At 43.2% G+C, this 72089-nt stretch overlaps 2 protein-coding genes across 3 annotated transcripts in view; both read right to left on the bottom strand.

Annotated features, from left to right (window-relative positions):
- Window positions 1-32541: 32541 nt before the first annotated feature.
- Window positions 32542-60311, bottom strand: mrc2 (mannose receptor, C-type 2). Its single transcript, XM_085783453.1, has 29 exons — window positions 59940-60311; window positions 54559-54963; window positions 52195-52368; window positions 51883-52047; window positions 50225-50338; window positions 49814-49957; window positions 49538-49729; window positions 48540-48694; window positions 48272-48376; window positions 45135-45250; window positions 44897-45042; window positions 43487-43704; window positions 42037-42179; window positions 41841-41937; window positions 41620-41749; window positions 41441-41473; window positions 41167-41333; window positions 40712-40880; window positions 40481-40623; window positions 40161-40272; window positions 39712-39878; window positions 39511-39619; window positions 38545-38783; window positions 38267-38429; window positions 38007-38156; window positions 37639-37752; window positions 35817-35996; window positions 34923-34946; window positions 32542-34831 (listed from the first exon to the last, which is right to left on the bottom strand). Exons 1-29 carry the CDS (start codon window positions 60064-60066, stop codon window positions 34611-34613), a joined length of 4422 nt encoding a protein of 1473 aa, XP_085639579.1. The 5' UTR covers window positions 60067-60311; the 3' UTR covers window positions 32542-34610.
- Window positions 60312-65661: 5350 nt separating this feature from the next.
- Window positions 65662-72089, bottom strand: part of tlk2 (tousled-like kinase 2) — a 17360-nt gene continuing 10932 nt past the window's right edge. Inside the window, exons 18-21 of one of the 2 annotated variants that reach the window (XM_085783451.1) lie at window positions 70830-70968; window positions 69577-69688; window positions 67299-67406; window positions 65662-66024 (exon numbers count right to left, since the gene is read on the bottom strand). In XM_085783451.1, coding sequence (XP_085639577.1) covers window positions 65851-66024; window positions 67299-67406; window positions 69577-69688; window positions 70830-70968 — 533 coding nt within the window. In that variant the 3' untranslated portion in view covers window positions 65662-65850. The remainder of the gene's footprint in view (window positions 66025-67298; window positions 67407-69576; window positions 69689-70829; window positions 70969-72089) is intronic. The other variant, XM_085783452.1, reaches the window with a different exon arrangement.

The following is a 72089-nucleotide window of genomic DNA, read 5'->3' as shown; positions in this document are numbered from 1 at the left end:
ACGAGGAGCCATCCAACACCAGAATGTCATCCTGGCTTATAAATGAGTCCTCGGCCCCCGAGGGCAGGCGGGCAGGCCTGGGGGCCCTCGGGGGGTTGGGGGGCTGGGGTCAGGGTCTGGCACTGCAGCGGAGCAAAATAAAAGTTAGCTCGCCTCGCCCTGAGCTGTCCACTGCAGCCATGCAGGCGTAAACACATTTCTCAGTGGACAGAGCTCCCGAGGCTAAAACACGTGCACGTTTTAGGTTTGTTGACTCGGCTAACGCTGGCGGCGGCGAGGATGTGTGAGATTTTGTGTGTTTGAGCCGAGCGGGAACGCAGCTGGTTGGCTGATGGAAATATTCATGATTTTTTAACTCTGTGGTTTATTTCCCCCACTCTGCTGCTGCGTCCCATTTACCACAAGTCATTTTCTCCCTGTGTGGTTTCCTTGTTCAGGTCGGGGCTGTTTGTTAAATAATACTTAACACAGTCGGCCAAACTGGCTTTTCACTTGATTTTCCCAATAGATGCCAACAGTCATCACTGTCATGCAGCACAAGCGCCATTTTTCTTCATAATTTTTTTTTTTTTTTTAGATCAAAGATTTCTTTTTTTTATGATTGTTGTTGTTGTTGGAAACAAAGCAGGAAGATGAATTCAAATAGAAAAAGCTAGACTGCCACACTGTTGATTGATGGCGCTCATCTTTCAATATTTGCAGTGTTGTGACATCTTCATGTGCGAAGATGATGAATCGTCTGAGGAGGAGGAAGAAAAACGACAGAGATGGGAGGATAGTGTGGAAACAGGTGATTATTGTGAATCTAAATCTGAGAATATAAAAAAGTCAGAGCAGGGAAAAGGGGGAACGGGGGAATGGTTTGTCTTCGGGTGCCCGTCTCAGTGTGTCTGACAGAAAATAAAGTGTTTAAAAATGTATTTCCTGTTAAAACAGCATGTAAAATTAAGCAGTTTATAGATGTATACACCCCCCCCCTCTCTTTCTCTCATCCCTTCATCCTCCCTCTTTTTCCTCCACTGTGATTCAGTCTTTATCTCTTTCGCTCTGATTACTTCTTTTTCTAAGACAATAACAGTCTCACTCTAAACGACCAGTTATGAGGAGAGATGTGTGAACCGTGCCATTGCCATGGAAATTAGCCTCTGTTTGTGATTTAATTTCAGATTTTCAGACTTAATTACTTGTGTGTGTGTGTGTGTGTGTGTGTGTGTGTGTGTGTGTGTGTGTGTTTAAGTGTGTGAGCTGTTTTTCTCTAACCTGGTGCTTGTATACATGTGAAACAGAGAGTTTTATCCGACTGACTGTGGTTACAGCACACACGCACACAGGGGGCGCCGGTGACGACGATGATGATGATGTTGACGATGATGATGATGAAGTTAAAGTAATTATTAAAGTTGAGGCAGCTGGAGTTCGTATCCTGGAAACAGAGGAGGAAGAAGAAGAAACTTTGTGTTTCTAGAATAAAGTGTGTTATTTACAGAATTATTTATCTCTGAGAGTGAAAGACGGAGAGATGTTCCAGTCGGCGCTGAATGGGAGAGAAGATAAGTGGAGTTATAGATCGTGTCCATTTGGTGAATTTAACTTTAAGTTTTAGATTTTCTTTAGGAAGTGAAAAGGTTACTTTGCCACAATGTTGTCTGCAGCTTCACTGCAGTTTAAAGGGAAGATGCCAGAAGAAGAAAAAGATAGAAATCCGGCTGGTGAAGAAGAGATGAAAATGTCCTCCACCTCAAATCCAAGTCAGAAGAAGATGAAAGCTTCTGAGCAAGGACTTCACCTCGTCGTCCGTCCTTCTGTCATCCCAGGGGTGTTTCTAGACACTCTGGATGCCCCGGGCAAGAGCCCCCTCGTCCCCTCCAATATGTAACATCTTCCTCCTCCAAATACAAATTAGTAACAGTTTGGACAGAATAAGCTAGTCTACTGACAGCAGAATTGATGTTGGTATCAATGTTAACATTTAACAACAAATGCATTATTCTACTGGTCTGTTGCTATTGGGAGAAATTAACAGTACCTTCTGCAGTGCATAGGCTACTGGAGCATTGTGAATACTAAGCACAGTTCTGTGTCTTTAGCCGTCTTCCAGCTTGGGGTGGCAGGGAATTGCCCGGGTTTCCTGCCCTGTTGCAATGTCTCTGTCTTACACTTTCTTCTGGTTGTCCGTCTTAAACTAGGATGAAATAAGAGTTTCCAATCAAAACAGAACGGTCAGCTTTAAAGACGTCGGGTAGAATAAAATACAGCAACTAGGCCCACTCAACCAATCAGAAATCCTCAGCACTGCAGCCCACACCCTGTTTCAGCCCATCAATAGCCTACAGTTGACCTATTACATCAAACAACTGATGAACAAGTTTGCTAGCAGTAAACTGTTGGCAAGTTGAACGATGAAAATGTTTCAGCTCTGTACATTTATGTAGCTAGACTACACTTGACGTTTTGTTACCGGCTTCTGCTGCTAATGCTAACATCGTCTAAGTAGCAATAGCGACACTTTCAAATAACTGGTCATTGTGATGTCAATCTAACCAGTATCCTAGACCAAAACAAACACTTGTCGGTCGTCCTCTAGATAAAGTGTTATGAAGCCCAGTGTCAGGTAGCAGTCCCTAAACACACCACAAGTACTGTATGTTGATGTCTCCTCATGGCGTTAATAACACCAGTGAGATTAGCATGACTTTATGTTCCATATCTATCAGATCTGAATAGTTCTCCACATTTCTCCATGTTTACCAACAAAATGAGAAAAACAATACATTGACATAAGAAATGTCTAAATTTACAGTAGTTTGTGTGTCAGTTAGTAACTTCTGGTTTACATGGTTGATTGTTTCTGATTGGACGATGGTGCAGATGTGCAGATTCTCATGCAAACAATTCACTATAGGGCGACTTAAAGTCTTTACTACTTCTCTTCCTTCATAAACTCTCTGTTGTTAACTTTACTTTATTTTGAGTCTGGTGTTAAGTTGCCTTTTTAATAATTTATTGCTAGAGTGAACTCAGGGGCCAAGGTGTTGTTTTTACGCAGCACAGGTCATTTTAAGAAACTGACCTGAACCGTCTCCTGCAGAATATCGAAGCGTCGTTGGGTTTGATTGTTGTTGAAACACCAACCACAAAGAGAAAAAATAAATATATAAAAGTGAAAAAGCACCTGGGGAGAAGCTCCCAGTGCAACTGGAGGCGTTGTGGGTTTTTATTATTTGCGACTGTAAAGTGCCAGTGGTGCAAACATCTGGTTCTGTAGCTTCATATACTGTACCCACTTCCTGTGTCCTCACGACCGTCTCCCTGGAGATCGGAGCTGTGAATTCTGGGTAGGAAAAAGAAACCACGAGAGGCCGGCCGAGACTCGATACTGAAACACAAAGTTGAGACAAAGTTTTTTTAAAATGTTGGAGGATTTTTTTTTATTATATAACTATAATAAAACACTATATTACACCAATCTACTTTTATACTCTACCATTAGGCTACACACTTTCATTTTTAACTTCTTTTTATTCGTTTTTTTCCCTCCTCGGTCGCTGTAGATTCAGTTTTTATTGTTTTTGAGCTCCATTAAATGTTTTAATGGCTTGAGACGCACATTATTGTTCTTAGTAGTTTTTCTTCTGTTTGTATTTATCATTATTTTCTTGTCTTCTTTATCTTATTCTTACTTAAGTGGACCCCATGAGGAGTAGTTAGTTACCATCTTGGTGGTGATCGAAGTGAATAAATCAATAGTTATCAATACTTTAATGGTTTTTCTAGAGTGCAATGCCAAATGATTTCACAACATTTTTTTTGAATTATTATTAGGCAACATGTTGAATTATCTATATTTGAAAACCAAGGCAGTTTAATAAAGTAACTGCCTGACTTAATTATGAATTAAATTATAAATAAGTGTTTATAAAATATCTTCTAACTTACTCACAGACCATGAAATCCTTATGTATATAAGTGCAGCATTAATGTTCATCTAAATAGTTTATTTATCATTTACTGACACTGAATAAATGATCTCATAAACCACTGACATCTCCTTTAACTGGTTTGTCCTTGATGAAATTAAGCACATTATAAATGAGCTTATTAATACAGAGTCAAACTTTTTTTTTTTTAAACTATGTTTGTAAAGGACAGACTAATTGGTACCACTGTGGGAAGAATGATTAACGAATGATGAATATTTAATAAGGATTAACTAATGTTTAACAGTGTGTAGTGACAGGCAGTTTTACTCTTGAATGAAGGAGTGATCCGGTCCAGCTGCTGCAGAGGTGGGATTGTATAGGTGTTTGTGTGTCTTTTTTGAGTTTTGAGTATTAATACACACATACATAACAACACAGCCATGCACCAGCACTTTCAGAAATCACAACGACAGAGAGAGAGATGATGACACAGCAGCAGCAGCAGCAGTAACGATATGAGAGAGTCTTCAGCTCCACATCTATTGATCTATTGATTTCCCTTTTGTCCCGACACAGGAAAAAAAAAGAACAATTTCACAACAATAGACTGATGGACTGTTCTTTTTCTCCGTCTTCTGTTCTCTCCTCCGCTCTTATCGCTCTTCATTTTTCCTCCACAGGCTTTTATTGCTGTGGCTGGAATATAATGACATAATAGCAGCAGTTTTTCTTTTCGCAGGCTGTAAATGAGGGTTTGACGGCAGTTGGAGGTGAGAAGGGGGAGAGAGGGGGAGGGAGAGGACGCAAAGAGAGGAGTGTAGGAGGAGGTAATTTCATCTTCCTGTGTCACAGCCCTCCAGAGTCAGAGGTCAGAGATTTTAGACTTGTTTTAATGAGGAGGAGGGATCATTGTCACCATCATCATCATCATGCATGTGCAAAACCAATGTCAATGCCACTGGAAGTCAGTGTGTTGGGGCATGCAAACGTTTGCAGACAACTTAGCTTGTAGCATTTTGGTTTTATAGGAATCTGGTTCGCCCTAATTAACGCATTGACATTAAATAAAAGCAGAAATGTCGAAGTAGTAGTAATAGTAAATCTTTAAATGTGCAAAAAAATGAAGAATTTAAAGGGACAATATGTGACATTTACCCCCATCTAGCGGTGCGGTTGCATGTCGGCACGTATTCTTGCTGTTGCGTTTACGTAAACTCGGGCAGAAGTCAGAAAAACAACACACGCTGCATGTATCAGGATAAACAAGCCTCTATGTAAACAAACGGTCCGCCAGCACGAGGCAAAACAATACAGGCGTGACAATATGTTGTCATGGCGATGTCGTATTGTTTTCCTGACCCACGTTTTACCGGCTTTCTCTCGTCGAGTAAAATAACATCCAGTCGGTTTGCCGACGGCGTCACTCACGGCGTCATTCAGGTTTCTGACTGCACCTGAAGGCAACACCAGTGCCTCCGTCCTTCCTCACACTAGCTACACGGTGGTGACAGTTTTAACAGGCGCTGTCTGGAAAACTTTCTCCCCGAGCCGAGAAGCTCCGGCGGCCCGAGTTTGTGGTTACTGACGGCCACGGTGACACTGAACGTAAAACATGGCGATTCAACATGGCAGAGAAGGTTCGGTGAACCCCCCCTGTATGTTTGTAACGACTTGTAACATCTCATTCTAAGGTACGAGAAAGCGCTCGTTTGTATGCGGGCGCGATTCCACTTCAGTGAAATACGTATTTATGAAAGCGATATTTGATTTTTGTCAATAAAAAGCCAATAAAGTCCCATACTGTCCCTTTAAAGAGGAACTATGTAAGTTCGCTCGCTTTCCCGCTGTGTTGCTAACCCTGCTCCCGGCCATGTGCATTTGTTTACAACGAAGCCGGTGAGAAATCAATCAACAGAGTGGTAGACAACGTTATATATCATATACGATGCCGGCCCTGATCTTGCAAAGTTGTTTTTCAGCCAAGAGAGGCAATAAGTGACACGCATGTGGAAGGCAGAGAGCCTCCATTCTCCCTCATAACAAGTCAAGGCATTTATTAAACCATCACAATTACTCCAAAGCTGTTTACAGTAATTAAGGTAAAAATGTAGCATAGTTAAGCTACAAATCCTGCATAGTTCCCCTTTAATAAAAAGAAAATAAATCCCAGAATTACAGAAATACCTGCAGCTATAGGTAGGTTGGCATGTAGGAAAGTAGGAAAGAAGGAAGGTGGGTGGATGGATAGATAAATACAGGAATAAATGTACCGGTATATAAATGAATACAGAAATAAATCTTTGCGTGAATATGATGAATACATTTTGGATTTACATAGGCATTGCATCATTGCGTCACACAATTAAGTATTATATTTGTCATTTTACTGTTCTTCATATTTACATCCTGCAGGAGCTTATGCTTAAATATTACACGACCATGAAATTTGCACTGGCCCCTGTTACTGTGCATTGCTCTGCTGTTTTCTATTCAAACGTGGACCGCAGCTCTAGTGTTTTTACAGTGTGTTTAAAACCTGAGTGGAGTTGTGGATAACAGCAGCAACAACAGAAACAACAGCAGCAGTAACAGACGCCTTGTCACTGTGGGTCCAGATGGTTTCGGTGGTTGAACATGAACACACTCAAAAGACACGAGATGAGGAGGTGGACGCTCTTGGCTCAAGGTCTGAGTGTTTGTTTGGAGCTGGTCTGTGTGTTTTTATTTGTATTCTCACAGCACTGACACACACACAAAAACATACACACAAAAAACACACACACACCCTGGAGAGATGAGGTGTGTGAATAAAATCAAATTATCTGAGAAACAAAGAGCCGCCCGCTGAATAGCAGCCACATCTACAAACACAAACACACACACACACACACACACACACACACACACACACACACACACACACACACACAGCTCGTCTCTCCTGAGAGGAGGAGGAGGAAGAGCCGGGCCTTCGCTCCCCATGCGGTCGCAACACAAACAAGCCAGAACCACCGACTTCAAAGCGGCCACACAAACGCCACACACACACACACACACACACACACAGGGCCTGTCTCAGACATCTCCGGTCATGTGACTCGGCGCCAGGTGCACTCGGACCGGGCCCTTGGCAGAGCGGCGGGGGTGGCGTGGTCGCTGGCCCTGTCAGTTTTGATCAGCAGCCAATCAGGGGCTCTCCCTCCTTTGAGGTGGCCGTTTTTCGAGCTGCTGGTGGGTTGGGGATGGGGATTGAGGGGGGCGTTTCGGGCCACCTCCCAGATTTGGCCGAGCACCTGCTGCTCTCCAATATGCCCACCCGCTCCCCACGGTGTCACAACAGTCCCCTCATTCACACTCCTTCAGGACCCCCACACCCCCACACCCTCCTCCCCCCCCTTGTCTATTTGCCCCTGCCAGGTGGGGCCAAACACATGCCTGCTGTCTAATAAACACCCAGACGTGCCAGCGTTGCCCGGCTCGCTGCGAGGAGTCCTGGGACACGTCAGACCATCACAGTGACTTGTGCCAGAGCCAAACGGGGTTCAGGGAGGGGAAACCACAATGACAATGAACACAACCCCCCCCCCCAACCCCCTTTAAAGGGATAGTTCAACATTTTGGCAAATTGGCCCATTGCCATAATCGCTATAGTCATAGCAGTAGATTCGTTACCTACAGAGCTGTGAGCTGCTCAGAGCTACTGTACGCTACGGAGGCTCATGGGATTTCTTGGTTTCCCTCATCAAACTCATCAAATACACAATCCAACAACTCCAAAACGCTCTGGTGGACAAGTTGTGACCTGCACATTCACCACGCTATGAGATAATAACAGAACATTACCAGACAGAGTTGTTTTAGAGGCAAATTCATGCAAAACCGCTGATGCGCGTTGCCTTCAGGGACAGTTTTTCAGCAAGCAGTATCTGAATTTACCTCTAAAACAACTCTGTGTGGTAACGTTCTGTTATTATCTCATAGAGTGGTGAATGTGCAGGTCATAACTTGTCCACCAGAGCGTTTTGGAGTTGTTGGATTGTGTATTTGATGAGTTTGATGAGGGAAAACAAGAAATCCCATGAGCCTCCGTAGCGTAGCTCTGAGCAGCTCACGGCTCTGCTCCGCTGTTCTAAAAATAGCTTGCACCGACAATTAAAGGTAATGAACCTACTGCTATGACTATAGTGATTATGGCAATTTGCCAAAAATGTTGAACTATCCCTTTAAAACCACACATATAGCCAGTAGAACAACAACAACAACAGCAATAACATCTGATAGACGACAAGAAAGAACAAAGAGGAAAATGGTCAACACATCCTCCAGGAAAGCAAAAGCCCCTAATAAAAGATTTTCAGCATGAATAAACACAATATAGAAAATCCCCACGCAGTCTTTAAAGGAGCGAGGGAGGGGACGGAGGGGACAGAGGGAGAGAGGGAGGGCTAAATGAGAAATCGCTTTTTTCCCCTTTTGTTTGTTCATTTCCTGCTAAGAGGCGGTGATGGCCAATATGTCTGACCATCAACACAAAACCACCACGTGGTGTCGAGGAGCTGCAGGCTGATGGAGCCAGAGCTGCTCCCCAAATGATGACAGACACACTGGGGAAATCAAGCCAATCACCCCCCCCCTCCCTCCCACCCCCCATATCACCACCATCACACCTCCACAGGCCTCACTCCTCCTCTCTTTTACCTCTAAATAACCAAACTCCTGCTTGTTTTCTTCTCTCTCCTCCTCCTTCTCCTCTCCGCCATCGATCTATGAACCCAACATCCCTCTCGGGCCAATCTCAGCCGGGCAAAACCAATTCAACACACAATGTAATGCTCTCCACTTCAGCTATATAAGCTCCAATTGCAGCTCTTGAACTGGAAATTACATTTTCACAGCTTGCTAACACTGAATTAATGCCAATTATAATGGGTGTTTGAGCTGAGGATGCAATGAAAACAGCAGCAGACACACTTTTGGAGGCAACACGCTGCATATTTGCCTCAGCCAAAATGTTAATATCAGTCCAGTTTGCTTTTTTTTTTTTTGACAGCTGCGATTTGTATTCAGAGCAGAGGACAAGACTTTTTTTTCTTCCTTAATCTTCTCTTTACTGCTTTCACCTTTCCTACCTCTCTCTCTCCCTCCTTCTCTCTCTCTCTCTTTCTCTGTGTCTTCTCATCCAAGTGAAGTGTTGTTGAGCAGAGCAAGGAGGACGGCCTGCAGAAATGGAGATGATGGCGACGGCATCATCATCATCATCATCATCATCATCATCAGCTGCTGCAGCATCGTGCACAAATGAGGAGCTTAAACAGTGAGGAGAGGAATGAGGAGGAGGAAGACAGAGGAGCGGGCGCCTCCAAGTGCCGTCTAGAAGAGAAGAGAAGAGAAGAGAAGAGAAGAGAAGAGAAGAGAAGAGAAGAGAAGAGAAGAGAAGAGAAGAGAAGAGAAGAGAAGAGAGGGAGAATAAATGGAGAGAAAATGATGGCACTTGGGGAGGGAAGTTAATAGTGATAAAGTACTCTACTGGAACAAAGTCCCCCTCAAATCCATATAGCTGTAGCTGCCTCTGCTGCCACAGAAGGAGAGGAGGAAGGGAGGGGAGGGGGGTCTAAACAGTTATTTTGCGCGAGATGACAGCAGAGTTTCTAAAATAAAATAAATAAAAGTTCCACAGTTACACAGAAAATACACCGAGTCCCATTCCCAGTGTGTTTTACTTCCTTCAGATGTACTACGACCTGCAGGAAAGACTCTCTCCTTCACCTCAGCTTTTAAGAAAATTAAAGATTTAAGAAACAGTGTCAACACGACCTGCGACTCTATAGAGTTCAGTTTTTGATGTTTGATTTACTCCCTGGTGTGATGAAGAGAGGAGAATCTGAATCATATATTTATCTAGTATACAGGGTTCATTTCATTTCATTTCATTTATTTGTTTATTTGTAACGGGACTCTGCGTATTCATGAACATACAATATGTAAATACACCAGATTTAGCTCTAAGGCTAATTTCCATCTGCAGTCCCGGTTGTATGGAAGTCAAAGGCCGCCAGTGTTAAAATTTAATCAGATCATTAAAATGTTATTGTCCAGCAGTATAAAGTTAATTCAAAAGTCTGGATGTGGGATGGAAACGAGACGTTGATCTGGATCTGGTTAAGTTTGAGTGTGTGATCTGAAGGTTGACTTTCTATTTTAATAATATACAGTAGATCTAAATTACCTGAGGGCCTCTAGGGGGCGCTATAGAAATATTAACCCCCCCCACCCTCACATTTAATTGCCTGAAAATTAGATATTTCATTTTTAACTATTCTCTTTTTCAAGTAAAATTGATGATTAACCTAATACCTGCATTGCATTATGGGTATGTCATTAAATATCATAACTACTACTACTCAAAATAATATGGTGACAACAAAACCATTATAGTATAGATGATCCTGAAAATGAATATATCTGCAATGATAATCATTTTTCATGATTATTTACATGGACAACTTCCTCCCAGATGTCAGTGACGATAAATTTGAGTTGTGTAAAAAAAAGTAAAGTAAATTTGAGTTTGTATTTTCATTCAAATTACAAACTGATTTCAAATTAAATCTTCAGTTTCAGTACTGATGGCCTTGAGCTTAAGTTTGCAGCTGTCAAAAAATATTAATTAAGTGATTTAACTTTAATGTTGTGAAATTTATTTGTTGAACACGGACAGTATTTATAGTTTTACAAAATCAAATTTGCAAGCCCCTCGATTTTGTGATTGAACAAGTTGGTTTGATGCTTTTTGAAACATTTTTGAACACGTTTAAATCAGATTGTTTCTCAGCTGTCGGGCGTCTGCTCGAGTTTATTGCTGCCGTTTGATTCAAGAAGCCAATTCGGTGTTCAAAACGCTTTTTCTTGTGAGGTGTGAGTGTGTGTGGCTGAAATTAGAGCTGAAATCTCACACATTGTGCAGTCGGAGTATCACAAGCGTAGTGTAATTCCCAATGACGATCACACCTGTCACTGACACCATCTGGATATAGCTCTCGCTCTCATCCCTCTCTCCCTGCTCTCTCTCTCTATGTCTACAGCTCTTACCTCGACTAGTTGTACTGTGCTTTTTGATAAATCATTTATCATTCGAGTCAAGCAGGTCATGCATCATAGCCCTCTCTGATGATGGAGACGCTGCATATTTTGTTGCCTGCAAAATATCGAGCCAGTGTGCCACTGATTGAATGTCGATGGAGCAGATATGGAGATGCTGTTCAGCGCTGAGGTTGCCTTGTTTATGTTTTTAAATAAAAAAGCCTGCAAATAGTGACTAACTGTGTAGCATTAATTGTCATGCCCCCACCCGCCAAAAAACAATATATTGTTTTATTTGAACCCATTAACGCAGCATCAGAGAGTGGTGCAGAAAAGCCGGCCTTGTGTGATGGCTCATCTCTGGAGGCCGAGCTGTGGATGTACACAGCTCATTAAAATGAGCAGCGATAATGGGAACAAGCTTGATTATCTTGCTAATGACATGTTGTCTCATAAAGTAACCGGGAAAGCATAGTGTACGGGGATTAACTATAGCCTACTGCACAGCAGCACAATGTAGCCCAAAAATATTTCAACGTAATTTCTGCACCATTATGTCCAGTAATGTAATATATGTTTGGTAAACAAAAGCCAGAGTCAGAGTTTGGAAAAAAGGAAATTAAAGGAGAATTCCGGTCATTTCTAAATAACGCTCTACAGCTCTAGGTCCCCAAGTGTGACAATAGGAAAAAATCTGAGAAAAATCTGTGCAGCCCGGACCTAGCTCTCCTCCTGCTAGCTGCGCTGTACTGCAGTTAAACAGTGAAGTAATGGGGGCAGTTCTTCTAATCGTGACTTTGGCCTCTATATAATGCTCAAAATATCACTACACGTTTGCAACTTCCACCAGTTCCATACCACACAACACTGAGTGTGAATAACACCATTAATATGAGAGAGCAGTGCTACATGTGTGTTTTTATCATGTACCTCAGTTTACTCTAGCTTCCAGGGTAGACCTTACTAGTCGACTGTCGAGCTCGGGACTGTTTCCATATCAACAAAGACAAAAACATGAGGAAAACATGGATTTAGGAGGAAAAAAATGATAGTGGATGGGAAAAAAGCATCAATATGAATATAACAGTTTTTTTTTGTAGCACAGCTAGCAGGAGGAGAGCTAGGTACGGCCGGGCTGCACAGATTTTTTCCTATGGTTGCACTTGGGGACATAAAGCTGTAGAGCGTTACTCAGAAAATGACCGGAATTCTCCTTTAAGCCATGAAAACAACCTGCAGTTCCTCTGCTGACCACTAAAGTGTGTCTGAATTTTTATATTAATCACTTGTTTAAGCCATCTAACATCATCCAATGTCCATCTAACCCACCCTACAAAAAAACAAGCAATGATGATGCTAACAGACTAATGTTAATAGTGTTTACCATGGTAACCAACTTAATTTAGTTCATCAGCATGCTAACATTTGCTAATCTGCACAAACGCTTAGCTACTCTACAGTAGGCTATTGGATAAATCAGAATTTCCACACAATGATGGAGCTTGATAGAAAAAATAAACTTTTCTATTACAATTCAAGTCATTTTTTATTTATATTCATATATTCACAACAGAAGTTATCTCGAGGCATGTCTCAAATAGAGCAGGTCTAGACCTTCTCTTCATTATAGTATTTGCAGAGACCCAACAATTCCCCATCAAGAGCAGCTCTCAGCCACAGGGGCAGAGGCTGAATCCTTGAACAGAACCAAACTCGACTGGACGTCGACACCAGAAACTTTAACTTCCTGACAATCCATCCAATAGTTGTTGAGATATTTCACTTAAAAACAAAAATGTCAAACATGCTGATGGTGCTAAAGGACGAAAGTCTGAGCGATTAATCCTCTTGAGACCATGAACGTCTCCACAGAGTTTTACAGTGATCCATCGTCCATCCATCCGTCCGACAGCTGCTGACACAGCAGCACGATGTCATGTTTACTTGTGCTGACTGAGAGAGAGAAACATATTTTTTGTTGTGTTTTGACCAACACTGACAAGGCTCCGTCTCCTGAAACCTTTAAGCTAATTGTTGAACTTCTCTCTGGCCTGCACACGGCGCAGTAACAGGTTTGTGCAGCAGGTTCCTGTTGGAGGAAGCACAATACACGTCTATTGAGCGCGAGGCTGCACAGGGCCGGTGGCTGTCTGCCCGGGAGCAGGATGTTTTTGTGTGTGCGTGCACCCATTTGCTCTTTTCCCTCACACAGAACCTCTATTGTGATGTTCCTGGCACTCTGCGCTAACATTTGACTGGAGGCCTCTGCCAGCAAACCCCCCCTATCCCCTGCTCCCCCCTCCTATACCCGCCGCTGACCCCTCGCTTGGGATTTTAAGAAGAAAGACAGGTGAAGAATCACATCCTGAATTTTTTTTTTCTTCCCCAAGAGTTTAAATCAGAGTGTCATCCTGGGAAAAAAGGAAAGTATCAAATAAAATGTTTAATAAATAAATAAATAAATGTATCTTAAATCAGATATTTCTTTCCCCCTTGCACTATTTGCAACGGTTTACAAGCGACATCACTCGCTGGTCATTTCCGATGCGATTATGTGGCGCCTTATCTGAAAGTCTCCAGGTGTCTCTTTAAATATCAGATGCTTTTGAAGTGCTGCAGCAGCAGCAGCAGCAGCAGCAGCAGAAGGTCTCATTATCATCATCACATCTCTGCTGCGATAGAGCCGTTGACATTTGGGATGTTTCACCCATCAGACTTTTATTTATTTATTTATTTATTCTTTTTGGGATGGCTCAGAGCTGTGAGATCGAGTGTCAACCCAGGTGACTGCCTTAAACTCACCCGTCTCCTGCCCCACGCCGGAGCCAAAGCCAAAGCCAAAGCCGGAGCCCTCCTCACCTGTCAGTCATCCTGCTCCCCGCTGAGTGACAGTCCTGTCAGCTAGTGGGGAGAAAGAGAGAGTTGGGGGGGAGACTGTGGGGGTCCAGTCACATCTGTTGTTCTACAGGCAGCCTGTGTTCAGCCCCAGGGATCTCATTATAACCCAGCCTGTCGAGAGGATCGCTCATGAAGCACTCAGCCTCACAATGATACCGACAGCCCCAACAAGACAGCAAGCTTGCAGACAAACACACGGGCATATGTTGATCATGTTCACTCAACACTGACATGCAAGTTTAACCAACCAGCCTATAGTCTTATACATATATATAGTATATATACACACACACATAAAAGAGAAATCTGGATGACGATGCAGAGGAAAAACTAGGCATGCCATGCAAAAAACAATAAGTGACACCACTCAGTATTCACTGCTTGTGTTCTGCTGCAGCTGTCGATCTGGGATTAAACTTTGCCTGCAAACAGACAGACACTAAAGGTGAGCAAAAAAATAAATAAAAAAATAAAAAAGCAACCTTCAAAGTCAGAGAGGAGGCAGCAGCAGCAGCAGCAGGCTGCCCACTCTGCCTCAGTGTCGCTGCTCCATGAAACAAAGTGGGCTGATTCGTGTCACTTTACTAATTCTCAGGGGCGCGACGAGCACGGTGCTCCATGCAAATGGTGTGGTTTGTTTGAGAGCGAGGGAGGGAGGTGGGAGGTTGAGAGAGGGTGAGAGAGAGAGAGAGATGAAGAGTGGTAAAGGGAGGAGTGAAAGGAAGCATGGGTACAGAAGAAGAAAAGAAGCAGCAGTGTGCATGCTGGGATATGTATGTTGATGTAGCCTAAGTCATAGTCTCTCTGTGAGGGGGCAGGCTGCCCATTGACTCCCCACTGGACAGTGCATGTTTGTATCCACACACACACACACACACACACACACACACACCCACACCATGCAAACACACTGTCCCGTCTGCAGCTGTGTCCTTTATTCAAACTACTGGCTCTGTGGTGCTTTGTTTCTCTTTAACACAATGACAGTAATAAATCTAATCCTGATGAGCAACAGTTTAGGTTTAATTTGTGTTGCTTATGCGAAAAAAAACGCTACAGTCACCATAGTTACAGCTCAAAACACCTGAACATGGCGCCAGCAGCAGCAGCAGCAGCAGAAGGATTTTTACTATAAGGTGAGACAGGGCAAGAAATACGAGCCATGACACGATTGGACAGCTTGTAAACAATTTGACATTGTGTCCTGATTATCTCACACTTAGAGAGTCACCTTTGTCTTTTCTCTCAGTAATAACCCTTCGCTGCGTAACCACAACAACAACAGGTCGTGAAATGCAACATGAGTGTACTTGCTACGTGGCGACTTGTTTTAATGTGTTGTCTGTTTCCTTGTCATTATTGATAACTTAAATGCTCAGTGAGGCTGGAAGCTACGGAAGCCCCGAGCAGCCAAATGTTTGTGTATTTACAGTATTTCCTCCATTTTCCAGAGGTAAAGACATAATCAACTGGAGATCTCGTTTTTTAAAAACAGTCCATGCTGTTCAGTGAAGGAAACATCAATAAATGCAGCAGTGTCAATATTGACCGGTGCATCAAATGACTTCTGGCACAGACTGAAACAGCTTCATAAATAATGTACACCTAAGTGTGCATCGTCTAAGAAGAGGTCAAGGGGGGCGGTTTCAGGTTTGTCAGCGTCTCCATGGATACTGGATGATGACTGAGAGATGTCGATCAGCACAGCACCACCTACTATGTGAGAGGAAACACAAAATTCCTAAATCATCTCAGGAAATGACCTGATACTCTTAGGACACATGGAGTATATTTATTTATAGAAAGAATAGAAGAATATATCTAATATAATATATTTTATCTACAACAAAATGCCTTCTATGAATTCTGATTCCCTCTTTATTCACCGCTCGACCTCTCGTGTCGATTAAATAATTCAACTCTCTCCTCGCTCTCAGTGAACACCACCGACCCGTTGCTCCCATGTGTCTGTTTTGTTAGGACTCTGCACGCATCACTGGGAAAAAAAGTATAAGTCTGTGTTTTATTGCGTCTGAGATTTTCAATCTAGTTGGTGGGTCAAGATCAGGAGTGGACATTAAAATTCATAAAGGGAGGGAGGGGAAGGGAAGGGAGTGCTTTAAAACCAAAAAGGCATGTCAGGAGAGCAGCGAAGAGACGAGACGATAAACAGCCGAAGCCTCAGGTCGACATGCACAAGACAACACGACCTCAGGCCAACACAAGGCCGCCGCCGCCGCCGCCGCCGCCGCCGCCGCCGCCGCCGCCATCTCCACGGCCGGTTCTTCCCTGACCTCAGAGAAAACTCAGAGACATTTTGCATTTAGAAAGATTCAGGCATATTCAGGACAACACTGAGGCTGGTAACACCATAAGCCTGGTTTGGATAACACGTTCTGCTCCAGCTGCAGCAGATTAACCTGCTCGTCCAGTTGGAGAGGAGGAGAAACTTAAAAGGGGGCTAAGAACTACTTTTTAATCCGGAAATTTAAAATCTTAATAGTGTACAAGCTGAAACTGTCCTTGATCTGATGCATGGCTGCGAGGCAAGCTCCACCGCACTCCCTATTTATGATATAATCTCTTGCCAACGGCTACACACCAGCTTAGACAATCCCTTTTAACCAGCGTCTTATCCAGCCTCTTGTCCACCCTGCAAAAAGTCATTTAAATGCTCCCTTACTCCTCTCAGCAGAAATGTGCAGCTTTTTATTTTGTGGCTTATCATTTTTCTTAAGGGACAATAATATTACTTCCATAATAGGAACACTCTATATATACACACACACAGCACTGTGGGAGTGTGTGTGTGTGAATGCAGAATGCAGAGCGTCCGTCTGGACAAATAAATGGATTAAGATGAAACTTTAATGATGACGCCTGTGAGAAAACAGAGGTGAGACGAGTCTCAACAACACTGTGGAAATATTGAATATATATAAATGTGAAGAAAATTGGACTGAAACTTTAAAAAAGCGATATCACCGAGTCTGTTTTTCATATTTTCACCACTTTATCTCACAACCAAACAGCCCTGTTTCCTACGGTGGCCTCAACACACTGACAGACACATGCAAAAACTGTAATTTCAGAAAACAGTTTTGTCAATATGTCACTTTTCTATGTCTGTACAAACTCTTCCATTGTGCTGTGAGTTTTTGCAGTGCCTGCGTTCTCAAAATTGATCAAGTAGTTTTCTATTTTTGTAGCACATTTGTGGTTTTTGCAAGTTGTGTATACTCTCAGGGCCAATACCTTCCTCTGAAACTATACTTTGGCAGCTGCTATAATACGTGATGCTGCATTCAAGACAACTTGAAAACTGTGCTCCAAGTTGTGATGATTGAATTGAACAGCGTCAAACTCACCGTCAGTGACAGCAACAAAACATGGCAGCCTTCACCATTAGTGGTGAGAATGGAGGAATTTTAACAAAAGTTATTTGTCGATGTTTTCACGCATCTTCATCTGCTTCTAAAATATGCATAAAGCATAAACTTATTTCGGGCGTCCATGTTTTCTCTCCTCTGAGTTAAACCTGTAGCGTGAACGCTATGATGTCAGAAAGTTTCTGAGTTCTGACTTCTCGGTTACTTCCAAGTTGTTTTGAACGCAGCATAAATGTACAAGTGCAGCTATGTTTAGCTCTTCCTGATTTGAACAGTTAACGCTCTACTGTAGTGAGACACTATAGTATCTATAATAAATTATTATAGATACTATAGTGTCTCACTACAGTAGAGTTATTATTATTAATAATATTCAAAATTAAGCAAAACACTGAAACTGATGTCAGTTGATTTTTCTGTTGGGCACTTTAATTTTTTTTATTTTAAAGAAGCTAAAACATGTTTTTGTGTTTGTCCTCGTCCACTGATCCCCAACACACTTCTATAAGAACCACAACACGACCCCACGCCAAATAACCAAACTATCCCTTGATAGATGTAAATGAATGCATTAAATAAACAGAGTTTATGGACAAAAGGAGCAAAACTGTATGTTTTTAAAAAGATCTGTGTTTCTTAATTCACAATCATTTGACTGATATGTATATATATGTATGTATTCACACAATGATTTATATGTACGTAAATATGAGCCCACGCACATCAACACATGTATTCAAATTAAAGATGTAGATACGTACATGCCGTCTATATTTGGATACGCGTGCTGCTGGGTGTTCACTTTATGTAAATCTGACTCCTCCATCTGTGTGGAGTTTTTTTTAATAAACTGTGTCAGAGTAGCTATGTGCGTGTGTGTGTAGGTGTGTGTGTGTGTGTGTGTGAGAGAGAGTTTGTCATTATCTCACGAACAACTGTGGCAGAAGAGGACGACATAGCGACATATATAACATCAAGCCTATATACAGTGATGCAGTGTTGTTTATGCACTGATCAGTCGAATATACAGTCCAGGCACGAACAGTATACTCAGTGAAGAGTGTGGAAATGGTGCACAGAGACAGTTCTCATTTTCTTTAAATAAGATCCCCCCTCCTGTTGCAGATATACTGTACAAAGACAGTGGTGCTGCTGCTGCAGAGTCGACTGTGAAATGCCTGATCAGTCCGATTCATATTCACTTTCAAATCTGAACATTTTTCAAATAAAAAAATGAAAACGTAAAAAGAGAGGCAGGAGGCCTCGCAGGAAAAAAATATCCTACTCACTGCACAAAAACAAGCCATTCGATTGAAAAGTTCTGCTGCATTCAAATCCTAAAATAAAGCTTTACCCTTCTCTCACAATCTGCTTTTGAAAGTTTTAATGGCTCATGAATCGATCCCTCCTGAATGTTTTTGCAACAAACTGAGCAGCATAGAAGGATTAAAAATAAAAAAAAAAGTCCAAGAAATAAAAAAAAACCTTGGTCCTTTCAGAGCCGCATGAGGCAGCAGGACCGCAGAGAAATTACCTTTATTAAGTCTACAACGACCCTATTGATTTCCTGTTGTGTGTCTGCCATAATAATGAAGACGGCGGATGTCAGCGGGGCCACGGCGTAATCAGTGTGTGCTCCCACAGCCTTCCTCTGAGTGATGAAGAGGAGAGAGGCCGAGCGGTAACATGTAGCCGCCGCAAGATTACAGCTGATTTGACCACTTAGAGAAGCAAATGGGTTTTTAATGTGGAAATACAGATCAAGTTGTCGTCAGGCTTTAAAGTGCACGTAGGCTACACACACTTTTGTGGGTTAGTGCTGCTGTTCAAGCTTAAAGGCTTAATCCTCATTTTGTTTTAGCAGTCGCATATTTAGCTTCTTTATTGATTCAGGCCCTTTCTGTTTTATTCCTTTCGATTTAAAGAGGCTGTTTATGTTTTCTCTGGAGGTGATGGTGGTGGTTGTTGCTGCTTGACAAGGACTTTGGCCCTTGTGGTCAGGGCTCTGAATTAACACCCAACAACCCACCAAATGTAGGTTAAAATTCACTTTGGCGGGTAGGCTATCAATAAAAACTTGATGAATAAGGTTCTGTATAGCCAGTTCAGAGCCATCTCCCTCTAGCTCTGTTCCCCATTCACTACATTTCCCATTGGCTGTTGACTTAATTCATGCTGTGTCGCGCGGCATTTGTCTGGGTAGACGAGGAGTAGCTACTACTGTGAAAAGACGGGCCAAGTGGAACAAATTTAAAAGAAAAGAAGAACTTAAAACGTGGCGATGGTTGGGACAGACACTCATAATCTATCTGCCTAACCCTAACCAAACGGGAACTATTCTGAATGGCTGGGTAACTTCAGAAACTTACCAGCCAACTTTTTTGATCACGAGATCAAAAAAGTTATTTTTTAGAGCCCTGATTGTGGTGTTTACATGACAAAAGATCAGGTTATGCTAACCTCAGTAGAAGAAAAGACGGAATAGAGACAAGAGCTAACATTCGTGTAGCCTCATCTGTGGAGAGAGGAATAAAGTTTGATGTAGTTTCTTCCAGAAAACAGCTGCCAATGCTAATAGCCTACTAATTATGTATGCAAATTCTAATTATGTCGCCTCAGCAAAGAGTCAAGTGTGTGCAACACAACACTAACAGATTCAATGTTCGTATATTTTTTGTTTCTATAACTTACATTCATGGTCATTTAGCTAATGTTATGCTAAGCTAGTTTTATCATTTGTGATCTAAGGAACCTTGGAATTGCATTTGAGCTCTTTGCAGATGGTGTGGTTTGAACGTGACCTCCAGTGTTCACTTCATTAGGATGGTTTCCAAGTAGCCAGGATGAGAGTCAGCACCTCCACGTCTGAGGCCGTGGCCCCGCCCCCCTGCTGGTCGGGCTGAGGTCAGGCTTAGCTTGGCCTTAGAGATAAGGTCAAGAGTTTGTGAGCTGCTCCATCACATCTAAAAGGAGCCGGATGAGGTGGTGTCTGAGGAAGACCCCTCCTAAATGACTTCCTGTGGAGGTTTTCCAGGCCTTGAGGGATTTCTGGAACTTCCTGTTTATCCTGCTGCCACGATGACCCCAAACAGAGGAGAAATGAATGAATGAATGGATGGATGGATTTGTGGATATTTCGTCAAGTCATCCTTCTCATCCATTGAAAGTAAATGACAGAAGTACATTCTCATGCAAGGCATCATGGGAGCTTGGACTGATGTGGATATTTTCTGTCTGAGACCATAAAGGCCTCTGATAAAATGTGATGTGGAGAGAAAAGGAGTCATGAGATTGACTTCAACAATCCCTCCTGAGTCTTTCTCTCTCTCTTTCTCACACTCACATACACACACACCGTATACACACACACCGTATACTGCACACACACACCGCACACACACACTCAGAGGTGCAGACGCCGATACATCCCCACACAATCCCAAACTGTGGACTCTGTGATTTGATTCCTTACACATTCATATCGAGAGCCATTTCTATGTAAATGCGCGGCTCTTCTGCATCCCTTGACATTGTCATTCACTGCTCCGGCAACACGAGCCACAGGACACACTGTGAAGCAGCCGAGGAGACTTTGATCCTGCTGAATACAAATGATGACACGGCTCAACAAAGACGCCTTTCACACGGACCAGCGCTGTCATGCTAGGACGTTGCCTTGAAGGCACGTGGTGGTTGGATTAGCTGCACTCGAAACCTGCTGCACCACGATGAGATGCTCAACCATGCAGAGGTATAAGCTACACAGAGGATACCGCTGCAATGTTTGAGTCCAATAAAGTTCAATGACAGTTAACAATCCAAATATATTTTTGGTATTAGACAATAATTTAACCAGTTTCAGCTTCTCAAATGTGAATATCTGCTGCTTTTCGCTTTTTAAAATCACAGTAGATTTAATATATTTTGCTTTTGATCAGATGAAATGAGCAATTTGCAAATAACCTTGTTGTCTGGGGAAATTATGAAAGCTGTTTTTTATACGGTGGCCATGGGAGCTCAATACACTGCAACCGTGGAAAACACACGCAAAGACAGAAATGCTACTAAATTCAGAAAGCAACTGAGAAAACACACTTAACAACACAAACAGAAGTGACATGCAAAAAGTGGCGGTCCTGCTTAAGCTAATGCTAAACAGTAGATATTACTTATTGCACTGATGCAATAATATCAGAATCATGTGATATTGATGTTATAATAATGAACTCTTTTTTTCAAACCCCCCCAGAAACACTTCCTGTTGTGTGGTGAGTTTGCATTTTATAGGCTATGTGTAGTCAAACTGATTAAGCTAATTCCTGAATTTGTTGCATGTTTGTGTCTTTGCATGTTTTAACTTGTCTTGTTTTGAGCTGTCAGGGCCACGGTAGTTTTCTACACTATATGGCAAAACGATTTTTTTAGTATGTGAGCATTAGATTAGATTAGATAGGACATATGATACACAAGAATATGAATAACATACACATAATATAAATAATAACACCCAATAAGTAAAATATCTATGCATATATACATGATCAGCATGAGTTAATGTGTAATAAATAAATATTAAATAACACCACAATGCTGGAATGTGCATGATGGGCGTGGAGAGAATCATGAGCTGCAGCTCTGCTCTCTACCACTTTATTCAATAACAAGATACAAGAGAGCTGAAATAAATAAAGAAAAGAGCGGAGAAAGTTCTCGTCCATCATGTTTAAAGTTAATAGACAGCAGTGCACTCGCTGCTTCTGTCTCTGAGTTCCTTGAGGATAAGGGATGAGAAGAAGAGGCGCAGCCAGTCAGACATATGGAGGGAGGCCTGTTGGACACAGCGAGTTGGAGGTTCAGAGAGGAACGATATTTATTCACAGAGATGTTGGCTCCGTGTGACTTATTGCTCCTCTAAAGCCTTTTTATGAAGTGAGAAATCTTCATGTCTTCCACCTTGATGTGCAGAGTGCCGGCTCTCTGGGAGATGATGGACAGTCGGTCTGTGAACTACAGGCAGTCCTGTCTGTTCTGTCTCAGCGTCTCAGTTTTGCTATTCGTCTCTTCGGCTGTCTGGTCTCTGTAAGAGAGAGAGAGAGGGGGGGAAGCAAGATTGCCTTTCATTGTTGCTTCCCCGGCCTCATCTCTCTTCCAGCTGAGCATGCACTACATTTTTTTTTTTTTTTTTTTGGAGGGGGGTTGTTCTGTTCTTCCAGTGTTCTGGGATTGAACGTCTAGAAATTATGTATATGCACCTGCTTTGAACCTGTGCACCTTCACTTCAGCCCAATGGAGTGTGAGCGACTTAAAGGGATAGTTCAACATTTTGGCAAATTGGCCCATTGCCATAATCCCTATAGTCATAGCAGTAGGTTCGTCACCTTTAATTGTCGGTGCAAGCTACTTTTAGAACGGCAGAGCAGAGCCGCAAGCTGCTCAGAGCTTATGGCTAATGGGATTTCTTGGTTTCCCTCATCATATTCATCAAATACACAATCCAACAACTCCAAAACACTCTCGTGGACAAGTTGTGACCTGTACATTCACCACACTATGAGATAATAACCAAACGTTACGAGACAGAGTTGTTTTAGAGGTAAATTCATGCAAAACCACTGATGTGCGTTGCCTTCAGGGGCAGTTTTTCAGCAAGCAGTCTCTGTATATACCTCTAAAACAACTCCGTCTGGTGTTCTGTTATTATCTCATAGTGTGGTGAATGTGCAGGTCACAACTTGTCCACCAGAGCGTTTTGGAGTTGTTGGATTGTGTATTTGATGAGTTTGATGAGGGAAACCAAGAAATCCCATGAGCCTCCGTAGCGTAGCTCTGAGCAGCTCGTGGCTCTGCTCCGCCGTTCTAAAAATAGCTTGCACCGACAATTAAAGGTAACGAACCTACTGCTATGACTATAGGGATTATGGCAATGGGTCAATTTGCCAAAATGTTTAACTATCCCTTTAATGCTGCTGAGGTTGTGGCAGGTGGTCGCTCTGCTACTGTTTAGACACTGCAGAAATATAAAATGATTAACACGTTTATAGTTAAACTGAGTTCAGGTAAATGAGCAGCAACACTGCAGAAAACTGCAGAGAGAGAGAGAGCTGCTCCAGGCTCCGGTGAGATGATTAAATAAAAATGCAGGAAGAGCAATAAATATTTATGAATATAAATTTAATTGCTTATGACTTTAATTTACACTGCAAAAGAGTTTATAATAGTTTTACAACTGGAGAGAAAGTGACAGTGGTTTTATCTTTGGTCACTGAATATCTACAGGGCATGTGAAGACATTTACTGTTCATTATTGGGTTGAAATGAAACTTTTTACAGGTTTGTTGATATAAAGATTGTTTGAGGTGTTCAGTTCTATGTTATTTATAATATTTTATAAACTAAATGACAGATTTGAAAGTTCTTAATAGGTAAATGGTGAATGGAAATCATTTTTGAAGCTGGATCCAGATGGATCCTGATGTAGTTTACAGTTGCAATGCAACAGAGTGTGGGATTCCTGAAGAGTTCACCTCATGAATCTGCTCTCAGATCAGAGATAAATAAATATCACGGCTGCTTCTCACCGGCCGAGTCCGTCTTCCTTAATCACCAACAACACCGAACCAATGTATCCCTCCTCCTCCTCCTCCTCCTCCTCCTCTCCACTTCATGGCCCGGCCCACCCCTCGCTCTCAGACAGAGAAACTCATTATAGCTAAGGATTAGATCGATCAGTATGAGGTGGGTGGGGGAGGAAGGAGAGGGAGGGAGGGAGTGGTGGTGGAGGAGGAGATGCCCAGTGGAGAGGCAGCGTGCCTGGGCCAAGCAATTTATGCCAACAATGGAGCTCATCTCTGCATATCCTGACTGCTTCACGGAGGAAAACACTCAGCATCAAAACACTGGACACACACACACACACACACACACACACACACACACACACACACACACACACACACACACACACAGAGAGAGAGAGAGAGAGTTGTGTGACTATAGGAGGAGACTTATTAGCACAAAATGCACCTACAGAAATAAACAGTATCCAAGATGTGACACTTCTTTGTCAACCATGGGTCAATAATTAAGCAGAAAAACCTTTCTTGTTAGAAAATAGTTCCTTATTACACACACACATACACACTCATACACACACAAGCAGCATTGTCACATTCAGAGATGTCTGCTGCACAAATAATAAAAAAAAAGGTCCTGATAATGAAGCATTTCCCTCACTCACACACACACACACACACACACACACACACGGATGGCATTTTTAGTCTCAAGGCCGAAGTGTTCTCCTCTAAGTGGGTTCGCCTCCACAGGAAAAGACAGAGCCTCCTGCCATCGCCCTGGAAACCGGTGAGAGAGTAAACACAAGTGGGATTGGGTTGTCTTCACTGTGGCCTCATCTCACTCCTCGGCCTATCTTTATTTCCCAGAGGGGTTATATTGGCTTCAGTACCTGCTTCACCCTGACTCAGGAATCCTCAGCTCCGCAAGGTGTGTGTGTGTGTGTGTGTGTGCAAGAAGCTGTGTGTATACCTGTATGCCTAATGTGTGTGTGTTAGTGTGTGTGTGTGTGTGTGTGGGGCGGTTAATAACGGATTAAGCATCAAAGCAGCGAGCATAGGAGCAGCCAAGCTTTCCATAAATTAACTTCACCTTTTGTCTCTATTTCTTCCTTATTATTATTTTGGGGTGGAAATCCATGCAAATGAGGACGCGTCTAATCCCGTCTCCCGCATGGTCCAGGACGATAATGACGCCTTTTGTTGTTTACAGTAAAAAAAAAAAAAAAAGAAAAGAAAAGAAAAAAGGAGTCATCACGAGGCGAAGGTGGAGGAGTGGGCACCTGTAGTCAACTGACCTCAGTTCAGCCCCAAAAACAGTTCAACAAAGTGTGTCTGAGGGTCCAGAAAAGGCAATAAAGAAAGAAAAATCTGTCATTTTAAAGGTATATTCTTTGACAAACAGGAAGTGGTAAAGACAAACTCTATGTACTTTAAAGGTATTCAGAAAAGAAAATTGAATTTGATTCCACTATAATTAGTAATCACTCATCTATCAGACGATGTAGCCCAAACTTTGTTTTCTACTTTCTATTTTCGAGTAAATCCGGGATGAAAGTGTGGTAGTTTTTTTCCGCATTGGATAATGCAGGCGCACAAATAATGCGTCACGTTGCTCACGATTCATCGGCCACTGATATTGGATCCGTCATCTGTCAATCAAACGTCTGAAAAAAGCGAGGAGACTCGTCCACCACCACCGACACAAACTCTCCTCCGTCCCTCCTCCACTCTCCTCCTCCAGATCCCTGCGCTCCATCACTTAGCCTCACTAGCTAAGTTAGCAAGCTATAACGTAGCAAGCCTACTAGCTAACAGTTAGCTACGTTAGCTAAACACACTCACACACACATACACACACCGAGCTCGGTCTCGCCCCAAACATTGAATATCACGCCTGCTCGGTAACGACCAATCAAATTTGTTTTCCCTACTCGGGTAAACTCATGCGGCAACTCGTGACAACTCGTAGAAAGAGGCGCGACAAACAGGACAAACGGCACACCTTTGAAGTGTTTGGTAGGAAACAAGGGTTGTTATCAGAAGCGGAGCTCTTATCTCCATCATCATCATCATCATCATCATCATCATCATCATCATCATCATCATCATCATCGTCGTCTGTACATAAAGGGGCTTTGCTTTTGAAATCAACACAAACTGTGTAGGAACCTAATTAGGCTCCATTAAGGATGCTAATTACATAGCCGGAAAATGGCCAACAAACAAGACAACCAAGTGCAGATCCCAGCCCCCCCCTCCCCCCCATATACCCCCCTCTCCCTCCCCCAAAAAAGAGGCTGAGACTGGGAACGGCGTGCCTGTAATCCTTTTCACCACATGGATGCTGTCCTTGGCCTGAGAAAGAGCAGCATCCCGCAGGCAAAAACATGTTCTCATCTGCACAGAGGAGATAACCACACCACACCCAGGCTCCTCTCCTACACACACACACACACACACACACACACACACACACACACACATATATATATATATATATATACCCCCCCTTCCCGCGCCACCAACCTGCCTCTACACACCATCCATCCTCCTGGCCCTCTAAGTTTTCTCTCTTATGGCTGTCCATCACACACACACACAGACTATCTCTCTCTTTCACACACACACACACACACACACACACACACACACACACACTCAAAGAGAAGCACGATGCCGCTGCAAACTCGCTGCAAAAGACAACGAGGAGGGGAGAAGAAAGGCTGGAGTTAAAATGAGTTTGGACAGCAAAGCTTTTTTTCTTTTTTCTTCCTCCTGCTCTGGTGTTGGCGCTTCTCTGTGCATCTCTGCTGATTCAGTCACTTTGAAGTGTACAGCCTTTGATTTGGACAAAGATTAGGGAATTTGATCCCCCCCTGCTCTAAAGAAGCTGGCACACAGGGGTTGTTTTCACGGCCATAAAAAAAAGAAAGAAAAACACACACACACACACACACACAGAAAAGAAAAAAAAAACATTCTGTCTACAAATCAATGGCTGATTCCAGATGGGACCTTCGCAGCTGGGAGTGAAGTGCATCATCTTCTGCCTGCAAAGTGTTTATCAGGCGACCCACTGGCCAGAGAGATTATTACATTGACTCCACACGCTCACAGACTGAGAGGAGTTTGGCAAAGCCGCTCCAGCGTCCAGCGGGTGACAACAGGTGGACGGAGAGCTGCCGCCGTCCTGCTGGATGATGATGACACACCAGAAGCAATCTGAGCCAAGAGCCCTCACCTCTGCAGACAACAGGGGACACCGCCGCCGTCATCATCATCATCTCTGTGCTGCCTTCACAGAAAATAAAGCTGGAGAAGCACAAGAGCTCTGCGACCACTTAAAAAGCATAATATTAGGATTGCTCAGATCGAGTCTCGGCGCTCTGATAGATCAGAGGTTCGGCTCACACTCAAATCACACACAAACCCCCGTTCCTCCTCTCGCTTTGATTTGACTGTCACTGCAATTTGAAACTCGATGTTTAATAAGAAGATGCATGACTTTGTTAGAAGAAGACAAGTTGCTTTAAAGGTACAATATGTAAGAAATCTAAAGCAACTGGCCGTTAAATCCTCCTAATATGTCACAGAGACTCAGGAATAATGTTCATATAACATGATGAACTCACCAACAACAATAGTACAGCCAGAGTATTCGTATTAAAAATCTTTTTTTGCAGACTGCAAATCATGTTTATGTTTTGAATTAACGTGTTGACATGTTGCGCCACCTAGCCCTCTCTCCCAGTCACGGCGGAGTCAGTGGCATTTCAGCCTCCGGTCTGCTTCCACTGAGCTGCCGCTCGGCTGGGAGAAAAAACACCAGATCACTGTGTTTTGAATTTGACTGCAGTAACTGTTTTTGGCCACATTCTTACATATGGCACCTTTAAGAGGAAAAAAAAAAATCTGAATTCAGAAACCTCCAGGGCTGAGAAACAAAGCCGACATGGAGGTTACAAAAGTTCCTGCAGTTCCTCTCCTGACCACTAGAGTGAGTCAGTCCCCACACGGTTTGATCATAGACTGTAAAAAGAATGGACGTAGCATCCGTGATGTCACTCATTGGTTTTGGGGAGTCGTTTTTGTGACTCAAATATGGCGGCCTGAACAGCGCCATGTTGGATTGGCCGGCCGAGAACCCGCCCACTGGCCTCGAAGCAGCTGTCCACGGAGCTGCTCGGACCTGTCACTCAACGTTTCTGCGCCCTAATTGGCCAGAGTTTTAACCTAATAACAGTAAAACGGTAGAGTTAAAAAAAAATTCACCCCCCTCAGAGTGTGTGCGGGGGTAGAAACTATAAATTGAGACAAAAAAACGTTCTCACACCAGGCTTTTAACATGTTTATTGAGGATGTAAAATCGGCGATTTTAACATGGGGGTCTATGGGGAATGCTCCCTTCTGACACCAGCCCCCAGAGGAAGCCGAGGGGATTGCAGTTTTTTGAACGCGGAAGTGAGCTTCACTTCTCAGACCGACAACTGCCCCCTTGGGTTTGATGAGCTGGGAACGACATCACATCCGAGTCGACTACATTTAAGTTAAAAGTCGGCAACAACTCTTAGCTGATACCAGGCGATAACAAGGAGGTAGAAGTTGCAAAATACTGTTGGTACAGCAAATTTAACAACACAAAAACAACAATTACTGAACAGTGTAACATTCAACTTTAATTTTCTGTTGATGCATGGAGCATCCATCTTGGATTGTGAGCTCTGAGTTACTTCCAACTTCAGGGGACGTAGGCAAGTGGGAAATCTCCACAGCTAACTTCCTCCTTCATAACAACTGTTTAGATCACTAACCTGTTTCCTTTATGTTAACCCTTTAAAGTCATAGTTAAAACTGAGGGTGTGGCCTATTTGAGTGACATATGTGCATGCGCCATCTCGGCCCCATACATGCCCCATTTTTTGGATTAAACAGGAGTCAAGCTCTGTCAAGATGGCGACTGAGAAGCAGCTTTACCACCGTCTTTCACCTTCATGGCTACGATCATCTTTAATTTCAGTCTATGAGAACAGATCTATTCACCTCTCAGGACGGGCTGGACTATTAGGCTGCTGTTGGCGGTGCTGCAAAGTCAGCAGGTCTGATTTACATCAACATTGTATTTAAAATACTTGAATTCATCAATGTGATGAATTACCTTCATCTTTCAGGTGAGTCAGTTCACAGAGTTAGTCACAAATAGACACTTAAAAGTCTAGATACGTTGCCTCCAGTTACGAGTTTCCACAAGAACTACACCATTATTTATTATTGCGAAATAAAAACATAAAATGTGAAAGAAGATTTTCAGGTCACCTGCAGTAACCCACAGCTCTTAGGGGAAGTTGCTCAAAATCTCTGGTGAAACCTAAAGAAGATTGTTGAATAGATGAGGTCAGAGTTTCTTCACACAAACCAAACAGCACCCTGAGGTAAAGGTCACATCTACGTCCGACTGCACCACAGTTATTAAAAACACTCTGTTGCACTCTTCACCTCAATCAGTGCATATTGTTTGGTCAAAGGGGAATTCATGCGATCGTGTCGTGTGGTTATTGGGACAACACATTCAGTCTCAGGGCTGCTATTAGACACTAAAAGCGATTGATTATAGATGCCGATATTCTGAGATTTTATTTGGCAGCTTCTTCTTTTCAGAGGGAAAAGTGCACGATCCTGTTCAAACCTCCCTCCCTCCCTCTCTCTCTCTCTTTCCCCCATTGCCAACCCAACAGCTGCTTCTCCTTTGGCCAGCCTCCAAATGGATGACTGAGGAGAGTGAATGGGTTTTTAATTTCACTTATCGCCGCTTTCTCTCTGGTTCCCCCCCTCCCTCAACCTGCAGTGCCAACACTGTCAGATAGGAAGAAAACTTGGAGTGGGAGGAAGGGAAATAAACAGCAGTTTGTGAACAGCACGAGAGAGAGAGAGAGAAAAAAAAGAAAAGAAAAAACGATCCGAGCATCAAACCTTCAAATTAAGAGGACATTGATTAGGCATGAGCCGAGGTGTTTGAAGGAGTTTCTTTCTCCATCCTCTTCTCTTTTGTCGGTTAATTAATCATGATGGGTTTTAGTCAAGCACTTCAGAGGAGGCAAGAGGGAGTGAAGCAGTGATATTGTTCTGTTCTCTCCCAGAGCAGAGAGCTCAGGCGTCACTGTCTGTCTTTAAACTCCAGACAGGTGCGTTCGAGCCGCCTGCGGCAAGATGGCTGCTTCCCTACATGAGCAAACAGAAGCCTGCACGGGCCGCCATGAATCCCTCCTCATGGCTCGACCTGCTCCACCTCACATCCTCACCCCCCTTGCCCCCCAATGTCACCTCTCAGTGAGGCGTCGAATGAGGAAGAAGAGACAAAAACCAAAATGCAGATGAAACCTGATGAAGCAGAGTAATTAAAATGAAAAGTTGTAGCTGCAAAGCTTGATAGGCCAGATTCTCTCAGCAGGAGATATGGGTGAAAAGGTCCCACATATCAATTTGTATATATAACACTTCAGATTTCCTTCAGCTGTTGCCAGGGAAACATTTCAATTAAATGTTTTTCCTCAGCCGCTGAGATACTTTGAAACACACCTGATGTCTCACAGAGGACGAGGAGGGTGCAGCGATTAATACAACACGACCATAATATCTAACAACAGGTTACAGCTGAATGCAAATCAGCCTCTGACATTCAGCAGACAGACACTGTAATGTGTAAAGAGTATAAGTACAAAAACTAAAAAACTAAAACTCCTCCAGGATAGTTCCCTTACACCACAGAGACACATTAAAAATGACAGGCGGGGGCTGTGCAACTTATAAACAAGTGGTGGGGGAAAAAAAGACAAAAAAAAAAAAAGACAAACCCGGATGCTTTAAACTGAGTGCCTGCGGCGTGCAGTCGGCGTTTTGACACCCGTCCTAAGTGAGACGGATTACACAGAGCCAGTTTGATTTGAATAACAAGCAATTTACCAGCTCAGATGTGATGCTGCAGAGGTGGAGGTCTCTGGGAGGAGGAGGAGGAGGATGAGGACACCAGCTCCCATCACAGCAGGCGTTGGGACACTTGTCTCTGTGTCGGTTGCTGACCCGGCCCACCTGTGGTCCAGCTGGGGCGGGTGGGGGACAGCAGGACCAGCGTCTCTGACTGAGATCCAAGCTCAGGTCAAGAGTCTCTGAGTCTCTGTGGTGGACTAAAGCAGTAAACTGAGGATAAATAGAGGAATTAACTGGATAACATTGATTATTTTCACATTTAAAACTGATATTTAATCAATAAAACAAAAGTAGGATTTGTTGCTTGTTGTTTTGGAGGGAGCTGTGGGAGCTCAACACAATCACAACACTTTGTTTGGTTTCTTTCTGTTTTCATTCCTGTGCTTTGTCACCACACTGTATCATGTATTATTATTAGTATTATACACTTGTTTCACATTGTTCTGTCTTTATCTGTTTGATAAAGTGGAATTAATCAAGTTCTGTTTGTGTTTTTGAGTTACCTGTTCCTACTTCCTGGTTTGGCCAAAAGAGGTGTGTGTGGGCGGAGCCTGGATTACAGTAATACAGGGGACCAGGAAATGGACCGGACCAAGAACTGTTGGGTGGGGGGTGGGTTGTATTGATTATACTGAATTTGTCTTTGTCTTTGTATTTCTAATATGGACTGATTAGTTTGTATATGCATCCTTTCTCTGTTGTTAGGACATCTGACCTCTTGTAAAAGCTTTTGCTTATTTTCATTCATTTGTATTTCTGAAATGTTTTGGGTGAAACCAAAAGGTTCTGTCACTGCTTGGTCTCAAACACATTTATTTCTGTCTGTTTGGTTTATTAGGCTCCTTTTAAAACACTGTTACCATGGTGTGTTTGTAGTCCAATAAATATCATTCTTTGTTTTCAGGTCAGTGTTGACAAGGACGTCTTCATTTTAGTGAAGCCACCTGGTTAAGGAGAAACAAGCAGCAGTAGGAGCTGAGCTGCAGACAGAGCCTGTGTACAGTGTCACGTCTCAACCTCTTTTTTATACAGTCTATGGTCTCAACATGAGACTGACAGGTGTGGGTCGGTTGTGTGGCTGTGAGCAGGAGGAGTGATGGGACAGAGCAGGCGAGGTCTGCCCTCTTGTGGACATTTATCAACATCACAGTCAACATTTTACACATTAATTAATTTCCTCCAAAGTTGCAACAAGTAAAAAACTTAAACCATCTTCACATCAGTGTCATAATAAACTACAAATAAGTTTTAGGACAAACTTTTGAGAACATAGACTTTATTCATTTCATATAAAAATGACACAAAAACTTAAAAACAAAACAAAACAAACAGACAAACAGTTGAACAGGTGCTTCAGGTAACTTCACAGGGACGTGAGGCAGCCTGCAGCGCAGACGTGATCTCACCAGGGTCTCACACACACACACACACACACACACACCCACACCGTCTTCACGTCACCGCCTCGGTGGCGAGTTCACATCTCCTGCACACACACACACACACACACACACATAGATGGAGAAGGCCGACCTGTAACGGTGAACCACCAGCAGAGGCCGGGGTAAGCCTGGGACAGCTCTCCTCCTCCTCCTCCTCCTCCTCCTGCTGACTGCTTTTCCTCTCTTTCTACATCCACGACTCCTCCTTACACTCCTCCCCTACTTTTCTCCTTCATATGTTTTTTTTTTTTTCAACTTTTTCTTCTTTTTTTTTTTGCCCCAATCTTCATTCTGACCCTTCATGTCCCTGAGCCCTCCTCCTCTGATTGGTTCCAGACGTGCCACTGAGCTCTTCTTGCCGACTCAACATTCCACAGCTGGAGACTGCACACACACATTCAAACACACACACACACACACACTCCTATTTACTCCCTCTCCTCCTACCTTCCCCCTCTATCTTAGTCCAACTCAAGGAGCAAAAAAAAAAAAAGCAGTTTTTTTTTCACAGCCGCTCAGTGAAACACCAAAAGCCTCAGACTGAAACGGCTCCAAAGCATTCCTCTCTGAGCAGCACAGAAATGCACTCAAGAGGCAAGAGAAGAAAAAAAAAAGACAGAAAAATGTTAACAGGCAAATGGTCATAATGTACAAGTGTGAGAAAAAAAAACAAAATAACAAACGACAGGGGGTCTTCTTCTTTTTCTTCTTACGAAAGAGTGAATTCAGTTTTAAAACATTTTTTGGCTCTTGTATATACAACACTGTCGTTCACATGAGGGATGTTTTCCTTAGTGGGGCAACGAGAGGTTCAAGTGTTGGCAATTATCCCATAAAAGTAGGGAACGTTTCCAAATGTCTTTTACCTAGTTGTTCTGGAGTGAAAAAGACATCATGAAAACCTGCGTCATTAAAAAGAAAAGACAGGAATAAGAGAAAATTACCCTGGCGATTAAAAAAGAAAAAGTTAATTGTGGTCCATAAAAATGATGAATCAGACAAATATCAAATTGCAAAAAGAAGACCTTTTTTTTTTTTTTTCTTTTCTCACGGTGCATACAAAGAAAATTACTGTCCTTAAAAAATGCTGAATCAGCTCCAGATGGAGGCACAAGGAGCCAAAAGAAACAAAAGTTAGGAATCACAGAGCAGCAGCTGAATCTTAAGGATAATGACTAAAGGCAAGCGCACGACGGAAGATTGATTTAGAACAAGATAATAGTAGAAAGTGCCAGAACGTACACGGAGCCGTAGAAGCTCATTTGATGACAAACCTCAAGTCCTGCTGTACCATTACAAAAAAAGAAAAAAGACAAAAGACAATGGAGTCTATTTAAAGACCAGCTTTCAACACTAGGTTCTACTTATGTGCACAGTTTTTAGTGTACTGCCCTCAGACGGTTTGAGGTCACTGGTCCCTGTCACCTTCCACACATTTCACATTTGGACCCCCCCTCCCCCCCCGACCTCCCCAAACCCGCCTCCGCTCCGCTCGTCCCACAGCTGGTGCTGACGTGTCAGATCAGACAGGAGGAGAGAGAGGCAGGCTCACAAAAAGCACACATGCATCATCGGTAACAGTTCTCTGCAGCTGCATGGATAATGACAAACAAAAAGTCAACGAGAAGGACACGGACGCAGTAAAAACAAAAACAAAACAAACAACAAAAACACACCTCAAGGTTAATACTGTCATGGCATGGAAAATTACAAACTGAAAAATGAATTTGGTCCTGAAGAAGACTGACTGCGTGTTTAGAGGACAGAGGCAAAATGGGTTTTTGTTTAGCTGAGAGCCAATCTGTGGCTGTGATTGTCCTTTTTTTTCTTGCTTTATAAGTCTTTCAATCAAAATGGGAGCAAGAAAAGAAATATACACCAAGCAAAAAAAAAAAAAATTAACTTTGGCACCAGGGTAGGACAACGAGGAGTCATTTCATAAAACCCATTTTATGCTGAATTTTTCCAGCTGCTATAAAACTAAAACTCCTAGTGGATCCATCTGTGGCCTTCACGGATGCTCTCGCTGTTCATATGGAGTGGTCCGATTTGGTCTGGAGAGAAATTTGTAGAACTGTGAAGTCTTTGTAAAAGGATGATTGAAAAATGTTGAGGGGGTTCAATTTCTAAAGTAAATACAAATACATCTGCTGCGCTCTACACAGCCCTTCAGCATTTTTTTTTGGTTTCAAAAGAAACAAGGAAAAAAAGACAAACACATAAATGCCACAATGTGTTTCTGAGTCAGCACAATGAATTCAGCCTCTCCTGCGTCCGGTCGGGTCCAGTCTTGGGTCTTGGGTCTCGGGTCCGAGCGTCGGCCTGCTACTCAGGCTGCTCGTTCAGCTCCATGTCCGACACCAGGATGTTCTTCTCCGTCTGCTCGGCCAGGCTGGAGTTGGTGCGGCTGTAGCGAGCTCCTTCGTAGGACCCCCGCGCCCCGATGGCTCGCCGGCGGTACAAGTAGATCACGACGACAACCAGGACCACCAGCACCAGGCCCGTCAGTATGACGACGATCAGGGTGGGCAGATGGTCTCCATCCACTGGGGCATAGACAGGAGGTGGAAGTCTGGATTAGCAGCTGAACACAACATGGTTCAGGTACAAACACTGACAGCTGGCGATCATACTTACTTGTTACAGCTGAAGGTTCAGCACCTGCAAATGGAAGAAGGGATTGTAAATTCATTACTTTTATTTGCCTTTAAGTTTAGCTGATACAACCCACTCTAATGCACAGCAGTAAGCCAATATTCATTTTATTCATTGGATTAAATTAGAGCACATTGTATGTAAACTCCTGCAGGATCATCCTCCATATGATGTGAGCAAACCTTGAAAAGGTTATTTAACTTAACTTTATTACAGCCCCTGTACGGAGCTTTTAACTGGATACGCAAAAGTCTCTGATTTCTGCTGATGTGTCTCTGTTACCTACAACAGCAATTTTAAATACCATAGTCCATTAGAGGGGTAGGGTATTATTTTAATGTGCCATATTTATATGTATCTATTGATTTATTGATTATCTCTATTTATTACTTTGTGCACTTTAGTCTGTTTTTATCATGTAGCTACTGTACTGTGTGTATGTTGTGTTTTTATGTCAGTGTGTGAAGCCCACTGAAACAAATCCCAATCAACAATGTTGTTGACATGGCAATAAAGTATTGAAACTTGAAACTTGAAACTTGAAATGAACCCATCAGTATGAAGATAACGCTATTTCTGTCTAATTCTATACCACTGGAAGGGTCGGGTCAGACCACTGACGAAACGATACGAATAGATACATTACGCTGCTAAAAAAAAAAAAAAAGCAAGTCCCGTCTTCTTTCCGACGTTTCCAGAACAAATCTACACGCGCCAGCCAGACAAACGTCTTCATGACAGTGGGAAATGCAGTCTTCATTCCGGCAAAACACCACCGCTTTCGTCCACAGGGGCCGCCAAAATCAACACTAAATGAAAAGTCTGTACAGGGGCTTTAAAATTTTGTCCTAATAACCTGTGTGTGTGTGTGCTTACTGCGTGGCCGCTTGCAGATGACTCCGTGTGTGCGGTTCCTGCAGGAGCCCGGCTTCCACAGGCCGCTGTTGCTCTGGATCCAGAAGCAGGAGTTTGGAGACAGGACAGAGAATGCGAGGTCGTGTGCCTCCCAGTTGGCGTACGACATCTCAGTGTCCTCGCTCCACACCAAAGTTCTACCTGCAGCAGGGACACAACCACACAACACATACTCAGAAGAGTAAACACTATCAAACAGGGTGAGCATTGTATTGGGAAAAGTTGGACCCTCCCTCCCTCGTGGCTAAATGTACAGTAAGTAGCAGTAGCAACTATTGCAGCCTGTTTTATAGACTTTTATAGACCTTAAATCAGGTTGTGTCTTAAGTTCCTGTTTTGCTACACAACCCGTAGCTAACCTGTTTAACTAATGTATTGTTAGCTAAACAGATAATGTTAGCTGGTTTAGCCAAACTTTTAACAAAAGTTTTGCTAACTGAATTTATTTTTATCCTAATTAAATTGTGGTAATTATCTACCAATGAATGCAAATGCTAGTTTCTAACTTTAGCCCTAAGATGTTAACGTTTAGCATACTAACGGGTAGCTAACCTAAGCTAACCAGTGTTTGATAAACTGTAGTTAACTAACTTGTTTGGCTAATGTATGATCAACATTAGATTGTGGTAAGTATTTTGGATGAACCCTAATTTTAGCTAGTTTCCTAAATAAGACCATAAATTACAGTTTGGCTAACTAATGTTAGTTGTAGTGAATTTAACTAACTGAACCTATTTTCTGAATTAGATTGTGTTAAACCTAAGGCAGATGGCCTATGGCTAGTTACGCAAGTCCTCTGTTTTGCTAACCCTCCTCTCGTATGGCATTTGTTTTCAGTGAAGCCGGCGAGAAAGCAATCCATGGAGCGGTGGATAACATTTTATCATGCGTTACGACATAGGCTATATTTGTGTAGTCTTATCTGTTCGGTTACGGGGTGCATAAGTGTCATGGTGCTGCCGAGACGACCGTGCTGGGACACCGGGTCAGAGGCTCAAGGTTTGTTTTCGGCCATTTATTTAACAAATGTATAAATGTAGCATAGTTAAGGTAAAGATCCTGCATACTCTTTAAACTTAATTAATCTAACAGCTAGTTTGAATATAGCTGATCTTTAACAGAATTAATCTTCTTACTTTTGTTGTGACGTTCTGCGGCTAAGCACTGTTTGCTAGTTTGTGACTTTGGCCTAAACTTACAGTTTAGCTAATGAACTGTTAGGTCTTGTTTAGCTAGGTAATGATAGTTCACCTTTTCATTACCAGTCCTGGCTTGGCTTACCAGTACAAAATATATTGAGTAATGTTCGCAAACAGTGGTGCTCTGTCACTGCAGGAGGTTGTAAATACTGATGTTAATACAGAGTTTATCATCTATTGTAGAGTTTTTCTATTATTTAGCCTAGTTGTTCTCTTTAGCTTCCCAGGCATGTTTCAGGGTACGTTGTTCTAATTATCTAATAGTGTGATAATAATGCTGTTTAAATAAATGAACTTACCGCACCTGCCTTATCACATTTAGACATGAGTGAAACAGTCTTAATCAGGTTTTACTCTACTTAATTAATTTTTCATGATCATTCTATAAAAAAAATCATAATCAATCAGGTTAAATATATTAAATTAGGGAAATTATCTGCAAGCAGAGGAAGATAATTTGACTAAAAATAGCTTTAAATTAATAAGCTTGGATTTAAACTTCTGAAAAGTTGAAGGTTAAAAAGTGTGCTGCTGTGGAAAAAATGGGAAAGACTGTGTGTGTGTGTGTGTGTGTGTGGTTGGACCTTTCACACTAATGCCCAGCCAAGCTCCATGTGCCTGCTCTGCATAGCTCTGGATATGTTCCGACACAAATCCGTTCTCCGTCTCATCCAAGATAGAGAGAAGTTCTGCTCCCACTAGAGGAGGGAAAAGAGAGAGAGAGAGAGAGATGGAACAAACCAGAATTGATCATGGAGAGAGAGAGATTCAGTGATGGTGCATGAGGCTCGATGAAACACTTCTAAATTTAGACATATTGATCAATTTGGTCAATCATGTTTGCAGTTACAGAAGGTCAGAAGTGTGTTAATTGGTTTTCAATTGAGTGTCATGAGCTGTTGGGGGGCAGATTGACAGGAGAGCAAGCCCAGTCTGCAGCTATTCCTCCTACCTTTTTTACAGGACATGCGTGCGTCCTGCTGCAGTTTAAGACGTTGTAGGTTGAAGGCGTAGCAGTGGTTTCTGAAAGGCACCCACGCAAACTCTCCCAGAGAGTGGGGGCAGATGCCAGGGTAGCTCCACTGGTGGCTCACAGACTCATCTGGCCAAGGGAGAAACAACGGGAAAGATGAATTAATTAAATAATTAATTGAATTCATTATAAAATGAACCCCCTGGTGCTGTACGTTGCTGCACATATACATAGCCTACCACTAATTTGACAGATGGCCGCATCCAGTTTAGCATCACATGGAGTCATAGTCCACTGCCCAGGAGTTGTCATGTGACCACATCCAGCCATCTGATTGGGCTCCCCATCTTTCCAGTTTGAATATGACACTTCCTCCTCACCCATCCAGGTGAAGCTCCGTCCCTGAAAACATGAAATTAACTATTAATATCCTAACCTACCTAAATTTGCTGCGCAACCAAAAAAAAAAGACATGGAAATCTTCATTTTATGGGGCTTCTAAAGTGAATTGACTCACTCCGTAGTTGTACAGAGCGATCCAGGCCGGCCGGCGCAGGCTGTTGATCAGCAGCGTGAGGTATGCCTGCTGGAAGGGATCCTTCACCGTGGCCAGAGTCCCATTCAGAGATTCACACAGATGCAGAGCACCGGTCCAGTCCAGGCGCTTCTCCACCACCCGGTACGTCACTCCACCGAGCTCCACGGGCTTTGACAGGGTGGGGGGGATCAGGGCGGGTGCTGGGGGTTTGTCTTGAACTGTTGACAACAACAACAATATGTGTCAATGTAACGGAGTTTAAAGATAATTTGATTCCACTTGCCATAAAAACTCACCACACAACACAAAAACTTGTTTTTCCTATGGTAATTAAATGCATCACCCCTGTGGATTAGGGTCGTGCACCCCGGGGGGTAGCAGCAGTCAGACTTTGCTATTTCCCTGGTAGGTGCACAAGCTACAAGCTCCGCTATTGTTTCATACTAATTACTTTAATTTCAATACTAAGGGGTGGTTTAAGTTGTATTTCTTAAGCATATAGCTCCCGAACGGTCGAGCACGTCCTTTTTCATAAAAAGTTGACGGTGTTTTTCTCTTATTTCTGTTTACAAAATGGCTAGGGTTACACGTGTTAGCTAAATTGAGCGTAGCGTTAGTTCTGGCAGGCCACGACGTCAAGCTCTAACTGCATAGCTGTCAAAAGTGGTCCTGACTGAACCTACACTTTCTTTTCATTACATTTTTCAGCCGTGTATGTGTGTGTGTGAGAGAAGAAGAACTGGACTGACTGTAAATGTTGATTCCTCTACCAGGTCAGTCCATCTGTGCATAATAAACGGCGAGATTGCCAACGGTGAAGGTCTGCCTCGTATGTTAAAACTACACAACGCAAGGATGAGTACCAAAACCGCTACATCAACACACTTCTGTTTGTGCTTCAGGTGATAACTTTTAAAATTTTGTGGTTAAGATCGAACATCACACCTTGATGCCTTTGACAGATGAAGCCATTATTCTCCATCTCACAGGCTCGGGAGGCCCACATGCCTGTGTTCTTCAGCGGGTTTCCATGAATCATCACCACACAGTTTCCCTGAAGAGGTGACAGTGACATCATCAGAACAGGAAGAACATGGAAGGATAACATGACAAGAGCTGTGATTGGTGAGTTCGGCGAGTTCCTACCCGTGTTTTGTTGTGGTGTGGTCCGCTGTTATCGAGCGGCTCCCCGGGGCCCCAGTTGGTGTAGCTGAGCAGGCTTGTCTTGGCCCACTGGAAATGACCCTTGGAGTCGGAGGTCAACCCCACCCAAAGGTCAACACTAGCGTTGTTCAGCAGGGTGGTGACAAAGGCTGTGGGGGAAAACGGTGTGCATGTTGGTGACGTGACATAAAGAACAGGTAAGTGCAAATATGAAGTTCTAAACTACCTATTCATTGGTGATAAACAGGAAATCAGTCTAGTCAGTCCCACAAAGACACATAACACAAATTCTAAATATAATAAGACCTAATAATAATCTACATCCAAGTGGAAAAAAGTAACTTGAGAAACTTAAACTGGGTCAACCCTCCACCCACCACCACCACTCCTCTGTCTGTGAGTGTATGCCAGCTGTAATCTGCTGTAATTACCTTGCTCCAGATGATTGGACACCAGTGCCAGTATACCTCCCTCTGTCTCACATTTCAACTTGGATGCAGACCATGTGACCCGGTATGACTGATCACTGAACACCTTGAAACACTGCAGAAACAGCAGCACGGCTCGGGTTAGGTTTGATCGGGTTGAGTTGGGACAGCACAGCAGGAAAAAACATCTTAGGTACTTCCTGTTCTGTTCGCTCACTACCGAACTGGAACAGTGTGTTTATTTATACATTTACTTAAACAACTAACTTGGCAAATACACAGGAAAATGAAATCCTGGTGTGTTATGTTGTGTTGTACTCTACCTTATGCTGGTAGGAAGCCCATCCATCAGGACAGCCTGCAGGCGGGTGGGGGGATGATGGAGTTGGAGGAATGGTCCCAGTGACGTTCACTCTCTTGCAGATGTAGGGCAGGTCAGAGTGGCACTTTTGATCGGCCCAGTCCGCTGTTGGGAAGTGAAAACCACAACCTTGTGTTAAGTGCACCACCTCTGATTTAGCCACGTTCTGTTATCGTATCCCGGCTGTTTTTACCTTTGTTGGCGGACAAATGGACGCACTTGCGATCCCGGCTTAGGGGGTGTGGCCTCCCAAGAGCCCATGACACGTAATTAAGCACAGAGCCATCGGACCAGCGGAAGCGGCCATCGTTGTCGTAGGTGTGAAGCCCCAGCCACCAGTTGTCGCCCTCTACCTTCACCATCTGAACATTAGAGAGAGACTGTGAAAAAGCCTGTGGAGGCCACGGTGTCCTTTAGAAATAGATTTACAACACTGTGTTACTGTAAATATACGATTGTACAACCCCTAAGTGCGGTCACACAGTGTGGTTACCATACAGAACACAGACGCCATAATTAGTGGTGACTTTCATACACAGTGTTCAGTATATCTCATGCTTTTCCCCAGATTAAGCTCCACTGTTAGTTAAAACCACTGTAATCAATAACATTTTATGAATCAAATCATTTTGATAAAGTGTCCAGTGCCTTGCGTAACGTGTTGGCCAGGAACGCCTCCTCCTCAGCTGAGTGGACGGAGGCCAGTGAGGAATCAAACCAGGAGCAAATCCTCTGGGCCTGGTCCCAAGTGGTGCGGTGGTCGAAAAATTTATACTCGGCTTCCTGGAAGGCAATCCACTCCGGTGAACTGGCGCCTGACCAACCACGGTGAGACATGAAAGGAAGGTGCAAATAAACACTGAAGAGATTATTCAACATGTTGAGAAGTGAAGCTAAAAGATGAGAATATAATAAGACTGACCTTCAGAGGCTTCTGGATCCTTCTCAGCGCTTCCTGAAAACACAGAAACAACGAAGCATGTATGAATGACATACAACCAACAAGCAACAACAAACAACCCCAGGTCTGATGTCTCCAGGACTGAAACCTGCAGAACTGTACTATAACAAGAACAAAGGAAAAGTCCAATGTGGTTGTACCTCTGGGAATCTTGCAGATCCAGTCCAACTCAGAGTCACAGTGCATGGCCAGCCAGGTCATAGTGCCCAGGTCGGCTGCAGCACACTGACGGATGTTGTAATAGTAGCGGCCAAAGTTCTGGTACGTGAACTGAGACCAGAAATACAGATTAAGAGATTCTGTTTCAAAATATCTTTAACTCACAATTAATGAATCATTAGGCGTCATTGTCTCTACTCACGGCCAGTCCATCGCTCCACTTCCAGCTGCCGTTGTCCATTGGGTTCCTACGGTTCAGTCCAATCCAAAACCAATGCTGCTCATGGTCCTCAGATTCCCTGTGGAATACATCATCATCATCATCATCATCATCATCATCATCATCATCATCATCATCATCATCATCATGTATCACCTGGTCAGAGGTGCCCACCTACCCAAAGGCCTCGTGGAGGACCTGCATGACAAAGTGTTCCTCCTCTGGGCCGCTGACGCTCAGCAGGTTGGCTCCATGTCTCTGGCAGTACAGGTGAGCCTGCAGCCAGCTCAGCCTCTGCTCCAGGTGGGAGGAATGAAACACCTGTGCACAGGTAGCACTCATATGTAATAACAGTCTAATTACAAAGGGTGAAAAAACAAGCAGCTGGAGAATTAAGATTACAGATTGTGTTGACACGGCCACTGCAGTTGTACCCCTTTGCCACTCAGACTAGTTTCACTTTACATCTACTTTACGTTTTAAAATATTTACCATTTGTGTTAAAGGAATAGTAGCATTTTTTTTAAAGTGGGGTTGTATGATCTACAAGTAGCCCCTAAGTACTTCAATTGCAGTAGAAAACTCTCTGCACTCCTCCCGTCAGCAACGCCAGCCTATAACCCTGCCCAGAGATTTACAACATACAGTGTTGTGAACAGACCCAAAGAAATGGCCTATTTTCGCGGCCTAAAAGGGGTTTTACCTGAAAAAAAATACACAGTTCCATTGTTCGCTATTTTTTCCAGCCCCTCAAAGTGCAGGAAAAACGCAGTTTTTATTTGGACCTAACCAACTGCTGATCGGCGGGTGCTAACCCTGGGCCGGAGGGATACATGAGTTGGTTAGGTCGAAATAAAAACTGTGTTTTTCCTGCACTTTGAAGGGATTGAAAAAATTATATTATAGCAAACAATGGAACTGTGTATTTTCTTTCAGGTAAAACCTCTTTTAGGCCACGAAAATAGGGTCTGTTCACAACACTGTATGTTGTAAATCTCTGGGCAGGGCTATGGGCTGGCGTTGCTAACAGGAGGAGTGCAGAGAGTCTTCTACTGCAATTAAAGCACTTAGGGGCTATTTGTAGATCATACAACCCCACTTTAAAAAAATGCTACTATTCCTTTAAATGTCATGAATTGTTGTGTGAAGTGTTGAGAAATGGTTTTGTGAGGTCATTGTGACCTTTGACCCTTGAGCAACAACACATTTCATCAGTTTGTCCCTGAATCCTAGTGTTTAGGAAGTTCCTTCAAGGACTTACTGAGATCAGGGCTAAACCTGTGTTTTCTGAGGGATACTTGAATCCTAATGAAGGTTTAGTTCAAATATGAAGACGTTACTGAAATATTGTGTCCATGAGAACGGGGCGGACGTACAGATGGACCAACCAGACAAAACAAACAAAAAGCTCTTGAGAACTACAGTAAAGTCTTGGTCATAAAATTCTCCAACTGTTTCAGTTGAATAAAACAAAGAGACAGAGACTGATTAACTGGAAGATGCATCACAACGAGGCTGGAAACAGGACTGTGTGTGGAGTCATGAAAAGAGTAAAGTAAAGTGTGTCTGAAGTTAGAAGAAGCTCCTCCAGCAGTGGGATGATGGTGTGACACGTCTGTGGGACGAACCTTGTAGCAATAGCGCAGGTTATTGTTGCTCTTCCAGCCGCTGGGACAGGAGCCGCTGAGACTCGGGGTGGGCTGAGGGACGGGGGGCTCGGGGCTCAGAGACGTGTCCTGGTTCTGTCGGCAGATGAATTTCGCCTTGGATGACGCACACTCCTTCACCTCCCACAGACCTGTTGCGATGCCCGTTGCCATGGAAACACAGCCGCGGTCGACGTTGACTGAAATAGACACAGGGTGAAATGTAGGTGAGCAGAAAGAGAGAGAGAGAGGCTGCACGGAGGAACACGTGAGGAAATAAGAGGATGATGATACGGAGGAAGAGAATTGTTCCTCATTATGGATCATAGCTTCATTAACTGTGTGTACATCAGCAGACTTGTCTTTTTTTTAAGTGATGGATGTCATCATATCAATATTTTCAAAAATGACAGGATTAGATTTATAAGAAAAAAAGCTGCAGGTAGAAACTTCAGCTTCTTCTGTAGTTTCTCTGCTCTTCCCCCCAGAGGGCTCAAGGCAACACTGAGTCTTTCTACTACAACTCCTAAGGTGCAACAACCCCAGGTGGATTAGCAGGTGGAACAGGGATGACGTGTCATTACAACAAATCTTGTCATAAAATAAAACCTTTAGACAAAGGTGGAAATTGATAGCTTTAACCAACCCATCGTAGGACTGTAATCTGTGCAGAGGTCATTCAGTCCATATCTTTGGATCTATCAGTGACTCTAAGACTAGAGGAATATGTTTGAATGTCTGGTTTAAAAATTATAGCTAATCTGAATCCAAAAACCACAATGGGATGAAGTTCTAAAAAGGAGAATCCCCAGTGTGTCTGCCTCCCTTCTGAGCTGCTGCCATGACAGTTTGTTGGAAGAAAAAACTACCTCGATTTCTGTTACAATTTCCTCAACACGCCCATCTAGATTCGATTCATTAAGTTAACATCAGGGCATACGCCCGCTGTCTTCTCAGATGGGCAAACTGTCAACCAGTCAAAGCTGCCACAGATGCCAAATCAGGAAATACAGGATGAGACTCTGGATCTGAATCCTGGCAAAAGAAGAAACACCTGGGAACAGTCCAGCTTCTTCTTTGCAGATTAATTCCACCACTGGCTCTGGTTCAGAATGCAACTCATGATTTGGGCAATTGAAAATCTCCAGCTATAGATTACATGAAACTTTCATAATCCCCTCAGGGAATCATAACAACAAGGATAAAGAAGCGGATCAGCAGTGTGGAGAGAAGATAGTGCTACCAATGAATAGAGCAGAATGGAAATAATCGAGAGATTTAAAGGACGCATGAGCTCAAAATGGTGTTAAAACTGATCTCTCCCTAAAACTTAATTTTCCACTGGAGTGAATCATTAACAAACTCATTTCAGCATGATGTGTTGGGACCTACCTGGCTGGTCTCGGTTCCAGTTGGTGTAGGACACCTCATCCCCACTGAGCCAGCGGTAAGAGGAGCTGGTCTGGTTGTTGAGGCCAATCCAAAAGGAATCTCCAGAGCGACCGAACAAAAGGCTGTTGATGTAAGCCTGCTCAAACCTTTGAGGGTGTAAAGAAGGCGTTTAGGGATCACCAGTGACCAAACAGACTGAGATGTTATGGTACAGTATGTGTGTGTTGCTGTGCATTACCTGTTGGTGATGGTAACGAGGGCGGCTCCTTGGTCGCCACAGGATGTCCTGGCCTCATCAAAGGAGAGAAGATCTTCTCCCACCCAGTAACAAGCTGGACTGTGCCATTTCCAGCCCTGACAAGAAGGGAAGAGGAAGTTTGGAAACTTCTCCCATCACTGTGATTTTCAGATAATGTTTTGTATATGGATTGTGCTAAATTTCAAGCGAGTCAGACTCACAGCCCACTGAGTTCAGGGCATTTAAACCGATCATGTTTCAGAAACACCACTTACCCAGGCCAGCAACAAACTGGAACAGTTCAAGGAAAACACAGCATCAAATAACACAGAGAAGAGAAATATTTGTTCCACTGCAAACACTTTACTCTTCTGCCCTGAAAACTTCCCACTAAATTTCACATCTGTGAAGTAGAAGCAACAGATACCACCAAGGAGATACCTCTGTGAAGAAGGTATCTCCGAAAACAATTTATTTTATCACTCATAACAAAAGTAAATCCGACTTTATCCCGGAGGCAGAATAAAACAGAACAAGTCTGCGCTCGCAGAAATAACTTTCCTTGGCCTCACTCCCTCCTGCCAGCTCAAGTAGTGCAGCTGTGGACGTGTACAGACGTAGAGAGCGGCCAACTCACAGAGGGTCACGAGGGGGGAGATATTGCACAAGCAGTGACAGCTTTGTGTGCATAAGCTCAACCTCCGGCTTTTTGTGCAATCACGCCGACATCACAAAGCTCAGCCATCAAACCCACTGCAGACACTCGATCTGTTGAAACTCATTTCTCTATTCTCTGTCGTACAGTCAAAACATCAGGCGTCTAACGACTGACAGCTCATTCCCGTAACCTTGTGTGTGGCGATATTACGCTTGATATCACCGATACGACTGATGCTTGTCTAGTCTTTATAAATCATGCATGACTCAACCACACGCTCTCGATTTGCTTGTTCATTTGGTGGAAATCCAACAGACACCTGAAGGCCCTGAAGACAGAGGGCACTCTTCTTCTCTTTCTTCTAGAAAGTGCCAAAATTTGACATTTCCCATCCAACAACATCTGGACAGCTGGCCCATTATTCAGGAACTGTATCTTCAAACGGTTAAATATTCACAAAAATGAAGACAGGATCCCAGAGAGTTCACATTTTCAATTATTCCAGGCACCCCCCTCTCCCCCGTGGCTGAGGGGCCTCAGCAGCTGCTTCCACCCGAGGCTGCGTCTGACATTAGCAATCAGTGCGTTCTCATCTTGCTGTTTAATCACACATGAAGCCACTGATGATCACCGTCTTTGGAAACAGAAAGGAGAGAGAAGGAGCGGCACAAGGAGTTAGCAACCGGGTAAAATGGCAGTGTTACAGTAATGAGCGATCCGTGGAGTTGTTTGAGAGATGAGCTCAGCTCTGGATGTGGTAAATGGTTCAGGGGGATCGTGTGGTGCAGCAGCGTTCACCGCAGCTTTCTGTTGCTGTTGTTTCACATGTTGCGTGAGAATGAGATCATCTGTTGGAAAACAAAGCGGCGCTGCCACACGGGGCCCTGCAGCGGGTGCCACGCCAAATGACCCCTGTCACATTACCACCCATAATGCCTCCCTCCCATAGAGAGGGGTAAAGATTCATTACGCCAAACAAATGGTCCGTCCACACAGAGACGTAACAGCTGAGGAGCAGCACGACGCTCGGCAGCAGATCATCTGCACCGTAAATCAACTCACGCAAAAATACGACACTGCTGAAGGGCACAGAGACAGAAGGACACACTCTATGGTTTCTCTGATAAGCTCCAGTATCACACTCAGGGGTGGACAGTGATAAAGTACTTTTATTTGAGTATTATTTTTTTTTTAGAAGCTTCTGACTTTTTCTCTGTTTAAAGACAAATGTACTTTTGACTCCATTATGTTTCTTTGAAGGATTCTTACTTTACTACTCAATTTTCATCTTAATTTCATTTAATTTTTGGTGAACACAGGGTAAAAAAACATTCAGAGTCTTCTCCTTAACTGTCAGTCTTGTCTGAACCTGTCAGTGTCCCAACGATGCTTCGCTAGATAAAGATGAGACAGATGATGCCTCACCAGAGACAAAGATCTGATCTGAGGTCTGTGTTTGAAGCTCAAGAAACAAACAACGGTTCATTTAGATTTAATGTTGGCCGTGTTTAACACGACCAAACATTATCACTGACTAAAACATTCATGATGTTGAGATATGAATCATTTATTTAATCGCAGACACACAGCTTGTAGTAGTTAATGTTTTCATGCTGTGATTGGTCAAATGACTTCTGTCCATTCCCATCCTCTACAAGCTTTTTATTCCATTAGAGTCATTAAGTTCTGTAAATGCAGAACAATACAGGAATGTGTTGATACTTCTAATACTTAAATATCTTTAAAATCAAGACCTTAGTGCTTTAACTTTGACAAACTTTCACTTGTACTGGTCTCATGTTTGACCGGGAGGACTTGAGGTGGAGCTGTGAACCGTGTCCACCTCTGGTCACATATCACTCAGGCACTAATCTCAGCTCTTGAACAGCGAGTATTATGGGCTGTTGCCCAGGTAGGGACGAGTCAGGTATGTTGAGTCTCATATGGAGAGAATTATGAAGCGTGAAATCACTGAGCTGTTGATGGATCTTCCAGATGTGGCTCAATTCACCACGTAGGTACAAAGAGTGGGAATATCAATGTCGTATGGACTATTTACACTTGTTGAATGAAGAGACAAACATTGGTTCCCTTTGAAAAATATGATGTCTTTTGCGTTTAACTGGAAAAATCTGTTAAACCAAAGAAGTATGTGTCAGTGTGTGCGTTGGTTGGCGTAGTCTGTTCAGCCTCCAAGTCTTCAGGGAGTGATTTATATTACAGTTACAGACTGGGGGCGGACTGGTAGACCGGTGGAGGGTTGAGCGTTGAAGGGGAGCTCTGGGAAAAAGGGGGCAGAGATGAAGGAATGGCTGAAATATTTAGAATAATAATTATGCTCGGTGTAACACTGCAGACTGTCAGCAGCTGGAATAAGAGCCCTGAAATGCTGCAGGAGATCTGAATAGACTCTTTATAGTGCAAAAAGGTCATGGGGAAAAATGAAGTGCTGAATGCAAAGAGAGAAAAAGAGTAGTACTTGTTTGCAGTCTTGGTGCTGCGGCTTCCCGTCACTCTTTGTTCCTGGTTTCTTGCAGATGGAGGGCAGGGTCATGTTGCAGGGGCTGTCGTCCCAGCGGCCCTCCTGCACATGAAAATCACAGGCACAAACAGACAGGCCGAGGACAGCTGTTAGATATATACAAACGGAGAAGACTGGCCGACAGTCAGAGTCCTTTACTGTGAGGCGAAGGAATCCCTGGGGCCTCAGGGGTCAGTGCAAAGGCTGCGTGAAGGGGTCAACTCACAGCTCCCCAGATGGAGACGCAGTCTTCTTGGGTGTTGCGGAAGTTGTTGGGTTCAAACGGGTGCCAGTAGGTGAAGATGACGGGCGTGTGGTCGGTCCACTGGAAGTCCATCTGCATGTCGGTGTCGTGGAGGCCGATCCACAGCTGCTCGATGTCTGAGAGGAGACACAGATACATTCGGGTTAGTGGGGCGACGGTGGAGGAAAGAGAAGTGGGATCCAACTATGACCTTAATGTGAAATTCTCACATTTTCCATGAGGTTGGATAATTAAGCCGGAGCTGGATCCATGACCTAAAAATCTGATTCCTCACTTCACTTCACGAGCTGTTTTTCAGCTCAGGAAAGAAAGAGAGGAAAAAGATCTGGTTCTCACTACTGTTAAGGTTTGATGTGAGGATATGACTAAATAGTGTGATGTAGGAAAACAGCTGGAAGCCATCACTTAGTGAATGTTTAGCTATATTTTTGAAAAACATCCAAATTTCTCAGTTTGTATTTTAATTCTTTTTCTTAAAGGTTTCACATCTGACACACGGACGTGTTTGTTCAACTGAGATTCAAACAGAAACAGAAAACTAGAAAAACAGATAAAGAGTGCTGTGATAGGTTTGAGTGTATGAACTCTTTACGAACCTGCTGCACTTCAAAAACAGTTACACGCACTCTTGTTCTTTCTTTTTGTTCTTGGTTGAGCGTGTTTTTTTTTTTACTCTTCTACATTTTTACATAAAAACATTAAAGACCCTGTCAAGGGTAAATCTGTGAAAATGCACATTTTCTTCCTTTGATTTGACGACTAGTGGAAACCCCGCAGCACAGGCGCAGAGAGCAGGTTAACACAGGGCCGAGTTCGATGTGTCAGAAAGAGATTAAACAAAGACAAAGTGAAGGGTGAATATGATTGGTGAGGGTTCTGTTTCATTTTTGGCTCCTGACAACAGAGCAACTCGGAAGGAAAGTTACAGGATCATAAAAAAAGAGGAATTAACAAATCACCTTTCTTCAAGTTGCGCAGGATGAACTCCAGCTCAGGCAGAGTGTGGATGCTGACCAGGTTGGCCTCCATCTTCTGGCAGGTTTTCTGCGCTGTGTCCCAGTCCGTCTTCTCTGAGGTGAGCTTGTAGCATCCGGCCTGGAAGGCCTGCCAGCCCACATCACACTCATACTTCTCATCATCTGCCCACGAATCTGCAGGAGCAGGGAGATAAAACCCGTTGAATCCTGCAGCATGGCTCTTTGATATCTGAACAGACTTGATGCGTCCACACTGACCTGTAGTGAAGGGGTCCAGGGTGGCGTTGGGCCTTTTCTTACAGACGTACGGCAGCGCAACAGAACAGTCACGGTTCTGCCAACGACCTGATGACTCAGTGCGGATCACAGCACAGTTCTCCTCCTCAGCGTGGTTTGGCTGGTCTGAGGACGACGGGGAGAAATGTAAACCTCTACAGAATGTCACTGTTGTCAAGACGCACTCGTTCAAGGCACTTAACCCCCAAATACTGCAGTGACCAACAGAGTGTGGCTGCGCTGGAAGGCCGCCAAGTGAGTGCTTGAACTCAGAGCACAGTGCTGCTAAAAATGAAAAGAGCATGCTCATTCAGGCGTCTCTGGGATATAAAAAATAGCATGCTTCAAGCTTAGAAAAGGGCAGAAAGGGTTGACTTGGTTTTACACGCTAACCTTGCTCCCAGTTGAGATATTTAAGAGGTGAGGAGTCGGCCCACTGCCAGCCGCCGTTGATGTCCAGGTCGTTGAGGCCGATCCACAAAGAGGCACTGTAGCCAGTCAGCAAACCTACAACAGCACAAAGCACAACAACTTTCTCAGCTGCTGTAAAATATGACATGAGCAAACTCAGTCTGCTTTCTCTTTGCACTTCTGTGACGGTAGAAAAGGAAACACTCGATATTCCGCCTCCGCTCAGGCCTCACGACCTCTCCAGTCAGCCATGATTTTAACTGTCAACACAGCGCTGGGTAAATGACAGAACAGTTGTGTATGAATTGCCTCAGCGTGGCTTGATATCAGCAGCAGGGTCACAACACCCTCGAAAAATCAATTACTCCTGTTGGGAGAGTGAAGGAGCAAATCAAACAGTCTGTGTTTGCTGGTGAGGCATCACGCTGCACGGCACATTTCACTGCTATTGATTCTTGTTGTTAAATCTGAGACAAAGGCTCAAATTGAATCTACGAGACAAAAGTGGAAATCAAGCAGCAACCTGAAAAAAAAGTCGATCACTGAAGTGACAGAAGCTGCAGCTCCTCTCCTGACCACTAGAGTGAGTCTCCAACAGTAAGTCACGTCTCCATAGACTGCCATGTTAAAATGTCCAACTTTACAGCTAAAATAAACATGTTTACAGCAAGAACTGTTTTGGTCTCCACAGCTTATTTCCTCCTGCATGACGACTCTGCAGGGGATGAATTCTGAATAATAATGCACTCATTTTGATTTTTATTAAGGTTTAAAGTTCTTAAAATATTGAGGGTGTTGCTACAAATTTAAATGTGCCAAAGCAAAGATATCTTATATAGAGACTAATACATTACAAGAAGAGCCAATGGTTGACACTTCCTGTCTATTAAGCTGGAGTGATCACGATTGTTTAGAACAAAACTACAATACACAACACTAGATTCAGTGGGAGTGGGGGTGCATTATTTAGCTGCTCGTTTTTAACCGTTTGCTTAACATCTCAGAAAAAGCTCAAATCAATCTCATAAGATGTCAATACAGTATTATAATTAATAATAATAGGAGAAACTCTGGTTTTACTGCAGTTTCAAACCAGTAAATTGAATGGACTCTGACCAAACCTTGACCCTATGGGGTTGGGGAGTTGAAGAAACCCACCCAGGGAATAAATATTTCCTTCCTCAACTGTACCGTATCTCGCCGAAGTTTCAGCTCCACAGGCCCCTCCTCTTTTCCCATTTTTGGATTATCTAGGGGTTAGGAGGTGGAGTCAGTTGCTGCCAAGATGGTGACAGCTCAGCAGCTCAGCAGCTTTAAATGCTCTACGGAAAGCTGTGGGTGGCAACACTGAGGCTACATTCATTTTTATTTACAATCTACACATGGCCAAAATATTTCCTGTAAAGCATTGATTCATTTGTATGTCCTTTTTAATTTCTCAGGGTATTATTTGGTGGTGTGTTCTAGACAAATTGTGTCTATTTGCAGTGATAATGTCGAGGACCAGTAAACTGGAAATAACCACTAGAGCAAATGATTTCTTGAAGGAGGTTCACACCGAAACACAACATGCTTATCCCAGTCTACTTCAGACGGGTAGCTCCAGAACCTGTCGACACATCGGTGTTTGCTGACTTTACCGTTGATGTAGGTCTGCTCGTGCAGCTTGGTGATGCTCAGCAGGTCTGCCCCCTGCTGCTGGCAACTGATCCGAGCCTCGCTCCATGACAGTGTAGCCTGGAAGTTGAACTGGTAACAGCTGTCTGTCAGCGGGTCAGTATCCCAGAAAGTCTCACAGCCGCTGCCTGCCAGCGAGGAGTGAAAAAAAAAGAAAAAGAAAAAGACAAGGAGCCAGTTAGATCAGAGGAGGAAACTGTGGGGGAGCTCATCGAGTTCCTGACAAAGTTTCCAGTGAAACAACTTAGTGCTGAACTTGCAGAGTGATGACTCACTCTTGACTGGGCAGAACCCCCATCGTTCGTCCTTGCCGTAGTCGTAGGTGGTGGCGCACCAGAGGTGACCGTCCTCACGCCCGATGCTGGTGCAGCTGTGGAACCACTGGCCGTCGTACAGGAAGGGCAGGTAGCAGGGGCGGCCGTGAGAGTTGCCCTGGATGGTATAGATCTCTGCCAGAGAGGAGAGAGAGGATGAGGGGGTGGGGGTGGAGGGGAGGTAAATCCCTGCATGCAGCAGCAGAGATGCTCCTCGCGTGTGTTGTCTAAAGTCGTGGCTGCACACTGTGCTGAACTCAAATACCTTATCTGTTTTCTCAGAGACTTGGATAATCAAACAGAGGGTGGAAATAGAGGATGAAGTTCCAGTCAAAACAGCAAAGTCAACCCGTGGTCAGCAGAGGGAAGAGTAAACAAATAAAAACAGGCCTGTTGGAAGGAACACCATTGATCTTTTGTTATGAACTTCATGTGAAAACAGAAAGAGCAGCTACAGACTGAGAAAAAAAGAGCAGATCAGGATTTTTCAAAGATCTCACACAGGTTTTTAACTAATTATCTGTATCAGATTTCTGCAGTTTGACAAAATACCCTGAGGTTATCGCTCTACAGGAGCCTCGACTTTCCACCAGTGTAGTGTGGTGTGAGGAAAAGGGCAACAGAGAGAGAGGGAGAGGGAGAGGCTGGATCTGTGGTGTTACCAAAACACATTGGGCCAATGGAAAGTAGGGCAGACATGTTAAACGAGGGAGGAAAAGATTTCTGAAGCTCCCTCCCTGACTTCCCTCTTCTCCGCTCCACCGCTGTCTGGAGCTGCTTCTCTGGCTGACTAATGTCAGAGGTATTCTTCTCTCTCAGCCGCGAGTCGATTTCACAAAGAAACTTTGTGAAGATCGACACTTGAAAGTTAAAACATGTCAATGCACTCAATTCCCTTGCCACTAGAAAAGGGAAAAGACTTAGAAGGAGGAAGAAAGTGAAGAAGAGATTTTCTGGTCTTACGTTCACGTCAGATCTGGTTTTAATTGCAATCGAGCAGAGCCTGTTAACTACAGACAGAGCAGCACAGTGCAGTCTGTCAACCGGCAGCCATCAGAACATCTGATACCGGAAATGAGGCTTAGCTGCAAACAACCATGGTCGGGTTTAATCTGGACTGAAAACTATATATAAATACAAATATACTTGAAGGCCAGGACGATTCTGTGTGTTTACTGCAGTTTACAAACACCGGCTATGTTTTCCTTGGCTCTCCGGCTGGCACGCGGCCACTTGTCCTAAAAGATTCCCTCATTTGATCAGATACAGCTGTGGCATTCACAACAGTGGCTCTGTCTGCAACATACAGTGAAGCAGCAAGTGGGTCAGCACATCTGGAGATGAATCAGACCAACATCTATGATGATCTCATCGGACTTTTACTTTATCATTCTATTCATTGCTTATTTCTAAATGGTTGTGTTATTTATGTCTCTAGATAGATCAATGAAATCAAACACTTTCCTGTTTACAGACTTGATCGGCCAGGAAGGTGACGTTGAGGGTGGATTGCGCCAATGAGATTCAACTTTTAAAACCAGATTTAATCTTGGATTCATTTGTGTAATTCTGTTGCATCAATACTTTAGACTCTAGTTGAACTGTGATCTCTGCTTAGCTTTAAACCACAAGTTGAGGTTTACCGGCTGAATTTTTGAGATGGATCGACCAAAACCCAGCTCCTCAGAGAAAACTGGAAGACAGACTCAACCCACTGGAGTTGTAATGAAGAAGATTCTAGGTCACAAAATAAATGCAGTGACAGACACACAGCTGTAGCCTACCACCTATGCTCCAATTCCTGTTGCCCAAGATTGTCTTTACTAAACTTAGTTGAAAGGATGCAACAAAACTTGGCTTCATTTTGAACCTGGATTAACTTGTTTTAAACCCATTTAAAGCAGAAGTAAGTGGAATGTTTGTGTTAATATAAGTCTTAAATAGTTATATCTTCCGACAGCAATCACTTATATAGAGTGTTTGGTCTGAAACACGGGTCTGTCAGTCACTCTGCTCTGCTGTAAGCCGAGGAGAAAACTTTCCTTGTATCCTACAACCTTTATCCAATGAGGAGAGAGAACGGCATAAAGGGGCGGTCCTCTCTGTGTGTGCAGCCAAGGGATGCGCGTGAATGTGGTGACTTAGGGACGAGGGCGGGGGCTGCTAACTCCATCGGCTGATAGGAAGTTAGCCAAAACGACCGGATCGCTTACTTCTGCTTTAAACCCCATTACTAAACTCTGACCTCTACCTCAATGAGAATGCCCATGCATCAATCAGAAAAGGCCTTCCCGTGCACGCTGCAGCTGCTGTGACTGCACTCACCACGATATGTCTTGGCACACAGGTCCTGCACGCCGCCATGCACGCTCCATTTGAGCTTGGAAGGGGGAGGGGTTGCGGAGGAGTTCCAGACTGAGGGCGAGGGAAGGTAGTTGTTGAGGTTTTCCAGCACCTGGCCGCAGCTCCAGGTCCAACGCACTCTGGGCGGCTCGCGGTCGCAGGTGTACACCGCCAGAGGAGACCTGTCCGACCTGGAGGAGACGTTGCCCGTGGTGACGCCCAGGCAGAGCGAGGAGCCCAAGTTGAAGAGGCGCCCGCGGGTCACCCACTTCCAGCGCTGGTTGGCTTCCCCACAGGAGGGCGACAGGATGAGGGAGTGGTCCCGCACCCCCAGGCACCCCCGGGTGCCCTCGTGGAAGAACGCAAAGTCGTCAGAGTCCAGCGGCGCTGTGTGTGGAGAGAAAAAGAGAGGAAAACAATGGCATCAGTCGATCATGTTGGCAGCTGCTGAGGCAAGAGATGAGGTCAGGGACTGGATCAATACCTCCAATAATAGCTGCGGTGGTGTTGGGTTATAACAACGACTGTGTGACACACGTCAGTGCTATTAATCCTCTAATCATCCAACAATAATCCTAAAACCCTGCATACACATTATATGACAGGGGTCTCAGCAGGAACTAATTGAAATGACATGCAATAAAGTGGGAAAAGTGCTTGCACATGTTTTTAACGCAAGGTTACAACGCAATTATAGCTGAAAGTATTTCACCAGGTCTGAAGTATTCACCCGGTTTAACCTCGTTCAGTCGGAGCTGTGGGGTTTCTGCTGGTGGATCTACTTATCATGGAATCTGACTCACACGTGTAAGTGAACATGTTAACACTGAATTTGATTCATTTACACAAAGCTGTAATGATCCTCAGGGGTGAGGTGTTCTCAGTCTGACTCCTCACTACTGTACAACTGATGTCTTTACAGGCTCCACGTGGTCTTGATCCTCGGAGGAGCCGTATCTGCTTGAAAGGTGCTACAGTATTCTCATAAACATCCATGCTCTCCAAAACAAACAAAGTAAAAGAGCCACTAAACGTGTTGAAGCTGACACCTCCGGAGCGCCGGCTGGACGCCAGACGCAGTGACTCCGAGTTTCGGGAACAAAACCTGACACCGTTTCTCCTTTAAAAAATGTGTGGTTTTTTAGCTTTAACTCTTGTTTTTCTTTTCTTTCTCGGAAGAAAGATTTAAGAAACAGTTCCAGGACTGTGAAAGTGCTGGTGTGTGCGAAGGTGGGAGAAACGAGAAAAGACAAAGAAATGCATGTCAGGAGTGTGGGAGTGACTCTAAATTAAAACTGTGTTAGAAAAACACATCCCCCAAAAATAAACTGAAATCTGCTCCGTCAGAGCTGAGATTCGGATTCAGAGGAGGGACGGCAGAGCCTCAGCATTCCTCCTCGGCGGGCTCCTGTGAGGGGCCAGGAAGTGGGGAAGAAGGTGGGAAAGATCACTGGGCTTTTGGGTTGAAAAGGACGACTCTCACATGTGGGTATATAGCTAGGCTACTTCCCCGGCCTCTCGGGCTCCTAAACTCTCCTGGTGTTGCTGCAGCTTTTATGGACACAGAGAGACAATGGCGTCTCATGAGGACCCTCGTAAAGATCCCTGTAATCTGGGAGACGACGGACGGACACGCCCCCCCCCCTTTTTTTTCTGGCTGTGGTCGAGTTTCTCAGAAGCAGCGTTAACTCGGTGGCAAACAGAGCCGCTCAGCTGTGAGTTTGAAAGTGCTCTGTGTGTAATCAGTTATAATCACCAGCCTGCTCTTTTTATAAAACCATCCATCTCTCAGTGACTAACACCCAGCTGCTGCGCCTCCACTGGGCTCACCATCAAACACTGGATCAGGGAAAACAAGCCTTTTAAACTATACACAGACATATACATATGTCTCTATGTCATATGTGTCAGATATATCCATCCTCTGGATATATGTTTTAAAACATATATGAAACACCCATAGTGAAATGTATGCACATGAATGAACAATGGGTTTATATTGGCTATGACATGTTGTGACCATTTTGTTTATGATATCAGCATATATTGACTGAAATTGACTTTTGGATGGCTATATAGTTACATAATATGCATGTCCATGTAAACACATTGTATGGGCTTAACATGGATGTAAATATGTCAATAGATGAAGTTGTTCCACATTCTGAAAGTTCCCCATGTACATATATGAGATATATCAATTCAATATTTGAATCTATACTGAATTTGCATGAAAGCAAAGCTTAAAAAAACAAAAACAAACACTGTGTCTTATTAAGAATGATGTTCGGATGAGGCCGTTCGTCTGGATCATTAATCCAAAACAGGATGAGATATTAATGAAAACAAGCAACAATCTGAAAATCGTTGAAAAGTCAAAAACATCAGTGATCTCCACCAGATCAATACTCCATTACTGATAATCCCCAATTAGTGAAAACAGTGAAGACTGTCACAATCTCCCATAACCTAGTTGAACCACCGACAAAAAACTGATGCATCATGCAGAACTCAGAAGGAAATTAGGCCAATTGATTACCTCAGGATCTCTCTGTCACAACGGCCAATAATAATAATTTAAAAAAAAAACACTGGTTGGCTTATGATTTGGTTTCACTTCTCGTTTTTTTTCCCAGAGAAAAGGGATGCTGGTACACCCTCACGTCAATAAATCTCCCACAATGGAAACTAAACTTCTAGAAACACACCACAGGACTCGGCTTCACCGGGGCCTGTGGGAAGATTTTCACACCAGAACAAACCCCAGTATAGGAAGAAAAAAAAGAAAAAAGAGTGTACGTGTGTGTGTGTGTGTGAGCTCAGTATGAATATGGTGACAATATGAGAACTTCCAGGCAAAAAGCTACAGAAGCAGCAGCAAGACGACCTGAGGCCGAGGCAGACAGAGAAGAAGGCCATTTTTTTTTTTTTTTTTTAAAAAGCAGTTTTAATTCCAGTCTGGAGGGGGACGCGACGGGATGTTTGATGTGAGAAGAACTGCGGGGCAATCAGAGAGAGTGCAGAATTCCAGATTAACTTTAAGCCATTGAGCCCTGTGAAAAGCTAAGCCACAACAGCTCTCCTGCTGTGATCTCATCCTCCTCTTCGCCCTGTCACCCCTCCTTTCTCCAAATGCTGGAGACTGTTTCCTGCTGGAGAAGAACAAGAAGAGAAGAAGAAGAAGAAGAGGAAGAAAGAAAGAGAGAGAGAGAGGCTGAAAAACCCTCGGCCAAGAACAACCCGGCGCCACAACGCTCGCCAACACAGGCCGATATTCCCAGAATCCTCCACCTCCACAATACGGTCATCTGCTGGAGCCGGTTGGAGGACAATGCTCAGGAATGTGACCGACTAATCAATAACAAGTTTTTGCCTGAGTGTGTTGGTGGATGTGTGTGATGGTGATGATGATGATGATGGTGATGACAGATGAGTGCGACTCGCTGCTTCTGCCAGGTAATTAAAACTAAATGGATTGTTTTTATTTGTTTGACTCCACATCAACGTCTAAAGATCCAAAATGAAGAGAGTTTTTTTCTGTTTTTTTCCTCTCCCACAACACAACAACAAAAGTCGGAGGATAAGAAGTGTAAAAAAAAAACAAAAAAAACAGTTGGACGGGTCAGTGTGATAAAATGGCAATAGACAAACAGGCAGGAAATTCCAGCCTGCTGTGTTTGTTTCTTTGGTGTTTTATGGTGGTCCGGCCTGTGAGGCAACGCAGGCTGAGGATAAGTTTTACCTCATTCAAGAAGCACGGGAGAGGAAAGAGAGGAGGAGGGAGAAGAGGAGGAGGAGGAGGAGGAGGAGGAGGAGGAGGAGGACAGGGCTTATTTGCATTTTGCAGCCACACTCAGAAACGGAACTGGAACATTTTGGGAAAGTGCATCTCAAATTTAGAAACCAGAGGGCGCATGAAAAGAAAAAAGAAAAAAGTGCAACAGTCAGGAAACTTTTCCACCCTCACTGAGAACTGATCACAGAGCAGGTATATATCCACAGATCATCCAGCTGCTGTGTGCTCAGCCTGAGCAACTAAACTGTCCACTGCACATGCAGCTGGAGCTGTTTGAAGTTTTAACCCTCGCACTCAAACTCTCTGTCACTGTCTTATCTCTGCTCCTCTGTTTCCTGCTTCAGACGAGACAAACATCAACTCTCTTAAATATCTCAGTGCGACGGAGAGTTCAGGACAACACAGATCAAACCCACGCTTTTCGCTCCTAAACTCCGACGAGAGGAAGAAAATGAAAAATGAAAAACAATCTGTACAAATCCAGAGAGACAAGATTTCATAAAACAAATCAACACAACCTGGGAAGTCATTTTATTCTCTTTTTTTTAGAAATAAAGAAACTCCTCGGGATGATTCAGAGTGTGTGTGAAGCTGTGAGAGTGTAAACACACAGTTCATAAACAAACAGAGGTGAATGGGCGTAAGGAAAATGAACAACAGATGAGAAAACAGGTGGTTTATTGTTTTCCATATGATGTTGCTGACAGTAAAACTATGATACTGACTCATGATGCACTGTTTTCTATTAGAGAGGATTAGAATTAATCCAAAATATTATCTAGACAAGTTTAAAAACCAACAATAATCACATCAGTGTTTCACTATTTGTAGTGAAATCACAGCAATCAGAACAGGGTTTGTTTTGCATGTTGTGCAGCTCTATGAAAACAAACTACACAACCAGCCAGGAGAGTGCAGTCAGTGACCTCCGACCTCTCCAACTAAAAAACATGATGGTGGCGATAATAAACCAGAAGGTTAATTGAGCTGATGGCTGCTGTGGGACAGAACCTGTGAGTGTGACGTGTTTCATGTTGTGTCTGCTCGGGCTCTTTGCACTGGACGTGTTAATTGCTGCCTGTAACAGGATGTAAAGGTCACATCTGCCCTCAGGTCGCTCAGTGACGCGTCACAACAAGTAGCTCTGCTCAACAGAGACACAAAAAAACTCACGAAAACGGTGCAAAAAGTGCGTAATTTTGGATTAACTTTACGCACAAATGCAAATAAGACAAACTGAAGCCTGCAGCCCCCCCTTTTCTTCTCCCCTCTCTCTCTCCCTCCTCCCCCAGTTTCTCTCCACATCTGTTTCCACTCACTGCTCGGACTTTTGGTTCGTGGCATACCAAAGCACCGAGTCCACCACGATCAGGCTTCGCAGTTTGCACAAACACCTCACAACAACCGATCACTTTTCTGACGACGACTCGGTGCCAAAGACAAAAAAAAACAAAAACACAAAACCAACCCTGCACCGACACTTCACCGTCTGCACCTCGTTTTTTTCTCCCCCCCCTCCTCGACTTTTAACGTGAATGAAATGAAGCGAGTGGAGGTTGTTGCTCACCAGACGCGCTCCTCTTCAGTTCCAGACTAAAGATGAATAAATATAAAGTGCATTTGTAAAGTACAAGTGGCCGATTTGTCCATGTTCCCCTGGATTCCTTGTGTCGGTGACGCTCGTTGCCTTGCATGCTCACAACTAGACTACAACATACGCACACATGCACGCACACACACACACACACGCACGCACGCTCACACACGCTGCAAAATTTACAAAAAAAAAAAAAAAAAAAAAAAGAGCAAAAAAAGGAGTAAAAGAAAAGTGGAGCCGGAGAAGCGCAGAGTGTCTGGGTGAGTGTGAGGCCGGAGATGATGCAGAGTTGGTGGAGAGTTTGGCCGCTAGAGCTCCGACTGCCTCCGTCAGATGAGACTGAAATGAATGGAGCAGCGTCAACAGTGTGTGTGTGTGTGTGTGTGTGTGTGCGTGTGCGTGTGTGCATGTGTGACTATGTGTGTCAGTGTTTGTGTGGTTCCCAACATAAGGTCCGGGGACCTCCGGATGCCCGCACGGCCCCGAGGCTGGCGAGGTTTCTGTTATGGAGGAACTGAGACGGTGGAACCTGCAAGAATCTGAATCTAAAACCTACAGGAAGTGGGAATGAATCCATAAACCTACATGGTTTTAAGTTATGATATCATAAATAGTGGTTTCCAAGAGTTGGAGTCCAGTTTAAGTTTGAAATGTTCAGATCTAAAGAGAAATTTATATTAAAAAAAACATTAACCTGGACTGTTCATAATGAGTTAGCACATCAACATTTTGTTGTTACACTTTTTAAATTCATTTTTGTAAAAAAAAAAAAAAAAAACTAACCCTAATTGTATTTATATGTCTATGTGATATTATAATAAAGTCTCCTATACTGCAGGTCACACGAATATAATTTACATCCATATAGTTAGGCTACATGTTTAAAACTAAGGAGAAATTAATCACACAAAAAAAAACATTTATATTTGATGTTGTTTTATTACATTTGCCTAGGTAGATATAAAATATATAATATCAACATAAACTGGTAATGTTTACTATATTTAAAAAAATTAAATTCTGTAAAAAAAAAAACATCACGGACATTAAAAGTTTAACTGGTGAGGATGTATATGAGACATTTGGTAGGTTGCCTGTTATATATTATGTTTCAAAGCTTGGCAGCCATGTTGGAAATCAATGTCAGTGTTTGATCGCTCATACAACGACAACCGACAACAACAATCACTGAGTCTGATGGTAAAAGTCTTTGACTGGTTAAAAAACCAGGGCTCGTATATAAAACCAGAGTTGCTCTCATTTTAAATTCTGACTCACAATTTATTGAAAGATGTTAAGTTGTTCATGACATAAAATTAGTTTCATAATTATACCATACAATCTAAGTTCTGTGATGGCTGGATTTCACTGTCAGTTCATCACTAGGAGTGCATTCGTTTGTTTTTAATTCCCTTTTTAACAACCAATCAGAGCTTAAAAACAGAATGAATCATATCTATAGATCAACCACACCTCTTCGCTTCAAGTTTCTGTTCCCTCCTTACTCAGAGTTGCCCTCAGAAACTTCCTAAATCACTCTGACTCCTTGCTAGAAATCTTTAGGCTGAGTTCAGAGCTCTCTGAGGAGCCCAGGGGCCGTATCTATCAAGCGTCTAACAGTGCCATTTTAGTCTTAACTGCTGAGAATTTGTGGAATTCAGTCTTACTCTCAAATTAAAGAATAAAAGCTATATATCAACTTTCTCAAGTCTGAGAATTATTTAAGAGATCACACTCCCATTGGCCAATTAACTATTCACTGAGATATTTCTAAATACAAGGACTGCATTTAGCGATTGGTCATTCCTATGGACTTATGGAAGTGACATGATCTAAAATTAAGTTTCAGCACATGGTACTGTTGTAACTCAGCTCTGAGACCGACACTTAAGATTCAGTCCAACACTTTACTAAAATATGGAAGTTTTTCTGTGCCATCTGAGTTTGAATATTTATTTCTAAGACTGATTTTTTTCAGCATCAAAATCAGACTTTAAATTTTAAAATCCATCAAATTTCTAGCACTAAATTATTTTTTGCCTCTGATTTTTTTTCACCATCAAAAATCAATGTCTAAAATATTCAGTTTTCAAAATTCGACATGTAAAAAAATTAAACATTTCAGTATAAAAGAATTCAGTTTCTAAAAAAATTCAACATCTCAAAAAAATTCAGTGAAAAACTAAAAGTGTGAGTTAGACGCTTGATAAATTATTTTTAGGTGCAGTTTTCAGCGAAGAATGTTTTTTCTCACAAGTCACCTCTTAGCAGTGATGTTAGGCCGCATAATTCCAAGAAGCTTGATAGATACAGGCCCGGAGGTTAACAGTGGTCAGGATAAAAGTTGAAAACAACTTAAAACACAGAGCAACACAACTCCCGTTATTGACTCACAGGCAACTTTGTATTAAGACGACGATTATGTGATTTATAATAGATGTGTTTGTTGAGAAACAAACTGTTGTGTTGTCAGATTGATGAAGTTTTATGAATGAATTAGTGTGTGTGACTATGTGTCCTTGTTGCAGTGTTTTGGGCTCTCGGGGCCACCATAACAAACCTGTTGATGGAGCTGAGTCTTGTCAGAGGATCAGCTCAGAGACGAGACGAGGACAACAAACATTCACAATCACGTCGTTCATGTGAGACGATGATGTCACACGACACAACAGCTCGTCCTCCTCTGGACAGTGAAGACAGAGACGGGACGCTTGTCGTTTTTAAATCAGCATCTGTTAAATCTGCAACATGGAATCAAGTTGGTTCATGTGGATTAAAAAAAAAAAGTGTGATTTATCTCATCAGTGTTTGAGCTGAAGTTAACCTGTCAGCGGTTACCATGGTGATATAAGATCAAAAAGTAGAGAAGACCAAAGATTTTCATTTAAAAAAAAGATGAAATCATTTTTTTTTCTTTCTCTGCAGCTTCACCTCAACTTAACTCTTCACTTCCTGTTTTTATTACAAGTGACACATCTGAACTGTCTGATGTTGAGGTCAGAGTTTTTGCTCCTGTTTCTCCTCTGTATTATAAAATGTACGACTGTGTGTGTGTGTGTGTGTGTGTGTGTGTGTGTGTTTTTTTTAATCATCTGCTCACATCATATTCATCAACTCGGTGTGGTCGACCCATGAGAAGCCCGAGATGTGAAGACGAAGATGAAAAAAGGAAGAAGCCATAATTACATTGAAATATTCCAACTAAGATTCAGACAGTAAAAAACCACCGTCATAGTTTCTCCTTAATGGTTTAAAATCCTGTGAAGAGGAGGAAACTTGGCGAGTTATCCGCCGTCTTCTCCGTGTTTCTCATGAGGAAAATATAGTTTGACAAAAATAAAAGTCCACAGTTTATGTCTGTGTGTATATATGCTCTTATTTTGGCAGATGGTGGAGAGTCTCATCGTCAGCCAGTGTGTTTTTACTCCAGTCCTACTCGTTTTAAATATTACAAATATTGGATTTTGAGTTGTTTTTTTTGTTCTAAAGCAGATTTAAAAAAGGTTTTACAGATTCAACCTTTGCTCTGTACAAATGTCATATTCATCCATAAAACCCTGCAGCAGGTCAGAGTCCGATCCTCCCTCAGACTTTTTCTGACTCACCAGAAAACAAACTGAACTCTCAAATGAACACATCCAGGAATATTTCACACTCATGTGGCAATGCTGAAGTTTTCTCCTGAGTCCAGTTCTCTAAAAACCAAAATAGAGACTACACAAACACACACGCACACATGCAGACATGATGTCAGAGAGACGCTCGGAACAACAAACACATTTTAACCAATAGTATTTAATGGTTTATGCAACTGTCTGCTAAGGCCCAATCTCCCCCACAGTACTATAAGGTAAACCAGTCCCTTGCATTTTATTGGCCAAAAAAAATAAAAAATAAAAATAAATTCAAAACATACCTAAATAAATATGTGTGTTTATGGTCAGGGATCAATCCAAAAAAAACAAAAACAAAAAAAACAAAAACAATAACAGTTCTAATTACTGTAAAGGCAACTTGAAAAAACACAACAGTTTCTCCATTAAACTGGTTAAATTGAGAAAAGTGTTTTCTTTAAAAATTAAAAAAAAATTAATAAAAAGTAAAAGGGGGTCGTTCTTCAACAGCTTCCACTCCATCATCATCATCATCATCACCATCATCATCATCATCATCATCACGTAACACGACTCTAAAACCATTCATTATAAAAACGGAGGTGGAACACTGCCACCAGCTGGAAGTTATAAGCTTTGGTCACAGGAGTTTGACGAGGAGGAGGTGGGAGGAGGAGGAGGAGGAGAAGGGGGGAGGAAGGGGGGAGGTAAAGAGGGAGGGGAGGGGGGAGTCTGTCCCTCCTCGTCACAAACTATCTGGGTGTGGAATTTAAGCAGGTGGGGTCGGGGTGGGGTGGTGGGGGTTTGGCTGGATGACGTAGTGCCGTAAGATATTTGGGGTTGGATACAGGAACGGGGCCGGAGCACTGGGGGCAACGGGTGGGGCAACGGGGGGTTGGGTGGTTGGTTCTGTCCGTTCGGGTCAGGGAGGTGAGAACCAATGAAAACGTTGGAGCTTGTAGAGTTCAGACGACCTCGGACCAGAATGGCTCATGCAGGGTGTGTGTGTCCGTGTGTGTGTGTCTTCCCCAGTCCGTCTCCTCCGGCCAAGCTGAAGCAGTTTCTATACTTCTTATTATTTTCTCTCTTTTTTTCTCCTCCTTTTCTTTTCTTCTTTTTTTGTTTAGCAGAAAAAGAAATAAATCCCAAAACGTCTTGAGCCCCGACCGACCGACGCTGTGGCATCGGCGTTGACAAAACCTCGCCCTAACCCCCCCTCGCTGTGTGTGTGAGCCGTCCAGGGCTTTGACCCCCGGAGCAGAGCAGAGCCGCCCCTTCAGAGGAGGAGGAGGAGGAGGAGGGGAGGCATTACACTGCAAAAACTCAAAATCTTACCAAGAATATTTGTCTTATTTCTAGTCAAAACAAGTCTCATTATACTTAAATAAGACTCATCACATTAAAAAGTAGCTTGTTTTTTTAGGCACTACTTCTTTCAAGCATATTTTCACTTGAAATAAGTAGAAAAATCGGTAACACTTTACTTGAATAGGTATTCATAAGATTGACATAACACTGTCATAACCATCAATGAATACTTATGACAGCTGTCATTAAGTGTAATTCGGTAAGTTATGTCACTTTTAATGCAAAGTTGACATTGTTTGAGATGTTTTTGTTCTGACAACTTGACATAAAGACAATTTAAACTGTCATAGCAGACCTAATTGCCAAACTTTAAAAATTATGTCAAGTTCTCATAACAAAGACATCTCAAACAATGTCAACTTTGCATCAAAAGTGACATAACTTACCAAATGACACTTAACGACAGCTGTCATAAGTATTCATTGATGTTTATGACAGCTGTTATGTCATGGTTATGACAGTTTTATGTCAATCTTATGAATAACTATTCAAGTAAAGTGTTACCAAAATCGGATAGTGGAGCAAGTTTTTCTTTCTTATTACAAGCACCAAAAACTTGTTATGTTGAAAGTTTGTTTGAAATAAGTGAAAAAACTGTCTAAAAACAAGAGTTTAGTTTTGACTAAAATTGAGACATTTTGACAAGAAATAAGACAAATATTCTTGGAAAGATTTTGAGTTTTTGCAGTGTAGAGGGGGTGAAAGGGGGCGGAGGGGTGATGGTGGCGGTGACGCGGGGCTCCCTCCCCAACCCATCCGTAACGTCTCATCTCTGCCGTCGTCTTCAGACTCTTCACGGCGAGGAGGTGGGATGCTGCTGGGAGGAGGGGAGGGTCGAGGGTTCGACTCTCTCCCTCTCTCTCTGTGGTGGTTCAGTCCGTCCGCTGGTGGGCGGGGGCTCAGTTCGAGGCGCTGCTGTTGGAGGAGCTGGACGTGGAGGCGACGGCCATGCCCAGTGTCCCCGACGACGCCACCGACTTCCGGATGTGGGGCATGAGGAAGGGGTCGCTGGCCAGCTGGTGCACGTCGATGCGGTCCTCCTTACGGTAGACTAGACAGCGCCTTATAAAGGCCTGGGGGGGGGGGGGGGGGGTGAGGAGAGTAGAAGAGTTAGAGAGCAAGCTCAGATTCTGTTTGTCTTCATGGTGTTTAGATAAAAAAGATACAAATCCTAAATATCTAAAGTCTCCGCCTCGTGGTCGAGTCGCAACCAGAAAATATTAAGTGTGTGTGTGAAGTTTTGTCACAACAGCTGTGTGAAGTCTTGAGTAACGACTAAAACAGTTACGTGTGGCGAAAAAAAATCTAGTTCCAGAGTCCAGCTGAACATTTTTAACTAATCTTTGAGTGTTTACACTTAAGGCCTTGATGCCCGATTCTGATTTGTTGCCTATGCCCGATTTTCTTTGTCCGTCTGTTTACGTGTTCTAAGGAAATGATTAGGGCTGCACGATAATTATCGGCCCGATATCAGGAAATTATGACGTCATTCCGATAAGTCCGATATCATAACGAATAGCCCCGATTAAATATAATGTATATTTTGTCAGCACTGCTGTCAACATAGAAATGTTTGAATCTAACACACATTTTTTTTTAACTGGTGGAATGAACTTTTTCACTTTGTATTTGTACTTTGTAGGCCTTTATTTATTTTTTATCAATAAGTATTACCTTACCTTATTCAAATAGATGTTCATTTGAGATATCAAATAGTTTTGTTTGATATATTTCAGCAAATGCCTGAACAGCTTGGTAATAGAATATCTTCAGAGTCAAAACTGTTTTTAGTTTAGTTTATAGTGGTATACTGATGTCATGATATACAGTATTTTAGGTCCACTTGTGCTCACTAGTCCAGGTACGTTATCAGTCATCGGTTTCAAAAAACGGCTATCGTGCATATGCGCTATCAACGCATTTTTGATGACGTACGACTCACATTGCTAGAGAATACCCCATCTGTCTGTTTAGATCTGATTTGTATCTGATGTATTTCCACATATAACGGGGCCTGAACCTGATCTAACAATATCTGTTATCATGTCTTTTTTCCCCCCGTTTAGATGTTCATGTTCCAGATCCGATCTGTGCAACATAAAAAGGAAAAAATTGCAATTGGGCCACTTGAACCTCATAGTGTATAGACAGCCTCATTTGATGTTTGACAAATCTGAAGATGTTCCTTTAAAGTGTTGCTGAGACAACATGTCCACACACACAGACGTATTTCAACTACATGGCTCTGACTCTGAGGAATACCCCCCCCCTCTCCCTCCTCAAGAGCCAGAACATGATGTAAACACATGAAAGAGAGACACAGAGGTGGTGAGCGAGTGTCCGCTACCTTAGCTTCAGGTGTGACTACTGGTTTAGGAGGAAACTGGACGTCTGTGGCCTTCAGGATGGTGTTCTCCTGCAGGATGTCCTGCTGAGACTGGTTGTGGCCGAAGGGCTGAGAGCAAAGAGACGGAGAGGAGGAGTTGTTAGAAAAACAAAAAATATATACAGTATATACACATTTCCCTACAGTGTGGGCAAGACATGAGAGTAAAAAAGTAAAAAAGAAACAAGAACATAGGGCTGAGTGATTAATGGGAAAACAATCAAAAGCAACATTTAGAGCCTCAAACCAACAACAACAACAACAACAGCCGACTACTATCAGTCCCTCAGACACTGCGGCTGAATCTCGTCCGTTAAATCTTCATTGATCATCATATTTGCACTTACACGACTCCCAGACAACATTTAATTGCCTTTTAATGTTTGATATTAAATACAGCGGGGGAGCTTTCTGTCTTCTTCTCTGTTTTTGGTGTTTGTGTGGAAGCGTTACAGAGCCACACACGCTCCACACAGGACTGGTGTTATGTACCAAAGCGTTTTGAGTCGCGTACACAGATATTTCTTCAAACGATGCCGTGGTTAGAGAATTTTTTTTCAAAAGGAACAAGAAAAGGATTGTTTTGGGGGACGCTCCGTTTCCGTGTGGACAAAACCTTAGTTATCGGTTCTGAAGCTGTGAGAGAGGAACTCTGGTCACTGGCACTAAACCCAAGTCAACAGATAAAAAACACAGTCCTAAATTTCCAACCTCATATCATAAACATGACCAAAACAGCATTTTATCATCTGAAAGACTTTGCCAGAGTGCGTCCACTCGTCTCTAAGGTCATTACATACTTTTATTACTTGCAGAATCAACTACTGTAATCCTCTACTATCTGGTCTTCTGAAGAAAACGATATCACAGTTATAGCTGCTCCAAAGCACATATTACTGGGGAGGGACAGGGTCTTTTTTATTATGGAAAGCACTTTGTGTTGCATTTGAACTGCATGAAAAGTGCCATAGAAATAAAGTTTGATTGATTGATCGTAACCGAGGTAAAAAGTTTAATTAATCGTGATCTTGATTCTTACCATAATGGCCCAGCCCTAAAGGAACAATTAAACAGAAAACCCAGCTCTTAAAAATGAAGTTCCTGTAACTAATGGCGCATTTCCACTAGCACGGCTCGGCTCGATACGGCTCGGCACGGCTCGGCTCAGTTGTGTTTCCATTACAACTGAGTATCACTAGTGCCGCCATGACGTCATTTACCCGGCGCCGAGCAACGCTCTAAACTCTGTAATATAACTTTAGCAACATTTGAAACATTTTCAGGCGAGAAAGTAGTTGTTTAGATCCCCAACGTGTTGAAAATCTGACAAAATACCAGCTGTTTACAATTTTATTTCGATGAAGTCGGCGTTACTAAAGCTAGCCGTAGTGAGCAACGCACTTCCGGTTATTTTCACAAAATAAAATGCCCGTTGCCTTTTATCATAAGGAAAGCCATTACGATAGAATTGGTGCTTTTACTTTGTAACAGGGATGCAAACGGGTCAGGACCAAAAAAGAGGGGAATTTCCCGGGGGGGGGGGGGGTGCGCTCACCATTAACAAATACAAACTTCTGCTACAGCCACAATTGTTAGATTTCATCAATGAGACCAACATTTATCACCAGCCGGTGGTAAACCTCTAAAAGCCATCGGGTAAGTTAATTAGCGGTCTGTTCTCCTCGGGGTGACGGTGGTAGGCTGGCCGGCGGAGCACGTCAGGAGCCGGGCTGCTGCCTCTATGATGTCGCGGTCGCTGCTCGGACCTGGAGCTTCACTTCTCCGAAAAACATCGGGGCAAACTTCTAAACAGCCGTCGTTTGGATAAACTAACTGCACATTGGGGATCTAAACAGTTACTTTCTCGCATTAAAAAATATTAAAACTGAATAAAGTCACGTAATAACAGGCTTCAGCAGGAACATTTCTCTTGTCTGTCGTCGCGCGGTTATGACGCTTCCAGTGACGACACTCATCAGCCAATCAGTGGAAGGCAGTCGGCTGACGTCACGTTTTAGTAACGCTTCGGCTCGCTTGGAACCAGGGCTGAGGTGATACCAAAAGTGTACCTGGTTGCAGGTACTGTGTGCTAGTGGAAACATGCAAATAGCGTGCCGCGCCGCGCCGAGCCGAAGCGCGCTAGTGGAAACGCGCCATAAGACATGTACAAAATTCTCCGCTGGATGTTTCTTTATCATTTTACTTTTACTTCAGTAATAAACTTCAGGGTTCTTCCTACCTTTCGGCCGTACAAACACTGGTAGAAAATAACCCCCACCGACCACACGTCCACCTTGTTGGAGATTTTGGGAGGTTCCTTTCCAACAACAAAACACTCGGGAGGAAGGTACCTGCAGAGGAAGAGAAGAGGTCTTAAGATGTTGTTGCGGTCTTGTATTTCCTGGGCAGTGCATCTCCTACAGTTTGTGACACTTGTATGCAACTCATCTTCTGTCATCTCTATACGTATGTTTTTAAAGGTACTATATAAATAAAGTTTTATTGTTATCGCCACACTGAACACTGTTTATTATCAACACAGCACATAACTGACTGAACATGATGCCTGAAGACTCTAACACCTCCTCTGTTTACAGGTGACTCTGCACTCTGCACTCGTTTTTTTTGTTTTTTACTGATATCGATCATCTATGTGGTCACTGTCCAATGGGGAGCGAGATAGAGAACAGCTCGGGGAGGTGTGTCGGACGCCAGTGGATCCTCGGCGTGAGATCGGCTGATACCGATCAATTCTGGCAGACGGTGTGTGTGTGTGTTTGTTTGTGATATCGGTCTTTATGTACTCAACATGTTTCTGTTCGGTGGTCTGTCGGTGAGTTGGTATTATAAAGCAGGTGATCAATGATTACAGGCATTAAGCTGATTGAGCAATTATAAATATTTAATGAAAAACGTCTGAAAATGACTTGATTAGTATCTAGTTAATCACAGCAGCATCCCTCAACTGTAACGATCCCATAATATCAATACAGCTCCACTGCCGCCCACGGGCAACGATTCATTTTCTCTGCTACAATGAACGTCTTCTCCCTTCACTCTCATACATGAAGCTGCTTCTGGCAGAACTTCACTCCGTCCCGTCTCCTGTCAGACGCAGCGATCGTATAAGATGAAGGGAGCTGCTGTGATTTACTGACTTTCCAGTGCAGATGGAGGATCGAGTCATTTTCAGAGGTTAAAACGTTGGTTTGGCTTGAAGGAGCTCAGCGAGAAGCTTCTGAACGTCCATATAATTCTGGCGTAAACTGGCTCTACACAGAAAAATACGACCCGCTCCGTGACAGACTGTGATGTGGGGGGAAGCACTCGAGTGTAGAGAAATATGTCAGCTTCGACTATCGGGCATAAATTTGACCCTTTTAAGAACTGAGGGTTTGGGCGGTGGTAAAAAAAAAAAAAAGGAAAAAAAGAAAGAAAAATAAAAAGCAGGATTTATTGCATCACACATGACGACACCTTCTGCGAACTTACCAGTACGTCCCGGCGCCCTGTGACGTCAGCTCCATCCCGTCCACTGAGTTGTAGCTGTCGTCGTCCATGATCTTCGACAGGCCGAAGTCTGTGATCTTGATCTCCCCGCAGGCGGTGCCGTTCACCAGCAGGATGTTGCCTGAGCAGAAAATTACACGTCAAGATTCATTTTCACATTTTCAGCATTAAAAAAATAAAAAAATAAAAAAAATATCACATTTACACTGTGGATGATTCAACTCAGCTCAACACAGGACGACCATACGTTCTACTATGTAATAACAAACCGTGTTCACATCTTAATGGAATAATAGCGACTAGATTAGAAGCGAAATGATGTAATTGTTCACATGTGAGACATGGTTTGATTTCACCCGTCACTGGCCACACTGTAATAGACTCAGCACAGCTTGGGCCAATCAGTCTTGACAACTAAATCATATCTATTAACAGGAAAATAAACATCCTGTGAGTCCGTGCCTTCAACTGCTTGATAATCATTAATCATGATCATGATGTTGGGGCAACACTTGAACCAGAACCAAAACTCTACTAATAATACTGAAGTAGCTGCAGCAGCGTCACTTCAACTGCTAATTTTATTTTTAGTAATGCTGCTCCAGAGACTCTGGCCTTGTCCACACGGAAACAGAGCTTCCCCCAAAACAATCTTTTTCTTTTTTGCTTTGAAAAAAATCTCCATAAACTTGAGGTTGTTTCAAGAAATATCTGCGTACACACAGATCCACTGAAAACTACGGACGTGTATTGCATTCACTTACATTTTTCTATTTTTCAGGGTAATATTTTTTCTGTTTTTTAGAGTCATTTTTTTCTGACTTAATGAGATCTCTCAATCCCACAAGAAGCTCCCACCTGCAAGTAATGTGACGAGTGATTTCAAAACAAAGGTGCTACATCAGACTTCTCTGAGGCGGTGTTCTGTAATAACAGGTCATCTCCTTTCAATATCAATCTGAATTTACAGGGAACACAGTGAAAATAAGAAATATTAGTGTTGCTTTTCCTTTAAAAATATAAATCACTTTGCAAACCATGCAATTGAATCAGTTTTGGAAGGGCACCTTTATTTTGAAATCAGTCCTTATATCCTTATATGCTCTTACTGTTGTTTATACATATAGGACAAAACAATGGCAGGGATAGCTTGACTGTATTTTTTTAAGTGGAGCATATACCGGTAAACGTATCATGGATCTAATAGATCTAATAGATCATGATGAAGTGGAGGCTTGACCG

Source organism: Trachurus japonicus, chromosome 8 (assembly GCF_045865225.1).
Source record: "Trachurus japonicus isolate A0001 chromosome 8, Traja_1.0".
NCBI lineage: Eukaryota > Metazoa > Chordata > Actinopteri > Carangiformes > Carangidae > Trachurus > Trachurus japonicus.
This window is presented reverse-complemented; position numbering and strand designations above follow the sequence as displayed.

Bases quoted from the DNA above. Each gene is read 5' to 3' on its own strand.
- mrc2 (XM_085783453.1), bottom strand. From the start codon at position 60,066: ATGCAAGGCAACGAGCGTCACCGACACAAGGAATCCAGGGGAACATGG. The intron at 50,339-51,882 runs GTAAAGTCAGCA...GTGCTGTTGTAG, and splicing joins CGAGCAGACCTACATCAACG to GTTTGCTGACTGGCTACAGT. The intron at 45,251-48,271 runs GTACTACTCTTT...CCTTCTTGTCAG, and splicing joins AGCACCAAGACTGCAAACAA to GGCTGGAAATGGCACAGTCC.